Raw genomic sequence first — 72,089 nt, forward strand, 5'->3', positions numbered from 1 at the left:
GTCATTCGCAAGAACAAAAAAGCTTACCCTGCATCTGTGGCGAGCTTTGGGTCTGAATGCAAGGGATTCATGTCTCAGAGTAACGCCTACATCACGGACGAGTAACTTATGTTCTACAAGGAAAAACTAAAAATGAAAGTTAATCTTTCGTTACCTGGTTCGGCCTGATTTGATCTTCAAACTCGAAGTCTGGAGGAGTTGCGTCAAATTCTTTCTCATTGAAACTGATGGGAAACTGTGACGATGTTCGCAACGAGAAGGAGAACGGCTTTCCAGGACCTGCCTAGAATCCTCCAGCACCCCTCTGTTTTTGCTAGCTAGTTAGCTCTTACAAGGAGCACAAGCCAAGATTCAGACCTCACCTCTTTGAAGCCATTCAGGAGAGCTAGCGTGCTTCACGTCTGCGTAAGAATACCAAAGTCCTGCAAAATTGTTGACTTAGGCTAGGCCTACTCTCTGTTCAATTATACAAAAGCTACAGCACCTTTGCAGACATAGCAGTTCCCTGGTATCGATGCAAGAGTTCCATTTCAACCACTGGAAAAGTGGCGCATAGGCCTATCATTTTTGCGCATGAATCACGAAACATGTCGTGAAGACCTGAAATTCGTTAACCTGAATTTACAACGATAGAGACACTTGAAATTCAAGGAAAAAGAGAAAAGAGAAACCTTACCCGTTGGATGTGGTTTGTAAATCTCCACATACTGTTCACCACCAGTAGCTTGGGATCAAAACTGCAAATTATATACATTTTTTCCAGGCTAGGAAAACAAGAGATGGACCTTATAACTTAGCCCAGGCAAATCATGTTAGGTTAGGAATTAGTGAAATTGCCCAAAAGTATATAAATTGACTATGATTTTGTAACTTCGATTATGAATGGGAGATAGATATGATGTCAATCTAGAAGACACTTGCTATCTGATCAATCTTGGTGTCAACCAAACCTGGTGAGTTCTGTAGATTGTGATCCAGAAGCTGCAGCAGCAGATAGAGGTGGAACTGTGATAGCCACAGCAGCACATTGGGAGCCAGAGGAAGGAGCCTCAGATTCAAATTATGATAGCAGCACATCGGGAGCCAGAGGAGCCAGGCAGAGATCTCCAATCCAAGAGGACTTTCATTCAGATGGATGAATGTAACCTCTCATTAACTACACAAGAAAACATTCTACACAGTGTGTCCCAAAAGAGACTATTAATGTCAAGCATGACATTCTGCCATAAATACCTTCACTTCTGGAGAACATGAAACAGATGGCTTGAAGGAACTCCATTAGTGATTAAGGAATTCTGGCATGGCAGTAAATTTTGACAGAGTCATGGATTTTCTGTCGGGATCTCATTTCTACATCAACATCTCCACATGCATGACAAGCAAGAGGTTGGCAAAGAAAATTTACAAGAGGAGAAAGTGTAAGTCTAGATCACAAAAGGTGATTGTTTGTTCATTCTTTTTTTATTGTGTGTTCTTATTTTCAGGATCCCATGCTTAGCATCACTCCAAAGAAGGCCAATTGGGACTTGTGTAAAGACCTACAAAGAAGCTGGAGAAACTGGAGAGACAAACAATGCATGCTATTCTAAGCTTCTATGTTCTTGAAACTTATCTTGCTTTGAGCAGCCAGGCTATAACAAGACTAAATAAGTTTCTATTCTCTACAATGTCACTTTTTTGTTCTCAAGCTTTGATATTTAGAGCTGTTTCTGCTTAAGCACTAGTTCCTTAGGGTGCATAATCCTGTAGTGCCACATTTTTAAGCCTGGCTTATCTGCTTGATAAAGAGAGGAAGTGGCGATTTGCTGCTAGGGTTTGGGACCACTAGGTTGTGCTCCAAAAAAGGCAGGATTTGCTTCTTCTCAAGATTATGTTTGCATTTCTAGAGTAAGGCTGTGGTGTCATCGCAGAACCTCAAAGAAGGCAAGATTTAGTTTGATTGCTTCTTCTTGACATTGCCAAGGTTTGGAGGCTATAGCATCATCACAGTATCACCAAGTTGCGATCAGAGGCTCAAAACACACTCACCGACCAGCTCTAAATGGAGTGAGACATAAGTCAATTTCTTTCATGTTTATGTCTTGCTTAAGCTGCAGGGATGTGGTGACCAGCCAAGCTTACATCATGAATTGCCAACTGAGACCAGCAGAGCAAGGATGCATCCTAAGAGTCTCCTTCACAACAGCTTGGAGGTACACCATTTTCATACTTGGCGACTTTAGACTTTCCAACCATACCAGTAATCTCATTGCACAACCTTCTTTTGGATTTCAGGATCCACGAGAATCCATTCAGTGAAGAGAGCAACGGTGTCAGGCCTTGGAAAATCATCTCCTATGAAGTCATGGCATAAGAAACATTATGTAAGTCATTAGAGCAGGAACTGATGTTTATGCATTTAAAGTGAAAATACATGTTAAGAATAACTAATTAGAAGGTATAATGAAAAGGTGGCTGCTTTTTAGGTCATGTGTAAAAAAAATTCATTAGCATTTCACCATACCACAACTCCATCTAGTGAAATTTTTGTCATTCTTCCTAAAATTTTGCCATAAAAGTTTTCCATAATTTTTTTTTTTTGAAAAAAAAATTCTGTCCAGGCTGGCAGTGTTACTTGGAGGCCACAAATATCACCAACAAGCCTATTATTGAAAAGAACTGTAAATGTGGGAAGAACCTACATGATGACTTCTAACTGTCAATAGAAGAAGAAAAAAAAATTTAGTAGTACTTACCATGAACTTTATGTTCTTCCACAGTTTCCATGAAGGAGTTATGCGTCTATTTACCTGCAAAGTGAAAGAAATCATCTCAAAGTTACTGAAAAAAAGATTAATATTGGGATCTTTGATGAAAACTATTGCAGTTGCCAACTCTAAGCCAAGCCTACTCCATATGCAAAAGCATGAATCAAGTCATGTAATTATCACTGAAAATACCAACAAAACATATCTGAAAAACATAAACTTGGAGTACTTCTTGGCTGCTTCTCTTATGAATGGAAGTGCATGCTCTCCTATGTCAGAAAAAAGAATAGCTTTCACCTATAAAGAAGTGAAAAAGAGAGAGATTTTGATTAGTATTATAGGATTTTGTTTATTATACTGGATTGGATAGCAACATAGCTTTTCAATCTTCCTTGCATTCATTACTATTCTTCTCAAAACTTGGTAGCGATCATTTTCACTAAAATCTAAAACAAGCACTAGCTAAAGTCATGTAAATACTTGAGTTCATTAAAAAATTTAGACCACATAAGGCACTAGTATGGTAGCAAGAATTGTAACTAAGGCCTTTGAAATACATACAGTGTTTGTTGGGGAAAGTAGAACAAAGCTAAATATGAAAGACTTCCCTGCCCTCACTAGAAACAGAAAGACAAACCAAAACACACAAGTGCTCACATGTGAAGACACATGTGGGATTGAGAGCTTTTTTTTTGGCAAGGCTACTGTTGAGCATGACTCTCACTCAAAAGCATTAGAACAAATCTTTCAAGGAAGGAACAATACAAGAAAATAAAATAAAAAGTGGAAAGAAAAATAAGATGAAAGACCTCTCATCCAAATCCTCTTACTTAAAAGCTTTAGAAACAAGCTTTCATGGATGTTGCGAATGTGACTTCGGGTATCAAAAGATACTTGTCAGTCAGTCTTTACGGACACTCTTTCCTTATTGCCATGATGGATGTTATTTTAGTATACTAATGGCCTAATGTGAAGATATAAGTACTCTACTAGTTAGCATGGTATGGAATTTGGGCCTCCAGACACAGAACAAAGACAAAATTTACTAAATATGGAATAGCATTAGATTGTGAATCTAAATGTAAGTTTAAAATTATTATGTTCAAAATAATCTCTACATTCAGTAGATAAGCCTCACTAGTAGATCTAGATACTTTCCATAAATAGCCAATGGGATTGAATAGGACCAATACATAGGAAATGATAGTGAGAGTGTCTTAGTACATATGATAAGCTATCATATAATAAATATTAAAGGACTAACTTCAATATTGCGGGGGTCCAATATTAGCAATTGCAAAGCGACATATGAATTTTTCATCTCAGGCTGAGTATGCTTAGCAAAAACACATAAAATTTTCTACTTTATAATAAGTATGTACATGATGACTAATTTCTCAACTAGCTTGGACAAAGACTAATAAAGGGAATTAACAATACTGACCTTCTACCGTCATGGCACTAAGAGAAAAATATTTGGAAAAACTCATCAATGGGTAACTTTTGATATTCATAACAAAAAACTTAAGTAAAACCTTGATTTTTATTTTTATTATTTTATTTCATCTTCCATTGTAGCACACCTAAATTTGGAGCCAAACTCCAAGCCCGTTGCACTACAAAACGAGGGTCCGGTACAATCCCACAAGCACTAGCTCCCCATATCCAACACCTGCACGCAAAATGGTGTCAGACGGAGTCTGGCAATATTTTGGCATACCGGTGGCCTAACGCAAGAAGGGTACCCCACTGACTAAAGTAGCGTGAAGCTTGGGTTTAGACCCAAGCCGGACGCAGAACAAGGAGTGACATAGCCTAGCGGGAGCTAAACTAATGTCTCAGGTGGTCGGACATGTATTCCAACCACTATCCCTACTATACATTTGGAACCCCCTATAGCCCCCCCCCCCCCCCTAAGGAACACATGCTTTGGGCTTTCACCCCAAGCCTCCTTTAGTACCAAAAGTTAGTCTCTGGGATAAGCTCGAAACTTATTAAATATGGAATGGCGCTAGATTGTGAATTTCGACACGGGATGAACACCATTGTGTTCGGGCTGATCTCTACATTCCGTAGATATGCCAAATAAACTAATCTAGACACTTTCCATAAATAGCATTTGGGACCGAAATAAGACTAACACAAAAGGCATAATAGTGAGGGTGTTTGGCAAACACGGTAAACTATCATCCAACAATATTAAGGGACTAGTCTCAATACACGAGGGTTTTTGTCACTAACAAGTGCAAGACAAAACGAGACGGGAACTCCTTACCGGGCTAAGTATGTTTAACTAATAGTACGTAGAAATTCTGTCCTTATACTTGTTTGGTCTAAGTACACTCGAAATGCCCAGTTAACTCCACTAGCACAAGAGGGGCTACTAAAGGGATCTAACTATACCGACCTTCTGTAGACTCTATTTGGCTTTGTTTGGCTTTGTTTTATGTATTAATCTTAGTGTTGGGATGTTAGATCTTCTAAAACTATTCTAAAGTCATTTTGTGCTTTTATTCTTTTAGTCTTTAACTTGTATGCTTGGGAGTTATTTCATGTTTTGGTTCTTTTGGCTATATGTCCAGAAGTTTAGCTTCGTTCCTTCATTCAGTGGCTTAAGGCCTTGAAACTTAGATTTCACTTTGCTACTCTTGACTCATGTGTTTAAGGGTTTAATTTCACTTTATAGTTATCCTATATTAAATTACTATAGGATAAAGGGTGAAAACCATGTGTACTACACTTTTGAGTAGAAAGGTTTTACTTCTTGGTTTTGTTTTCAATTTTTATTATTGTTGTTTTTTATTTGATTTTACTTTGGATTTTGTTATTGCTATTAGATTATAAATGAAATATTTTTATTATTGTTGGATTTTGTTGTTATTATTAAATTTCACCTTTTGGATTTTGAGATCTCAATTCTCCCACTCAAAGGAAACAAAAGTAATAAAAACCAACCATCCCATTCTAATCTTAATCATTACCAACCCAAGCAAATCATGCTAGCAAACTAGTGAAATTGCTAGATAGTATATATATTGTTATGAATTTGATTATGAATGTGAGATATTGACTAAATAATGTGGCCACAATGCTCTACTAAATATTTTACCTTAAAATAAAGAAGATCAATAGATGCGCTCGATGTGAATCTAGAAGATACTTATTGTCTGATTGATCTTGGCACTAATATCACTAGTAACATTTAATGAGTTATGTATATCATGATCTAGAAGCCACAACAACAAATAAGTGTTTAAGATCTAGATGGAGCTAGAGAAGATCATGATGAAGAGCTAGTCATAATAGCAGATCTAGCATCAAATTATGAAGTAACAACAGCCTCATTGAGACATGGAGGAGCTATACAAAGAGCTAAATAAAGCCTTAGATTTAGATAAACTAACTAGGCAAAGAGGTTCAACCTGAGTTAGGTGGAGCCTTAGATCTAGATAATGATCCAAAGCTTGGGGAAGTTATAGTAGCACATTGGGAGCCAGAGGAAGAAGCCTTGAATTCAAATTATGATCAAAAGGCTAATGGAACTATAACAACACCTTAGGAGCTAAAGGAACTAAATAGAGAGTTTGAATTTGAAAGTACTTTCATCCAAGTGCAATAAGCAATGGATGAATAGAACCTCTCCTTAACTGCACAAAAAGGCATTCTACAAAATTCTGGAGATGTGGTCATAAAGAGATTATTATCGAGATATAAATCATTTGGAATGGTATCCATGACAAAGTCCCATTATAGTGAAGGTAACTTTATGTTTCACTATTTTGCATTAACCAAGTAGCTAAAGTTACTAATATTAAGTGTGTCATCCTGTTATAAATACCTTCGTTTGTGAAGAAAATAAAATGAATGGCTTGAAGAAACTTTAAGGAATTCTAGCACAGCAATAAGCTTTGGTAGAGTCATAAATTTCATGATTCAAATTCATCTTTTGAATTAATCAAGATAATGTATCATTCAAATTTCTATCCTCTTTTCTAAAGGTTCTTTTTCACAAAAAGTGATCTTTATCACTAATGGTGGATGAAGTTGTTTCAAATCATTACCACTATTTTTTATTCCCTTTCCCAGGAGTTTAATTAAAGAAGATATCAAATAAGTGTTAAGCAACTTTTAGCAATGATTTGGAGTACTTCTCCTCACAAGGGTAAAAATGAATTTCAACTATCCAAAGATCAGTGATTTATATTGAGAGTTTTGCTTTTTGCTTTTGTAAAAGATTATTTTGCTCTATATAAGGCCAAAATATTTCTCTCTAGAGCTCCTTATTATTGTTAACACATTTTTTTAATGAGGAGGGTTATACAACATTAATATTGAAGAAAAGAAAAAGAAGACAAAGGTTATAGTGTATGTCAATAACTGATTGCAAAGCAAATTTCTAATATAAAGAAGGCTTATGAGTATACTCTTTGACCATATCACAGAGCTACACAAAGTGTTATTAATAAAGTCTTAGTGACTTGGTATATTAGGAGTATCAGACACAAACTTATGATGAATTTGGAAGAGAAATAAACTTTTGTTTTTATTTTAAAACTTTAGAGGTTTTACAAGATATATAAATTTTATTTGTTGTTGCTTTGAAAATTTTTGCAATATACTTTTTATAGAAATTAAGTGCTATGATGTGCATTCCATCATGGACAAGATTTACTGCTTGATCATAAAAGGGAAGTTGACAAACTTGTTATATATATATTTAACAATAAACATTTTTTGATATAGTGGGAACCATTTGGCTTCATGAATTTGAACAATGCCAGTTATTTAATATTAAAGAAAGCAAGGCATTCATTCAATTTTTCTTGCTGTATTTGCTTCTCTAATTTCCTAATGTTCCCAAAAAAATTTTAAATTGATATTATGCACTTATTATATACATATATAATTGCAAAAGGCTAAACAAAAAGTGTTTTTTAAGTTGAAAAGACACTCTTATGTGCTTTTGGTGTTCATTGTAAAAACATCTTATAGGCTAAACACATCACCACTAAGTTTGTGGTTTTTATCTTTTCCATTCTTAATATTCATTTTTATTATTCATAAAGTGGGGAGATGATCAATGATGTGGAGTGGTATGGACCATGTCACATAATATGGTGCTATAGGTTTAAGAGGTGCTAAAAAGTAGTTCTAGCATTACACAAGCTAAACGGTAAGACATTGAAAGTGAAGACGCCCCAAGGTGTCTGAAAGGCCGTAAGATCTCAATGATTAATATTTAACATTCTGAATAATTGACATATTTCATTTATATCCTTTGCTTATTTTCTATTTTAATAACTGGTAACAAGTTCAATTTATCACTTCTCAAGGCTTTTAGCAACTAAATATAATATATTGACAATGAAGACGGCAAACTACCTCTAAAGTGGCTATGAGCTCCTATTAAAGCAGTTGTACAAAAAGTCATGGAAAGAGTGTCAAATATACATGTAATAAATTGTTGATTATTGCAAGTTTTGAGTTGATATTTTGATGCACATATGAGCTCAAAGAAGGAAGCTCAAAAGGTCTGGAATGAACTTCTTACATATGGAAGTCAATTGTTAAATTTGTTGAGAGGTGTTTTTTATGAAACATGCAGGATAGTGATATTATAAGTGGACATAAAGTAGAGAGTACATATTTTTACATGCTTAAAAGCCATATTTTATTTTTCAAAAGAGTTATTTTAAATTCATCAGAAAGGAAATATACAGTTTCTTTCTTTGTATTTTGTTTTATATGGCTTGTTATTTTTAGCTCAAAGCTATAAGAAACACTATTATATGGAAGAATTCTTCTTTCCAATTTCAGATATTTTACATCAGTATCTTTTGTTTGAGCTTCACAACAATATAAATTTAGCCTTTGAATACAATGAGTTAAAGTTCCATGACAAACTACTTTAACTAGGACATATCGAGAATTTATCTAATTTATCCACTAAAAGGCGATATTGTTAAAGCAATTTCATCCACTATCCATCCACCATCCATCATGAAATTCAGCTTTTATAATAATACAAGAGTGATGGATGGAAAATCAATGCACATTGACAAGGATCACCTTATATGAAAAAGAGCCTTTAAAAATGAAGATAGAAAGTTGAATGATACTCTAGCATAGTAGAAAGTTTTAGCAGAATCATAGATTTTGAAATCCTAAGTCATCTTTTGGATCAATGAAGGTAATCATTGATGGAGTTCCTTCAAGCCGTTTGTTTCATTTTCTCCACAAGCAAAGGTATTTATAGTAAGATGACACACTCAATATTAGTAATTTTAGCTACTTAGCTAGTGGAAGATAGTGAAACATAAAGTTACCTTCATTGCAATGGTACTTTGACGTGAATACCATTTTAAATGATTTATATCTCAATAATAATCTCTTCAGAGGCACACTTCTGGAATTTTGTAGAATGCTTTCTTGTGCAGCTAAAGATAAATTCTATTCATCCATTGCTTGTTGCATCTATATGAAAGTCCTCTCAAATTCAAGCTCTCTACCTAGTTCTTTTGACTTCTAGTATGTTACTATAACTCCATCAAGCTTTGGAACATAATCTGAAATTAAGGCTCCTTCCTCTAACTCCTAGTGTGCTATTATGGCTTCCCCAAACTCTGGATCATAATCTAAATCTAAGGCTCCACCTAACTCAAATTGAAGCTCTATGCCTAGTTTTTCTCGCTCCAAGTGTGCTACTATAGCTTTCCCAAGTTCTAGATCATAATTTGAATCTGAGGCTTCACTTTAACTCAAATTGAAGCTCTTTGCATAGCTCTTCTAAATCCCTATGTGCTATTACTGCTTCACAATTTGATGTTAGATTTGCTATTGTGGTTAACTCTCCATCATGATCTTCCACCTAGATCTCAACCACTATCTACTGCTATGGTTCACAATCTACAAAACTCACTAGATCTTGATAACAATGTTGGCACCAAAATCAATTAGACAGGAAGTGTCCTCCAGATCTGCTGAAGAGCCACATCAAGCACATCTACAGATCTTCTGCATTTTAGGCAAAATACTGCATTGTGGCTAGATTATTTTAGTCAATATAATCAAAGTTACAAAATCATAATCAATTTATATACTGTCTGGCAATTTCACTAGTTTCTATTTTGCTAGCGTGATTCACCCGGGCTGACATTGTTCAGAACAAAGCTTTCAGGGAAGGCAAAGGCAAACAACAACAAAAAATTACTGTCAACTATAATCCCAATTCTAACAAAGAGAAAGAGAAATGAAAGTTCTTTGGGTGGTTTTTCCCGACTTCCAAACAAACGACCCGCAAAAATTCATTCCAGGAAGATCACGAAGAACAATCAAGCAAAGAAAAGAACTAAACTAGACGCCAATGGATGGAGCTAGTGCTAGCGTTTTAGAGAAAGATCGCTTACCAGGATTGCCTTGTGTGCGCACACGTCTGGCCCATCACACGCCTTGAGCATCACATCCGACACTGGCAAATCTAGGGTGTCCTGGTCCCAGGCACGCAGGAATTTGGCCTGGCACGCCACTGCTTGGAGGCGGCACTCCTTGTCCCGGAGGTGTCCCCACCAGCGACTCCAGCCTGTGGATCCGGCCCCTGTGGCATCGATCACAATACGCGAACTCCATCGCATAGGAGCGAAACTCGTACCCTGAGAGGAGCTGGAATTTTTTTCTTTAGACGAATGCCGCCACGTGGCGTGTTTGAAAACGCAGCTAAGTTAGGTTAGGACTAGATAAACAAAAAGCCCTATGTTAAAAGGTAAATCACTATATAAATCTAGGTATCAAAGTGATCACAACACAACAAAGGATCAATGAGGAAGCTTGTGGTGGTTGCTTTCTTGGCTATATTCTTTGCAGGAGCTACTTCTTCGTGATTGTTAGCGTCTACTCCACCACGATCTCCATCGCCAGGATCTCTAGCAGTGGAGAAATCGATTTCTATAGCTGTTTCTTACACAGGAAAGGATACCTTCGCCGATGGAACCCTTTTGACGTGCCCGCAAACCGCGATTCCTCCCAACGTTATGGTCCCAGGAGATGTTGATCCTGCACAGCTTTACTCCATCGTGATGATAGATGCTTCGCGGTCGATGTTTACATTGGCAGATCAATTCACGTACGTCCACTATTGGATCGCCAACATCCCTGGATCAAAGGTTGACGCTGGCACAATTTTGGAGGAGTATATGAGGCCTGCACCCCACGACTTCGTGCAGCACAAGTACGAGTACTGTATAAGCAGCAAGGGCAGATCAATACGCCTCTCGCGGATAGATTCGTCAAGGACTGGGAAGCGGTCGCAAGCGCTTACAACCTTGGCAGCCCAGTAGCAACAACTTCCTTTGTTGTGCAGCTCACCCTAAACTTTAGAACGAGAATGTTCCAATGTTAAAAAGGTGGCTTCTTTGAATCATTGCGTGATGTTCGAAACTAGAGAAAAGAGATTCAACTATTGTTAGAACAAGATCGTCCCAATGTTATAAAGGTGGCGAGATTATAGAAATGTTCTTTGAATTAAGAGCGAAAATAGAGACCCGGATAGGACGACTTCGCCTCTATCCTTAACTCTACACTTGAAGGAGATCCTGAAAGAAGAAGCAAGCGTTACGGGGATGATCTAGCAAGAGAAATGATTGCGACTGCTTACTGCGAGCTCTTGCCTTGTTCAACGTTACGAGCATTTCCCCGGATAGACGTGGTGCAGGAACCTGGAGCTGATCGTTGCAATTCTCATCGGATCACCATCGCAGCCGCACCGAATTATAGCTCTCACGGCATAGCTAAGCATGCAAAGCCCATGACGAATGGGACGCTGGAAGCTGTGTTTTTAAATCCCGTCACAGACGTCATTCGCAAGAACAAAAAAGCTTTCTGCGGCGAGCTTTGGGTCCGAATGCAAGGGATTCATGTCTCAGAGTCGCCTACATCACGGACGAGTAACTTATGTTCTACAAGGAAAAACTAAAAATGAAAGTTAATCTTTCGTTGCCTGGTTCGGCCTGATTTGATCTTCAAGCTCGAAGTCTGGAGGAGTTGCGTCAAATTCTTTCTCATTGAAACTGATGGGAAACTGTGACGATGTTCGCAACGAGAAGGAGAACGGCTTTCCAGGACCTGCCTAGAATCCTCCAGCACCGCGTAAGAATACCAAAGTCCTGCAAAATTGTTGACTTAGGCTAGGCCTACTCTCTGTTCAATCATACAAAAGCTACAGCACCTTTGCAGACATAGCAGTTCCCCGGTATTGATGCAAGAGTTCCATTTCAACCACTAGAAAAGTGGCGCATAGGCCTATCATTTTGCGCATGAAAAACGAAACAGTCGTACCTTTGTCACGAAGACCTGAAATTCGTTTGCTGCTACGAACCTGAATTTACAAAGATAAAGACACTTGAAATTCAAGGAAAAGGAGAAAAGAGAAACCTTACCCGTGCACTCGTTGGATGTGGTTTGTAAATCTCCACATACTGTTCACCACCAGTAGCTTCGGATCAAAGTTGCAAATTATATACATTTTTTTCCAGGCTAAAACAAGAGATGGCAGTTAGGTTAGGAATTAGATTTTGTAACTTTGATTATGAATGGGAAGATATAATCTAGAAAGACGCTTGCTGTCTGATCAATCTTGGTGCCAACAAAATCTGGTGAGTTCTGTAGATTGTGATCCAAAAGCTACAGCAGCAGATAGAGGTGGAACTGTGATGGAGAGATATCCACAGCAGCACACTGGGAGCCAGATGAAGGAGCCTCAGATTCAAATTATGATAGCGGCACATTGGGAGCCGGAGGAGCCAGGCAGAGATCTCCAATCCAAGAGGATTTTCATCCAGATGGATGAATGTAACCTCTCATTAACTACACAAGAAGACACTCTACAGAAGTTTGGTGGTGTGTCCCTAAAGAGACTATTAATGTCAAGCATGACATTCTGCCATAAATACCTTCACTTCTGGAGAACATGAAACAGATGGCTTGAAGGAACTCTATTAGTGATTAAGGAATTTTGGCATGGCAGTAAATTTTGATAGAGTCATGGATTTTCTGTCGGGATCTCATTTCTGCATCAACATCTCCACATGCAATGTGAATGGCAAAGAAAATTTACAAGAGGAGAAAGATCACAAAAGGTGATTGTTTGTTCATTCTTTTTTTCTTGCGTGTTCTTATTTTCAGGGTCCCATGCTTAGCATCACTCCAAAGAAGGCCAATTGGGACTTGTGTAAAAACCTACAAAGAAGCTGGAGAAACTAGAGAAACAAACAATGCATGCTATTCTAAGCTTCTATGTTCTTGAAACTTATCTTAGTTTTCTTTCTCTCTGGCTGCTCAAAGAACCTCGAAGAAGGCAAGATTTAGTTTGATTGCTTCATCTCAAGTGCTTGACATTGCCAAGGTTTGGGAGGCTATAGCATCATCACAGTACCACTAAGTTGCGATCAGAGGAGAACAATCTCAAAACACACTCACCGACCAGCTCTAAATGGAGTGCGACATAAGTCAATTCCATTCATGTTGATGTCTTGCTTAAGCAATCTCTCTGGAGACCAGATGGATAGATCTTTGGACCACATGTTTACTATGGCTATGCAGGGATGTGGTGAGCAGCCAAACTTACATCATGAATTGCCAACCGAGACAAGGAGACCAAGGATGCATCTGAAGAGTTTCCTTCACAACAGCTTGGAGGTACACCATTTTCATACTTGGCAACTTTAGACTTTCAAACTATACCAGTAATCTCATTGCACAACCTTCTTTTTGATTTCAGGATGGATAGCAAGCTCCACTCCATTCAGTGAAGAGAGCAACGGTGTCAGGCCTTGGAAAATCATCTCCTATGAAGTCACAGAATCAGAAACATTATGTACGTCACTAGAGCAGGAACTGCATACTACTAAGATGATGTTTATGCATTTTAAAGTGAAAATACATGTTAAGAATAACTAATTAGAATGAAAAGTGGTATAGTGAAAAGGTGGCTGCTTTTTATGTCATGTGTAAAAAATACAATCATTAGCATTTCACTATACCACAATTCCATCTAGTGAAATTTTTGTCATTCTTCCTAAAATTTTGCCATAAAAGTTTCCATAAAAGTTTTTTTGAAAAAATCCTCTGTCCAGGCTGGCAGTGTTACTTGAGGCTGTAAATATCACCAGCAAGCCTATTATTGAAAAGAACTGTAAATGTGGGAAGAACCTATGTAATGACTTCTAATTGTCAATAAAGGAAGAAAAAAAAACACTTAGTAGTATTTACCATGAACTTTATGTTCTTCCATAGTTTCCATGAATGTAGCGCACTTGAATTTGGAGTTGAACTCCAAACCCATTACACTATAAAATGAGGGTCTGGTACAATTCCACGAGCACCAGCTCCCCGTATCCAGCACCTGCACGCAAAATGGTGTCAAACGAAATCTGGCACAATTTTAGCATACCAGTGGCCTAACGCGAGGAGGAGGGTACTGTGAGACACAAAATCCCTAGGCCCCAAAGTGGAGCCAGAAGGGCGCCACATGGTAGTGGCCGAAGCGAGAGCCAAACGAGCGTAACACGTTTGGACCAAAAGCTCCGACTTGAAAAGTCAAGAGCGGGAGTGGAACTCCCAACGAAGTGCTCGAGGAACGAGCACGAAGCGAGCAAAAGGCGAGGCTCCAAAAAGGGACCCAAAAGGACCAACACATGACACGTGGGAGTGTCCGAGATGGACTCGAGTTGGAGTCCGAAGTGGAGTCCGAGATGGACCCGAGTTGGAGTCCGAAGTGGAGTCCGAGATGGACCCGAGTTGGAGTCCGAAGTGGAGTCCGAAGTGGAGTCCGAGATGGACCCGAGTTGGAGTCCGAAGTGGAGTCCGAGATGGACCCGAGATGGAGTCCGAGATGGAGTCCGAAGTGGAGTCCGAGGTGGACCCGAGATGGACCCGAGTTGGAGTCCGAAGTGGAGTCCGAGGTGGACCCGAGATGGACCCGAAATGGAGTCCGAGATGGAGTCCGAGATGGACCCGAGATGGAGTCCGAGATGGAGTCCGAGATGGACCCGAGATGGACCCGAGATGGAGTCCGAGATGGAGTCCGAGATGGAGTCCGAGATGGAGTCCGAAGTCGAGACCGAGACCGGGACCGAGACCGAGACCGAGACCGAGACCGAGATCGGGACCGAGACCGAGACCGAGGCCGAGGCCGAGACCGAGGCCGAGCCCGAGTCCGAGTCCGAATCCGAGTCCGAGTCCGAGTCCGAGTCCGAGTCCGAGTCCGAAGCCTGAGAGGGTGAAAGCCCAAAGCGTTCGTCTCCCAGACCCTGGGGGGTTTGGTGAGCTCCAAAAGTATAGTAAGGGGGAGGACTGCAGTGGAGCCAGTTTGGCCAGGAAAGGCCAGTTTGGCCCAGGAAGGCCGGACCCAGTGTTGGGTGATGAGCTGCCCACTGGGAAGTCCAAGACTAGAGTGAACACAGACCGACAAGCGGGGTAGCTTGGTGAAGTGTTCAAGAGCCGGCTCTAGTTCCCCCGGGAGATCGACTGGCCGATGCTCCCAATCCAAGTGTGGGTGGCACTACCTACTTGGATACCTGGTGTGGTTCAACGGAACCCGCTCTAAGCCCATGGCTAGAGCACCCAAGGGCAGAAGGCGAGGAGAGTACCCAGGTGGCTCGCGTAAGGCCACGGTGTTCCGAAATGTTGTCCCAAAGGCCCAGACTGTGGAAAGGAAGAGGAGCAGTCCTCTGGGGTAGTGACCAAGGACACAGTCGTGTGGTGAGGAAGTCCCAGAGGACCGTGGGACTTAGTGGTCGGGCCTGTGGGTCTCGATCCAGTGGCAGTGTTGGCAAACATGGCCAGAGGCAGAAAGGGACTTAGTGGGGACTAACAGAGGGATATTGGGGAAGGCTATTCCCCTTGTCGGTGGGCATCCTAAGGATGCTAAGGAGTGGATCTGAGATGACCACTCACGGATGGTTTGCCTAGTCTTGGAGAGCCAAGACGGTGATGCAAGTGGTATTGGACTACCAGTGTGGCAAAGGTGATTGGGCATGGCCTTAGCGTAACGGGCTGCTATGTCGGTGGTACCTTTGAGTGTCGGTCATGGGTTCGGACACGTGGAGCACTTGGACCAAGTGCAAATGTTGAGTGGCATGGATGCCATTCTCGGGGCTAGCAAGTCCCAAGTCCTGGATTGGACTTATGGAGGTTGTGAATGAGACTCCTCCAAGTGGTCAGAGGTGTGGTTAAGTGACTAAAGTAGAATGGAAAATTTAGTCGCTCACAGGTACCCCACCGACTAGAGCAGTGTGGAGTTGGGCTTAATCCCAAGCTGAACATAGAATAAGAAGCAACACAGCCCAACGGGATCCAAACTAATGTCTTAGGTAGTCGGACATACATTCTAACCACTATCCTTACTATATATTTGGAACCCCTCACAATGCCCCCCCCCCCTTGAGGAACACATGCTTTGATAATGCTGATCCTTATCACGTCAATACCTATCTTGAGCTTTGCCTGTCGCCTCGGTAGCTCTAGACCAACTTTGGCGTAGCTGCTCTGCATAAGTCTCAACGGCCAAGACCAACACTTCGGACATTGGTTTCGATACAACAATCTATTGAGGCACCCCATGAGTATTCCCTTGCAACATCTCTTATAGAGAATAGCTGATAGCACTGTGAAATGTGTTGTTATAACAGATTTCTGCTGTGTCCAAATGCTCAACCTAGTCGCGTTGGTTCGTCGTGACATAGTACCGCAGATAATCCTCAACTTAAGCATTCACGCATTCGGTCTACCCATCAGTTTGAGGATGATAAGCCGTACTAAACTTCAACTTGGTACCAAACAACTAGAACAGTGTGCCCCAAAACTTCCCCGTAAATCTCGAATCACTATCCAAGATCATTTCTTTGGGAAGACCACGAACCCGCACTACTTCATCAAAAAAGAGCTTTGCTGCTTATTTCACATTCACTATTTCTATAGTTGGAATGAAGTGTGCAATCTTCGACAACCGATCCACAACCACCATCAAAGTATCATAACCCTTAGATTTTAGCAAGCAAGTGACGAAATCAAGTGTCACACTTTGAAATGGCCATGCCGATGCTGGAAGGCACTGCAATTTGCCAGTCTACTTCTCAGTTCTACACTTACATTGCTGGCATATAGGGCATGGACATAGTGTGCTACATCACCTTCCATACCAGACCAAAAAAATCCCTTTTTTAATGAAGCCAAAGTCTTCTGCTTTCCACCGTGTCCCACTGTTAGAACATCATGATGTTCCCGTAGAAACAACTGTTGCAGATCCTTAGAGGGAAGATACAATCTTTCTTGCTTATAGAATATAAGCCCATCCCGAATTGAGAAATGAAGTTTCACATTGGTGTGGTTAGCAACTTTCGCTGCTTCGCTACCAAGGTTCTGCTTCGACAACTCCGCACGGTGTAAGATTGACTTCACCAATGGATCAATTCCATATGAAGCCCAAACGTCCAACCAGTCCGAACTAATTGCTGATATTGCTTGGAACTGAGTCTGATGACTCAATGCATCCGGAACAATATTGTCTTTACCAGGTTTATATATGATTTCAATATCATATCTAACAAGCTTCTCTTGTTAACAGGCCTGCTTTGATGTAAGCTTAGGCTGCATAGCAAAGTAGCTTAGTGTGTTATTATCTGTATAAACCTTGGTGTGTCATCCCAAGTAGTGTCTTCAGTGTTCCAATGTCAACACTATAGCAAACATCTCTTTCTTGTGCGTTGGCCAACTTTGTTGGGTTTCATCCAATTTCTTGGAATAGTCCTTACTTTGCGATGTTTGGAAGGCATCTTCGAACAGCGGTGGAGTTGGGATTGCATTTGAGTAAGGACGTTCAAGAAAAGCTTGATTCCGAGGCAACTGATCTAGCCACAGAACTTGATGAGATTCTGGTGGTGTGCAAACAGAATTTGCAAGCAACTCAGGATAGAGCGGAGAAGTTTGCTAATAAGCTTTATTTCGTTAAAGTGGGATTTATTCAGTAAAATGGGACTAGGTACAAATTTTCAAGTATTTGAAAATGACGTGAAATTATATGTTTTTTGTCCAGGGGCTAGACATATCTGGGGCATGGTGACTAGCGCGGTGACTTTGTGTCCAGACTGAGTCCATCTGGTTGTATAATAAATCTCATTGTCAAGGTAAACAAGCCGAATCTGAAGCTAAAGAAGAGCGATGGCATGCGTGCACACACTATTTGTTTGTTCATTGAGCGTGTGGTGAGCTTTCCAAGATGAACGTCATTCCTATTAGCCAGACATATAACTTAATGGTGAGAACATTTAGAAGGATATGACGGATTATTGCAAGTCCTTTACGACAGTGCCTTTGATGCAATTTTGGAATTCATCGTAGAGTTGTGGGAGGGTGAGGACATTGGATCGCCGGAGGGACTCTGCCAGGTGACTGAACATGGCATCGACGTCTTCATGAGTGTGCCCAACCATGAGAAAACCAAGTGTAACCGTTTCAAATATGCCTTTGGCAACAAGCATCGCCAAGTACGCGAAGACGTACATGTTTTTGTTCTCACTGCCAGCATTGTCTGTTTGGAGCAGAAGATGGGGTGGAAGGCCACATCAGCCGCAAGAACTTCCTTGAGATTCTGCTTTGTTTGGATGAGGCTGTGCATTCACCGGGCGACCAGCCTCATCGGAATGGCATGAGGCCTCACGTGATAACCCTACAATCTGACGGCCAACATATTCACTGGGATGGCATGGGGCTCCACGCGATACTGCAAGCCTTTGCTCCTCCTCCAGCTGAACCCTGTATGGGGTTCGATCGACAAGGGCCTTATGCAAGGGTTGGCAGTTCAGCTCAGTCTGCGCACTTTGCAGAGACCTTAAGTGTTTTGCTAGGGACGCAATCATCATGTTTGCACCCCCGCCACCCCATAGAGGTACAAAGAAGTTCCCATAGTTCTGGGCACCATGCCCATGAGCGATTATGCCAAACAGAGACACAGGCAGCTGCATGGATGAAGAGATTGCCTTGGGGGCAGGATTGAGTCGAGGTAAGCACGTCTTTTTCTGGTCCATTTTGTCGTGGATGATGCAGAGGTAAGAGTCAGGTCTCTCCATGGAGAGAATCCTGTTATGATAATATGCAGTCCTGCAGCTTCTCTGCTCGATGTTGTGGTCGAGCCGCCTTCTAACCAACGTCTCTCGCTCTTGAGCGATGCAAGAATTCTTCGACAAAGCCATTTTGATAGCAGTGCACTCGTCACACTTTGAAAAGCTGGAGTACTTTCCTATACTCACATCCCTGAACCTGTTGCTCCACAATCTACTAAATCTAGATTGGCTCAGCTTCCTGTAGCCATTACTCTGGAGTTCCCGATTCACATCTTCCAATATGGCCCCCTTGGTATACATGGAAGGGAGAACTCGTTGGGTGTCTCGTGTTCCATCTTCCAAGAGGCGGGTTTTATGTGGTTGCTGCTCGCTACATGTCTCGACAAACCTCTTGAAGATTGCCTCTCCATATACAACATGACCCCTAGTTTTGTGCGTACCGTCGTTCCCATGGACTGCCTGTTGAACCCTTTGTTTCTCGAACTCAGTTTTGATTTTGTAGAATGTGGTTCGAGGGACTCCATAAATGATTCTCCATGCCTTCATGCAGACCAAACCCCTCTGGAAGACCATGCCCCCCACCTGATGTTCTAAAGCATCAACAGATGACCGTAATGCCTTATACACAAAATTACGAGCTGCCTTCCAGGACAATGTCTTGTATCTTGCTCTCTCCTCTTCAATAGCATCCCAATCAGCATGTTGACAGCACCTCCTCTTGCAACAAGCAACTGTCGAGACCATTCGAACCTCCATCGCCATTTTCTGCCTTTTCGGTTCGTTGCTCAGATCCCTTTGGCTGCGCTTTAGGAAGGTGTACTTTCTTTTCCCATGAAGAGATGTTCTGTCATCAGTTGTAGTGGTGTTTGATTGTGAATCCTTCACATTCTCAAACACTAAGTGCCTCAATTTCCACCGCACAATGCTTCCAATAGTCAGACTATTTTCTTCTGTGTCAACAACCTCTATAATCGCAACTCCAATATCATCCTAGCCCAATTCTTGATTAGCAACCACATCTCTTGGATCGACAACTGTGGCTAAGCCCTCAGCTACCACCTCCCCCTCGGGGTTGTTTAGAAACACCTTTGCCTGAATCCATGTAGCACGGTTCTTAAGATCCACGGAGGGAACATGCATCACACTTGCGTTGTCCCCAACATCTGCTTTCTTCTGAAGATTTTTCAAGGCAACAACAACATTTACCTCGACGACCATCTCTCCTCGTTCAATAACGACCACATTCCCATCGAAGACAGTCTCTACTGATACAGCAGCATTGCCTTCCCCAAGCCTTTGACAGTGTATAACAAAGTTCCGATCCATAGACACAAGGGTCGCTTTTGCAACTCTCTTCCCACCATTCAAAATGTAAACCTTTTCCCCAACCCTGAAGGCCATTCTGAAAGTGCAGAAAAGAAGTTAAGACCATACAAAAAATGATTGAAGAATGGCCTAAATCATAACATACCAAACAACCTCAATAGCATGAGGCCACATGCCATTATTCAAACATGCTATTGACACCCACGTGAAATTTCGCATTCACAAAATTGGCATGAGCCCTCATGCCATTAGTGGTACCACTAATGGCATGAGGCCTCACGCTATCTTTGGCCAAAGATGGCATAAGACGCTATCTAGCAGGGGCCAAAGATGGCATGAGGCCTCATGCCATCTTGATAAACACACAGCTACAGGCAGGTAAAGAAACTATTGGCAATATGCTAGTGATGAACTTGCAAGCCCCAAGATGGCATGAAGTGGTACCGTAGCGCTGCTCGCACCACCGCAACTGCTCGTAGCGCCGCTCGCACAAACTGCCACTCGCATAAATTGCCGCTCGCAATGGCACTCGCAATGCCGCAACCGCTCGTAGACGCATAAACCACAGCTCACAACGCCGCTTACACAAGCAGCGCTCACTGCGCTCAGCGGAACCAAGAACACGGCACACAAAAATGATAGACCTAGGAATGAGTTCGAGAATTCAAAAATAACACACACTTGAACGTCACATCAAATCCTCTGACAAACCAAATCTTATGATTCCTCTGACAAATTTCAAACTGAGTAGCTTCTAGACTTTGCTGTCGGAGGTTGAACTTTGTCACATCATGTCCTTGCCTCGATCCAGCTGTGCCATGTCAGTGATTCGAACTTTGCCATGCCATGTCAGCGATCCGCGCCAAGATTATTCACCGTGTAAAGGAATAATTATGCTGTGTGTGTATGTCCATTTATGGCAATATAAGGCCACACACCATTCAAAGAATAATGCTAGTCGAGCATTTTTTGGTGCATTTTTGGGTTCAAAATTGCATGAGCCCACACGCTATAAAGTTTACCTGTACCAAAAATAAAAACAGCTTTATTTACTTGGGAATTTAAGTGGTTGAGGCATTTTTAAACTTACAAACACATGCCCTACTTACATTCCTTTGGTTGCTTAAAATTCAAAAATATTATAAACCTTTCTTTTTGCATTTTCAATGTTTTCAATTATGGTTTTTGATTTTCGCAAGACCAGCCTAGTAATCTATTTGCATCCCGTCATGTTTATAGCTAGCTTTCGTTTGTTCCCTTCGCTAGCCTGAGATACATCTGCTCGGCATCTGCCTCTTACAGCATTTGCCCAGAAAGGGCATCTTTCTTCACGCAGCATTTTGTTTAGGGTTTAGGGTTTAGCAATTCAATAGCTTGATAAACATGCAAATACAAAACTTAATGCAAAATCCTTTGATATGTCACAATGCCCCTAGGACCATAAACACATTTCAATAGAGAGGGTCCTTTCATTTCATAACTCCTTACGTAGATCTTGGTGAAACCAGAGTTAGTGAAGTTGGTTTCTTGTGATCCCGCATCTGATTGTGATGTCCCTTTGCAGTGTCGATGGAAAGGTCAATGCACACCAAACTATAGAATCTTGGAGCAAAATAACGGTCAGATCTATGGCAAATGCCCCTGAAACATTGTAAGGCTCGTGTGGTCTCATGTGGTGTCCGATCGAGATGCTTCTTTGCAGGGTCATCAAAAAGGACATTGTATACCATTCTTTATTTAGCTGAACATCTGGCATTTTTGGAAATACAAGATGCTTTGGAATATCCAATCATGCATGGTATAAATATAGCAAGGGTATTAAATGATATCCCAATCATGATCTTTCTTTTGGATTTCACGTGCATGCAGTCCGAGGAATGATGACGTTGCGGATTTCTTTTGGATTTCACGTGCATGCATGCGTGCGGCGATCCAGAAATTAATGGTGGCGCCCAAGTCCGAGGAATGATGACGTTGCGGGATTACCAACCGTCGTGACATTTCACGCGTGTGAGGTTAGGTTTTGCATTTTGCTTCGTACTCGCGCTCGCACACTCGCGCTCCCACTCGCGATCACACTCACATTCGCGCTCATCTACCTTCTCTACAAGTTTCTCGTGTGCATCGGCGTCCACTCGCGCTTGCATCACACTCGCGCTCGCATCGCACTCGTGTGCATCGGCGTCCACTTCAAGACACACCCAGTTTGTAACTTCGCCGCCAACTCCGCCGCCCACTCCGCCACCCACACGCAGCCCACTTGGCGTCCCGGGAGATTTCAGCGCCACTCTCCAACTGTAAGTGGCAGAGTAGCCTTGTTGCTACGATCCGCTGCACACACAGTGCACATTCGCCAGCGAGTCCGGCCTCGATTGTCACGCCTCCATTCGACTTCAAATGGTAAGTCTTTTAGGCCAAGTAGAAAATGGCATGAGGCCACATGCCATTCAGTAGCAACATTGGCATGCACCGATTGGGCTCTCGAGTGCAGTCCGGTTACAGATGGCGTGTAGCCTCACGCCATCTTAGGATGCAGCCTCAAGACATCTGATGCAGTGGTGAATGGCGTGTGGCCTCACGTTATTTCCAGCTGCTAGCTTTTCATCTGTTAGCTCTAATTGTTGTGCATTTTTTAACAGGCGAGGAATTGCGTTCTTCTTCCAGCCACTGTCAATGTGGATGCAGAGAAGGGGGAGGAGCTCACCAGTTGGACTTTCGGGATGGAAGGCGAGGATCTGAGGCTGTACAACACAGATGGTGGGAGAAAAGAATGCATGGGGATCCTCATCCAAGTGACAGACACTCCATGCAGTTCCATGCAAGAATATGGACTGGCACTTGTGGTAGAGACAACGTCTGCCTTCAAGATCCACCTTGCACATCCTAGCGGCTTCCCGGAGGGGGGCAGCGGCTATGAGGAATTCCTAGAGGGAGCTAGGGAGAGGTTGTCTAGGAGGCCCACAATTTCAAAGACGTTGCGGGTCTATGAAGATCACATGGAATCCACGGACCTCACCTACGGCGATGTTCAAAAACTATATTCCAACATTGAGCCGTTGAGAGTGACTCCAGTTCACGAAGCAAAGGGGAAGGGGGTCGATCTGGAAACTCTGGGTTTAACTGAAGAAGCCACAAAAACCAGGACAAGGACGTGCGCTAGCAACTAGCGTCTGGCAGGTAAGCCTCATTGCATGTGGCATAGCATGTGGCCTCACGCCATTTCCATTGCAGGAATTCTCGAGTCTTCTCTCAAAAACACTGGGGGTCAATGACACACTCAGCATCCATAACATTCTACTCGCGACAAAAGTTGTTTTTGACAAATGGGTAGATGTGCTGAGGAGGTACCATGACGGGGAGTTGCTAAACTTAATGGGTGTGGAGGACAGCCGGAAGCCCAATGATTTGAAGCTCAACACTTTGCGTTTCTCGCGGTCTCTAGACAACGATGACCTTCTGACAGTGGCTAATGCTCTTCTACGTGGTGAGGTAGTCTTCAACAAGACCAAAATGACTCCTGGCCATATTGTGACATACGAGGACTTGTGCACGACTCTGAGAGCTCGTGCGCTATTGAAGGATTGGATCTTCGAGCAAGTGGCCGTGGAGAGGGTGAGCATCGACACCACGCAAGAGATGATAGAAGAGCTGGAGTTATCAAATGAAGACATCAACGAGTACGTGAAGGGGGCCCCCAAGTTCATCGATCTGCTGCGGGATGCCACGAAAAGTAAAGCTAAGAAGTTGGATCAATATCCAAATTTCATTAAGAGGGATGTCGACCGCCAGCTTCAGAAACAGCTCGACCCCGCAGTAGAGGCCTATCGAGAACCTTACCGGGTATACGTGAATTCGGATGAGGATCAAAGGTGGAGGAGCATCGTTTCCCGCGGAGATGAGCAGGTCAAGAACATCTTTTGTGTGATGGACTTCACAAACGAGGAGATCACTCATGCAGACAAAGTCAGCTCCATCATTGACTTAATGGTGGGACTTGCGGAGGTGGAATCTTCAGTCCACTATATGATCTACGACTCCGAATCCTATCACAAGTTCTGGAAAGCCTTGAACGAGGTGAAGGCTCGGTTGAAAGGCAAGGAGATGCGGGAGATCCATGGGATAATGGCTAAGAAGAAGATACCGACGAATGTCCGCATCTTCACACTCGCCTTTGTTATTGGTCCTGCAGCAGAGTGGGACTAGAGTGACTTCCCAGCTTCGTTCGACAAGGCCGATTGAATTGATCTGAGGGAGGTCAATTTACCCGTGCCTGAGGAACTGAAGACGGCTATGGAGCTTTCGAATCCAGAGAAAGCTCCAGGTGCAGCATGGGAAATGCTCAGCTGGGTCTTCAACGCAATAGCGGGTGGGTCACCTGCTTCCGACTCCAAGGGCAAATGCGTTGTCGAGTACAACTGCGGCGGACTATTCTTTCGAGCCGCACTACTCAAGGGTGTCCCGTGTGTTACGGTGACAAACTCCATTGAAGAGGTGACTTCAATGGAGCATATAATTACAGTTGCCAAAGAAAAACAGTATCTTCTCTGCGAACCTGGTGAGTACGCACTTTAAGTTTAAATGTTATCTCACAAGCTCTGTATGCAGGAGCGTGGCCACCCCCAGATGCTGAAACGGCGTTAACAGCTACTGTTGAAGATACCCATGTTGGGCCGAGCTCACAACCTGCACAAGGTAAGGTCACGTGAGGCCTCACGCCATTTTGATTATAGATCGTTGTGAATATTCAGACACGAGGACTGAAAAGCGCATTGGTGGCGCGTCGAAGAAGGACAAACAGACAAACAATAGGAAAAAAGGAGGTACAAATTATATTTGCAATGGCGTGTGGTCTCATGCCATTCCTTGCAGGAGACACTTCTTCAAAGGCAAAACAGACAAGCACCAGCCAAGTACAACAGACGAGAGGTACCAATCATTTTTGTTATACGTGAATTCTCATGCCATTGCTTCTTGCAGCTCAAATTCCAAAGAGACTAGGGCAAGCAGCGTAGACCTCACGACAAGAACCTGAAGGTTTGATGGCATGCAATTAACTAATGTTCTTGCAGATCGCGTCGAGGAAATCGAACGGAACAACGTGCCTCCAGTGGAGGAGGGGGAAGCCTCGGAGAGTGATAAGGAGAGTTCCGAAATAGGTACGATCATGACATATGGCCCCATGCACTTATCTAAGTTTGTATTTCAGGGGAACGAGTTGAACCAATGGAAAACTTTATGAAAGGTAACTTAAAAATATTATGGGATGTTGCATGTGTTGATGCAATAATATACAGTTCAAGTGCCAAGGAGACGTCGTGAACCTCGAATTAGGCTACCTGCAAAACAGCTTTCAGACGCTGTAGACAAAGAGATGGACAACCGACCAGGGCAGAGGAGGAAGGGTAAAAGCATTTGTGTGCTTATCGCGTATGTCCTCATGCTATTTCTGTAGAACGGGCGCATAAGAAACGAAAGCGAAAGGGAATTGAGGAGCAGGCACCTGAGGATGCGGAAGGCACGACAGAGCCTCCAAGGATGGGAAGTAAAGCGTCATGGTTATTGCGTGGGTCCTCATGCCATTTCTTGCAGATCAAGCTCAAACTGACAGTGGTCATAAAAAGTGAAAGCACGTTGGACAGTCGTCGGGATCAGAGGCGTTTGATTCGAAAAGGAAGAAAGGCAATGAAAAAATGATAGGTAATGCCTCGCAGTTATGGCGTGTGTGCTCATGCCATTCATTGCAGATCAAGGGCTGAGTGAAAGCAGCCAGTCACCACCTCCTGACTCAGATTCCTATGGCAGACTCCCCTTCCCCAATCTCAATGGAGAGGTACAATGGATGAGGGATGTTTTTCAAGTCAGGGCCATGTTTTTCTCATCTCGTCGTCTTCGAAGGGTGCAAGAACGTGTAGAAACCATGTTAAGACAGTCGGGTGAGGATACGGTCCTAGGTCACGCACTAAAACAGGCTATGGATGTCTTGTATTTTGAGATGGAGACTCAGCCAGATGATTTTCCCAAGATGGTCCTGGAAGAACAAGCCATCCAGCCTGAGCAGCCTATGGAAGAAATGCAAGAGGGGGATGAGGAGCCAGAGAAAGATAATGAGCAGGAAGAGCAGAAGGACGAAGAGGAAGACAAAGAAGAGGAGGATGAAGAAGAGGAGGACGAAGAGGACTTGGATGGTCCTCACAATGGTGACGATCACAATAACGACGACGACGATGATGACGATGATGGCCAGCCTGAGGTGGCCAAAGAGCAACGGAGGAAAGTCATACAAGACAAACCATCAGGTAAATAATAGTACATCCATTCCTAACCTTTTACCATTTCTAACATTGTCCATGTAGGTCGCAGAGCAAATGGTAAGTAGAGATTATTCAGTTGAATTAAGATACAAACTCTAGCCTTTAGTGTCGAGGAAGGATAGTGCCAAGCAAGGGTCGAAACGTATGTCCAATCCTTCAGAATCAGCAGTGCGCCCAAGTGATATTGGTCCTAGTTCCTCAATAGCAGTTGATGGTAAATACAGTATAGTCGATTCAATGTGCTAATGAGTTTGTTTTTAGTAGCACGGGAGGATACCATCTCCATCGAAGGGAGATATTTGGACATGCATATGGATCCGCCAGTGGACTCTACTTGCCTGCAAGAGTCATCAGAGCTGGTGAAGGCTACTATCCATATCAACGCCAAGCAAGCTGACCACGCTCCACTTGATGCTGCCCATACCACTGAGTCAATCTTGTCCACGTATCCAACTGACGGTGACCAGGCGCCATTGGACCCGCATGAGGCCGCCCCAGCCGCCGAGCCGGTCATATCCTCATTTCCAACGGACTCAACGTGTGCCCAATCGTCTAACTACGCGCCGTTGGAACCTCCCTACACCGCCCCTGCTGCCTGTTCGGTCATGTCCACTTTCCCAACGGAGGCACCAGCTGAAATGGCATGTGATCACACACCATCGGAACCACCCCATGCCACTGTTGAGCCAGTTGTACCAGAGTCTACAGCTGAAATGGCATGTGCCCACACGCCATCGGATGCGATTGACCCCACATTGCAGAGGAGAGTATTTCCGCCCTTCATATTTCCTTGACCAAAACCCTCTCAATGACCATCGGGAGCACCATTCGCTAATATTGTAGATGGTAAAATTGACTTGTACCATTTTTTATGCTGACGCATTTCATTTCAAAGTCACGGCGAAGGTACTGTATCGTTTTTGATCTGAACGGTGTCCTTTTCTCCCATGAGCGTGGCTCGTCCTCGAATGTCACTGCACCCTCCAAAGCCTGCGGTCGCAAGTTGGTCAAAAGAGATAGATTCACATTAATCACACGGGACAAACTGCGGGATCTAATAATGACCATGCGACACTTAAAACAAAGGGCCGGGTTCAATTTGCAATTGGGAGTTTGGACATCCATGATGCGCCACAATGCATTAACGTTGCTACAGATGATGCACGATCAGACGCGAGTAATATTACCATTTGACTTTCTCCTAACGCAGGAGGATTGCTTGACTATGGTCCATGTGAGGGGTAGCAAGCCCATCTTCGTCAAGCCAGAGGCTGTAGTGATGAACCGGACTGCTAGGTCAAGTGAAATCCTCATCATCGATGACTCACCAATTAAAACTGCAGCGAACACGCACACATATGCAGTGCACCCCATCTCTTGCAATATGGAAACTAGGGAGAAGAAACTGTATGTTCTGGGGGACCTTGCAAAACGGCTTGGAGCGATGGTGATAGAGAACCGGCCAGTCCAGGAGGTGGCTGCAGAAATCAACCAAATGGCAGATGGAATGGTATATTAGAAACCATTTGATCGGACAGACACCAGTCATCATTTATGGCATGTATATTGTCTAGTCAAGCACTATCCGCATCTCCATAATCTGCTCAACCGGATGGATTCTTCGACCACTGAACATGAGCGTGGACGTATTAGAGAAGAGATGGCATTACTATTGGGTTTAAATCTTGATAGTGTGGAGAGTGATGAAATTCCAAGATTATTGTATAGGTGTTGGAGGCAAAAAATAACAATCTGAGATGGCATGTATTTATTTAAAAATGTAACTTATTATGGCATGGGGTTCCATGCCATTGTATTAATATTAAAAGACAATTCTTTGAGAGGATTTGCATTATACTAGAAGTGTTACAGCATGTTATTGGAAGTTTACGAAGTTGTTTTATTAATAAGGGGAAAGTAAAGATTGAATGGGGACTTGGGCTCCACCTAGACTCGGAGCAACTGAGCCAATATTAAAAGGATGGAAAGAAATTAGACGACGATGACAAGGAGAAGAGAGAGGTGAAGCAGTGGCAGGGGGAGGAGAAGTGATTGAGTAGACATTTCCTTGTTTAAAATAAAATGGCATGTGCCTCAATGCAGTTGAATTTTGTTATATTTATATACTATATAAAGGTTTGGAAACCTTATTTTACAAGTGGGATAATGACAATTCCCACTTTAACGAAATAGAGCTTTAATGAGCATCGCCAATTCCGGGAATATAAGGTGGGTGATCTCGTCTTCGTGCAAGTGATCTTTCCGTCAAGTGAGTGGCGGAACACCTTGGTGCCTTTACGGATAGGGAAGAGTGATAAACTCTCCCATCGATATGCTAGTCCATATGAAGTGCTGGAGCGCATTGGTAAAACGGCTTATCGGGTGCGGCTGCCAGCTGGGGTGAAAATTCATCTGGTATTTTATGTCAGCCAGTTGAAAGGTGTACTATCTCGGAGTGACGGGCCCAATGCCTCCTTAATGTATACGGCTGTGGAAGATGGACCAGGAGCTTGAGCAGGATTCCCTAGAAAGGGTGATCACCAGTACAACTCATCCTTGGGACAAGGACTTTGTTGGGGGGGAAGAATTGTTAGGCGCCAGCTTTGACTACGTGGTCAACGTCGGTCAAAGGGAGGCTCAAGGGTATATTAAGGCATGTTAGGGTAAGGGACTTAACCTACCCTAGGGCTCACAGTGGAGCGGCGGTGCAGTGGAGCTTTTGAGGTAGCTCGGGGGTGGTTGGGTGGTGAGGAACCTCAAGAGGTGGCGTAGCATAGTCTAGGGCAACTAGATCTTTGTCTTTTTGCACCGGATCATAACATTAAAGGCCATATTTTTTATTTTTAAGGGAATTATTTTAAGTTTATTAGAAATGAGGTATGCAATTCCTTTCTTTGTATTTAGTTTTATATGGTTTATTATTTTTAGCTCAAAGTTATAGGAAACACCATCTACTTCTTTTGCCCATAGAAAAATTCTTCCTTCTAATCTCAGATATTTTACATCATTGTCTTTTATTTGAGTTTCACCACAACACAAATTTAACCTTTGAATACAAGCTCCATGACAAACTACTTCAACTAAGACATATAAATAATTTTCCAGTTTATCAACCAAAAGGCAATATTATAAGTAATGGTTTAACACCATCCATCTATTATCCATCATAAAATTCAACTTTTATAACAATATAAGAGTGATGAATGGTCTTTGAGCTTTGATAACCATCGGTTGGGGTACTATGGATCATCTCCCCTCGACACCGACAATGTAGAATCAATATATATTGGCAAGAATCACCCTGAGTGAAAAAGAACCTTTAGAAAAAAAGATAGAAAGTTGAATGATACATTATCTTAATTGATCCAAAAGATGAATTTAAATCCTAAAATCTATAGCTCTGCCAAAACTTACTGTTGTGCTAGAATTCCTTGATCATTGATAAAATTCCTTCAAACCATTCATTTCATTTTCTCCACAAGCGAAGGTATTTATAGTAAGACGATACACTTGATATTAGTAAATTCAGCTGCTTAGCTAATGGAAAATTATGAAACATAAAGTTACCTTCATTGTAATGGTACCTTGACATGGATACCATTCTATCTCAATAATAGTCTCTTTAAAGATACACCTTCAGAATTTTGTAGAATGCCTTCTTATGCAGCTAATGAAAAGTTTTATTCATCCATTGCTTGCATTTGGATGATAGTCCTCTCAAATTTAAGTTTTCTACTTAGCTCCTTTAACTCCTAGTGTGTTGCTGTGGCTCTATCAAACTTTGGAACATAATCTAAAATTAAAGCTCTTTCCTTTAACTCCTAGTGTCTTGTTATGACTTCACCAAACTTTGGATCATAATCTAAATTTAAGGCTCCATCTAGCTCAAATTAAAGCTTTATGCCCAGTTGGTCTCACTCCCCATGTGTTGCTATGGCTTTCCCAACCTCTAGATCATAATCTGAATTTAAGGCTTCACTTAGCTCAGATTGAAGCTCTTCACAGAACTCCTCTAACTCCCTATGTGTTATTGCTACTTCACAATTTGATATTAGATTTGCTATTGTGATTAATTCTCCATCATGATCTTCCACCTAGATCGCAACCACTATTGCTTCTAATTCACAATCTACAAAACTCACTAGATCTTGACAACAATGTTGGCACCAAAATCAATTAGACAGAAAGTGTCCTCCAGATGTGCTGGAGAGCCACATCAAGCACATCTACAGATCTTCTGAATTTTAGGGCAAAATACTACAGTGTAGTCAATATAATCAAAATTACAAAATCATAGTCAGTTTATATACTGTCTGGCAATTTCATTAGTTCCTATTTTGCTTCCAGAAAGATCACGAAAAACAATCAAGCAAAAGAAAGAAATAAACTAGACGCCAATGGATGGAACTAGTGCTAGCGTTTTAGAGAAAGATCGCTTACCAGGATTGCCTTGTGCACGCACACATCCGGCCCATCACACGCCTTGAGCGTCAACAGTGGCAAATCGAGGGTGACCTGGTCCCAGGCACGCAGGAATTTGGCCTGGCACGCCACCGCTTGGAGGCGGCGCTCCTTGTCCCGGAGGTGCTGCTGCGCTCCCCACCAGCGACTCCAACCTGAGAGGAGCCTCTTGCAAAGCATGCATTCCACGTGAGGCATATTCCCCCTCTCTCTTTTCTTTAACGCGGCGTGTTTGAAACGTAACAGCAGAATTTAGGCTAGGACTAGATAAACAAAAGGGTACCATTAAGAAAGCAGAATTTAGGTTACGACTAGATAAACAAAAAGGTACCATTAAGAAAGCGGAATTTAGGTTAGGACTAGATAAACAAAAGGGTACCATTAAGAAAGAAAAATTAGTCTAGGTGCCAAAAAGGAATACATAAACCCTATGTTAAAAGGTAAATCACTATATAAATCTAGGTATCAAAGTGATCACAACACAACAAAGGATCAATGAGGAAGCTTGTGGCAGTTGCTTTCTTGGCTATATTCTTTGCAGGAGCTACTTCTTCGCGATTGTTAGCATCTACTCCACCACGATCTCCATCGCCAGGATCTCTAGCAGTGGAGAAATCGATCTCTATAGCTGTTTCTTACACAGGAAAGGATACCTTCGCCGATGGAACCCTTTTGACGTGCCCGCAAACCGCGATTCATCCCAACGTTATGGTCCCAGGAGATGTTGATCCTGCGCAGCTTTACTCCATCGTGATGATAGATAGGCGAGCTTCGCGGTCGATGTTTACATTGGCAGATCAATTCACGTACGTCCACTATTGGATCACCAACATCCCTGGATCAAAGGTTGACGCTGGCACAATTTTGGAGGAGTATATGAGGCCTGCACCGCACGATTTCATGCAGCACAAGTACGAGTTTATACTGTATAAGCAGCAAGGGCAGATCAATACGCCTCTCGCGGATAGATTCGTCAACGACTGGGAAGCGGTCGCGAGCGCTTACAACCTTGGCAGCCCCGTAGCAACGACTTCCTTTGTTGCGCAGCTCACCCTAAACTTTAGAACGAGAATGTTCCAATGTTAAAAAGGTGGCTTCTTTGAATCATTGCATGTTGTTCGAAACTAGAGAAAAGAGATTCAACTATTGTTAGAACAAGATCGTCCCAATGTTATAAAGGTGGTGAGATTATAGATGTAATGTTCTTTAAATTTAAAACTTTTGTTACGTAAACAGAACAAAAATAGAGAAAAAGAGATACGATTACAGTTTAGAGTGGTGTATGGTGTTGTTTCTCAAGAACACTGTCCCGGATAGGACGACTTTGCCTCTCTCTTTAACTTTGCACTTGAAGGAGATCCTGAAAGAAGAAGCAAGCGTTACGGGGATGGTTTAGAAACGATTGCGCTTACTGCGAGCTCTCGCCTTGTTCTTTCTTCATCAATGTTACGAGCGTTTCGCCCGGATAGACGTGGTGCAGGAACCTGGAGCTGATCGTCGCAATTCTCGTCGGATCGCCGTCGCAGCAGCACCGAATTATAGCTCGCACGGCATAGCCGAGCGTGCAAAGCCCATGAAGAATGGGACGCTGGAAGCTGTGTTTTTAAATCCCGTCACAGACGTCATTCGCAAGAACAACGCTTACCCCGCATCTGCGGCGAACTTTGGGTCCGAATGCAAGGGATTCATGTCTCCTGAAAGACGGTAAAGTAACGCCTACATCACGGACGAGTAACTTTTACGCTCTAAAAGGAAAAACCAAAAAAGAAAATTAATCTCTCGTTACCTGGTTCGGCCTGATTTGATCTTCAAACTCGAAGTCTGGAGGAGTTGCGTCGAATTCTTTCTCATTGAAACTGATGGCTGGAAACTGCGACGATGTTCGCGACGAGAAGGAGAACGGGTTTCCAGGACCTGCCGAGAATCCGCCAGCACCGCGTAAAAATGCCAAAGTCCTGCAAAATTGTTGACTTAGCGCTAGGCCTACTCTCCAATGGGACAAAAGCTACAGCACCTTTGCAGACATAGCAGTTCCCCGGTATCGATGTCTCGGTGCAAGAGTTCCATTTCAATTAACGCGGCTTTCCCTATAAAAGTGACGCTCAGGCCTATCATTTTTGCGCATGAAAAACGAAACAGTCGTACCTTTGTCGTGAAGACCCGAAATTCGTTTGCTGCTACGAACCTGAGATAGAGACACTCGGACATAAAAGGAAAAAGAGAAAGGAGAAACCTTACCCGTGCACTCGTTGGAAGAGGTTTGTAAATCTCCACATACTGTTCACCGTGCAACAGTAGCTTCGGATCAAAGCTGCAAATTATATACATTTTTTTCCAGGCTAAAGTCAAGGAAAACGAGAGATGGAACTTACAACTTACTTGAGGCCGCGAATATCACCAAAAGTTCCCACAAGCCTGTTATTGAAAAGTACTGAAAACGTGGGAAGAACCTGCGCGTGATAACCTCTAATTGTCAATGAGAAGAAGAAAAAAACTTCCCTTGCCTTGATAAACTTCTGGCCATTCGGATGATAGACATAGGAAAGCTCCACGGGATCAATCGGATCTACCGCCGCCGCGCCGACGCCTAACGCATAGAGCGCCACATCCCTGACCCAAAGAACAACGAAATTTAGGAGAAAGAAGCGCGATTTCGTCATACTTCTCGGTGTAACTCAGATCATCCTGCCAAGGACGCGATCAGACAAAATTCTGGTGAAATTTCAGCTGGAATACCTCTGGAAATCGATGCGTGAGTACCTCCTCGGCCACAATCGGGGGTATCGGGTGTCGCCGCTCCTCCATGCCCATCACACAGGACCAAAATAAAAAATTAGGGCTCTAGCAAGTCGATTGACCGGGTCTTGACTCATTTTGACTCGGTCAGCGATGGTAAATGAGAAAGCCACTAGATCTTTCTTTTAATCGCGTGAGAGAAACGTTGTCAAACACAAACGCGCGTGCACGTACTTTCACCGTGTGTAACCGACACACTGCCAAAGAGTTAAAACAAGTAGAAACTTCTCCTATGAAAGGAAGAGGAACCTAACGCAAATTAAAATTCGGCAAAGTCCATTTTGCCCGCGCCTTGACGAAATTGCGCCTTCTTTTTCTCTCCACTCGTTCCGGGGTCGGCATTTAACCACAGTGATTCCCGTCCTTTCATCTTCCATTCCCCCATATTCACGATTCCCTCGTCGCGCGATCGATCGGTTCTAGTTAGCGCAGCGCTAGTTTCGTGTTAGATTCTTCACGCATTCCATCCATCCAACGATCACTCGATCGATCAGTGGGGAAATAGGGTGGAATTGATCGAATTCTTGCAGGAATGACGGATCGAATCCATCCCGCGGCATCGCCCTCCGCCCCGATCCTCGAGGAATCCAAGCGTCTCAATGGAGCGTACCAGCAGAAGATCCCCGATCAGCTCTTCCCGCCCCATCCCGCCGCCTACGTCCCGCCGGCAAGGCGGCGATCGCGCCGCTGCTGTGGCGGCCTCTGCCGCTGTCTCTGCTGGCTGCTCGCCCTCGTCGTCATCATCGTGATCCTCCTGGGCATCACCGCGCTCGTCTTCTGGCTCGTCATCCGCCCAGTGCGATCGCCCAGCTACAACGTCCAGGACGTGTCACCGGTGTTCACGATCTCCACCGATTCCAATCCGCCGCTGCTGGATGCCATCGTCTCCTTCACGGTGCGCGCCGAGAACCCAAACCGGAGGATCGGGATCTACTACGACCGGGTCGCGATCTACCTCTACTACGCGGGATTGCAAGTCGGGGAGAGCTCCATCGATCCGTTCTACCAGGGCCACCGCGATGTCAGGTTCCTGAGGAGCAATCTCACCACCACGGATCTGCCCCTAACCCAGGAGCTGGCGACGAGCTTGAGGAACGATATCGCCCAGAATCGCGTCCCTCTGGACGTTCGCGTGAGGGTCAAGGCTAGGGTCAAGATCGGCGCGCTAAAGTCGCCGCGAGTCAAGGTGAGGAGCCACTGCAGTGTTGTTGTCCGCCCAGACGGGGCGGGGCTCTTGGAAAGGAATTGCAGGGTGAGAGTGCGACTCTAGAGGAAGAACTCCCTGCAGTATATACTCGCGCTTGTTCATTTCCGTAAAAAAAAACATTCTTTTGCATTTGTTTAATTCTTTTTTAGCCTTTATTTTTCAATAAAGTTCAGAATTTAGGAGAGGTTTGGAAAAGATCAAAGAAATAAATCCACTGGGAATAATTTGATTTTTGAAGATCAAGATTGGTAGAAATCAAAGAAAATAATTTGTTTTGCTTAGTAGTAGCAAGGCTTGGTTTGCTTTAATAATACAAATTAATATCTTGATAAACTTTTGAATATTTTATAACATATTTTTTTCTTAGAATTTTCTTATTGTAAAATGTTTTTAAACCAAATGCTATTCTGATTAGAGAACAAAAGAAAAACACCATTCCAAGCATTCACATGCATGGGTTTTATTGTAAGAAACCTTCACAAATAAATGACAAGTTCTTAAAGATAATATTTCCTCTTTGATCCATAAAGTTGTAGTTGACTGCAAGATAAAAGCTCAAGTAATTCTAGCCGGAGGTAAGCATTGGAATAATTGGTCAAGGTGCAAGGTTATGGAGCTCACAGCCATCAATATTATTTTATATAGAAGAATAGGTTGCTATTCTCTTGTCAGCCACAAGTTCAGAAACTAACTAACTAGGCAATGTAGTATAAGGTGCCGTACTCACGAGTGAACTGTCAACACAATCTTATTGACATTCATTGTGGTTTTATGCCTCTAGCTGCTAAGGAAAATGTGTTTAGATGTTATTTTTTCCTCTTTAAACACACAGGAGCGAAAGGCAAGGAACGAACTCCAAATCCAAAACAGACGCATCGCGCGCAAGGAATCGCAGCTCCGCGAACTAACCGCCAAGCTCTTGGTTTGCCTCTATGTGCTAGCGAGTCTCTATGTCATGTTACTCTCCAGTAATGCCAAAGAGAAGCCCGTCACTCGTCACTCGCACGCTACCAAACTTTTGTTTTTCTTCTAGCTCGGGATTGTGTTTAGGCAATCGCTATCGATCAGCAAAGACAAGGCTATACTTTGGTGAGGTCGTGGTTTTCCATACATTCCTTTGATCGCATCTATGGTCGAGAGCCTCCACAGGTCAATGCTGGACCTGAATGGTGGAGAGGCTGTCCTGCTGGAAACTCAAGGCGCCCAGCTCCTGCGCGACGAAGCCTCTCGAGACGAGGTCTGGACGCCGACCTTCTCTGCCGAGGATTAAAAGTTGCGACACGACATAGGTTTAGATTCTTTTTTATTTGAAGTGTGAGGCGACTACCTCTTGGCCCGTGGTTTGAGGAATAGAGCAGCACTTGGATTGCCTTAGGAACTGTGAGAAGGCTAAAAAAATTTGGAACCAATTGTCCAAGCAATCAAATGTGGGTGAGATGCCAAGATTTAGTGTTTCTAACTCAACAACCTACTATAGCATGATTCAGTTTTTTCTGTAGTGAGTTAAACACTAAAAGAGCTCAATTCTTTTCTGGTCTTGTTGAGCGAAATAGTTCTTGCAGAGATCTAGATAGAATATTGTTATGAGTCATTTTGAATACCAATGACTACAGATTTGCAAGATGTGAAAATGCTAATCATCTTGTTTCTCAAATACAAGAGGACTTACAATCGTTGAGGAAGGACATTTCTAGTATCAAGTTCTAGCGATATGAGCTACTCAAGCAAGACAAACAAGCTTGCTTCATGAGAGAACCTCTTGTTGTTTTTCTTTGCTTGCTATTGAGCAAGGCTGCCCCTACTTAGTCGACATGATAGTTGTATGGGTGGAGTCAAACATTCAAGAGTTAGGCAATCGAGAAGAAAACACCACCAGTGAAAGAGGCTTTGGCTGAATTCAAATTAATCAGTTATTGTTTTCATGGCCATCAAAGGCTTCGTAGATACAAGTTTATGCAGCTTGGGAGCCTAGAAGATCACTTACATAGCTTGTATATTGTTTCCTACATCTAAAACTAAGTAAGCTTTACATGCAGATGTGCTAGCCAGAATTGTTGGGTTGGATTGCAAAGATGAAAATACAAGAGCTCCCAAAGGATTAAAGTACTTGTATGCCAAAGAAAATCCTCCAGTAATCTATTGGGATTTCAAATCTTACTCAAAAACAGTATCATCCCAAGCTTCCAAATATTGGTCTTGCAAAGCTGAGTCCAATCACACACAAAACACACGTTTGAACCTATTTAGTGCCAACTTATGGATATTGTGCACCCAAGCATCCCATGATAGGACTTAAGTTGGACATTTGGGGCTGTTCTTTTGGAGCTAATTATTGGACGGGAAGATTTAGAAAAAATCTTGTTGCATGAATAAGCTTATATGCATAAATGTTTAGGCTAAAGCTTTAGCCAGTTTGCAAATGGACAAACAAGGAACTCAGCATTGATTTTATCGAGATTGCAAGTTTTTATTCTTTATTACTAACTTAACTTAATGGAGTAAATGTTTGCAGAGTCATCCAAATATGTTATGGGGGAAGCATGTTCACATCATGCTTGATGTTGGCTGTGATGTCTTGGAGGCATTTTGTTTGATAAGTATTCATTTACTCCAAAAGACGAACACAAAGCCGAAATTAAGTGGAATTTCAGTAATTCTTGTAGTATATATATGATTATGTGTATAGAAATTTATCCTAACTATGCTCACAATATCATGCATCATGCCTACTATAGAGTTCCATGGCATGTAAATGGTATGCATTTATTTTTTGCACTCCAATGGACAAAAACAAACCAAAAGATGTACAAATATGGAATCACCTTTATCATAAGGAGTAGAACCTTAACTAATAATATGTATTGATTGTTAAAAATCTATTTGTACGTTTTTTTCAATTTCTCTAAGAGAACTTCTCGTCACCTCAAATCTACATAGATCAATTTGAGGATGGATTTTCTTGTTGTAACTTAAAAGAAGTATCTCTCTATAATTACAGCATAAATCTGTTTCTTGCCAAGTTTGATTTTTCTTCATGCACTTTAATGTAAATGGGAATGAAGAAAAGAGTAGAAGCAACTGGTCATCAAGGCCTGTTTGATTTTGTCTTTTGTTTTCTATTGTTTTCACACAAGATTTTGGCTTTTGGCACTAGAAAATTCCTAGAGCCTAGACTTCAACTCAGTATAATTCCAGTGTTCTCCAAGTAAACAACCCTTGTACCTAAAGAGTTCTGAACGATCTGTGCAAAGAAGTTTGATAAACAGCAAAGAAGCATATGAACCAAACCAAACAAAAGCAATGCGAAAGATCAAAAAGAAGGAAGAAAAACTGGAATTGTGATCATATAAGAACAACAACGTGAAATAAGGCCAAAATATTGGAGGAAGAAACAAGGGGAAAGCCCAAGGAAAGAAGATTTCACTTATACCAGATCGAATGAGTTCTATCCCACTAAACACGGCGAAGGTCAAACAGTGAAACCATTTCAGCTCGGCATGTGCATCTGGTCATACGAATCGAGCAGAAATACTGCGACTCTTGAGCGCCTTCTCTGACTATGGCTTGCAAAATCATCACGCCGATTCTTTTCTCTCCACTTTGCTTTGCAGACCCAATCAGCAGGATGGGTGGTTCGCTTCCGAAGCCGTGACGAAAGCAATCCTAGATTCGCGAGCTCATATATTCCTTCGAAATCCATTTTTATATTACTTTACTTCTATCATAGTGGCGGTGATGGAAGCTCGAGCATTGGCGTTCTCCACAGACAAGAACACAGGCAAACACACAGGCAACAGGATTGAAGATCCTTCTCCTCGAGGTGTGTACAGCTCGCCATTTTTTCTTGTTCTTTGACATTTTTCGCGTGTGGGCGACTCCTGCCGCAACAGCGGACACGAAAGCAGAGGATTACCAAGCACTGCCCTTGCAGCTCGAGGCAGTGATCGCCAGCAGTCACCCAGCATCAAGTGTTCCCAAGTATGATGCACCTATACTCGAGGAGGATGACGAGCATGAGTGTTCCCAAGTATGATCCACCACCATTACCTGTACTTGAGGATGACAACCATGATTCGCAAGAGGTAACTCGAGAGTTAAGATGGTTTGTTTGGAACTGCACCAACCTTCTCTTGCAGCTAGAGGCAGTTATGGTTGGCATTGTGGATTCAGTTCAGTATACTTCTCTCGGTGGCAAGACTCTTGCAATCAACAACGACGATGACAACCTGAGCTGGAGGAGATCCAGAGCTTCTTTCGGACAACAGGCCATCCAACCATAGCTCCAATACCATGTTGGAAAAGGGATCTGGACAAGCCGGGGATTGAGAACTCCTCCCTGGTTGTGTGCTTGTTCAGCTTAGTTCCAACAGGACATTCCCGTCGGTGCAGCTACCATCCAGAGCCGAAATTCATCTGGAGGTGGAGGAACTTAAGAAGCTAATTGGAGAGCGGACTTGGAAGCTACCGACCACTCTTCAGTCGATAAAAGAAGAAATGTGGAGCAGGCTTCTGAACGTGGGACGTCCCAGGAATTATGGGAAGAACTCAAGAACTTCCGGGGGTGGCATCGATTCTCAGTGACCAGTTCCCGACGGATGCTTCTGGAAGCATCACCAGGACATGGACCTTCTCTATTCCGTGGGGTGGATCGCTTCATAGCTCCACCCCACGGAATAGAGAAAGAAATTTGATCCAGAAATCCACCCCAAAATTTCTGGATTTCAGAAATTTGCAAAAGCAGCACAACAAGATGGAGAAGAACAACCAGCTTCAGTCTTTTGGCAGAGGTTGCAAGGCAATGGCACCAGCACCGTGAGAAAGCACAGGAGGCCTCCAGACAAGAATAGTGATGAACAAGAACTTGTGGCAGCGATGGCTGAGGAGTCATCCTACAAGGTATGTCTCTGTGGACAGGAATCAGATATGTATTTGTACTAAGATGTACACTGAACAGGTGCTAAAGTCTCATGCAGCAGCAGGATCTCGAAAGTTGAGGCAAGTTGATGTTTCATCGACACCAGTTTGGCGGAGCCTGCGAGGCGATGGCACCAGCACCGTGGGAATGCACAGAAGGTTTCCATCCAAGAATAGTGAAGAACATGCAGCAGCAATGGCCGAGGAGTGATCCTACAAGATATGTCAGGAATCAGATGTATTCGTACTAAGATGGACATTGAACAGGTGCTAAAGTCCCATGCAGCCACAGGAATTCCATCTCAGAAGTTACTGGCTAGCGGCACTGGTGACACTAAGGAGGCTAGCAGCAATGCCTCACCACCAGCAGCATCGCCACCACCTTTTATGTGGCGGTGGTTCCCTCGAAGCTTGGGCGAGGATGGTGGGAAGGCCAAGAGGATCAACACCGAAATGTTTCAAGAAGCTGAAGAGACTTCAATATCAAGGTCTCAGAGTTTAGTGTTTGCGGGGTGAGCAACGGCAGCAGCAGTGCCAGTGAATTCGTCGAGTTATTTGAAGGAGAAGGCATTAGCAGCAGTGATGCCATCCTGAACTCGCTGTTGGAAGGCGAAGGTGGCGGCAGCAGCAGCAATGCAGATCTTCAGCTGGCTTCCTCCAATGATCTCAACTTGCAAGCGATGGCTGTGTCAGCAACCCCGCTGCTTCTTCCAATCCATGCCGTGGTGCTGGTTGCGCTGCTCTTCCTCTTCTTGCTCTCCTTCCTCTTGGTGATCAAGAGGAGGTGGGGGAGGAGGAACAGAGGGCTCCTGAGTTCCAGCTTTCGATGCAAATGCATCAGGATGGGCAGTGGACGGGATCAAGTTGTCGCAAGCATGGCTAGGTACTTGGATAAAACCTTGAAGGCGGTGGCCTAACACTGCGTGATGATCCCCATCGGGAGTGATAGAACTTCGGTGGCAGATTTTCATCGGCCGGAAGCAATAGTTACATTGCCAATAGCTTTGTGTCGCAGCTGATGCCAAAGGCTGAGAAACGATGCATGCAAAGCCTTTTCTCGTGCAAGCCACGAACGAAAGGAAGAACAGTGAGCGAAAGAAATTGTTTTGTCAGCTGCGGCCATGAACATCACCTGAAGAGTGAATGCGCAAACAGTGCCTCCATCAAGCCCCCACACAAAGGTTTTCCCAATGTTTGTAGCGGCAGCTAAGAAGGCCATCCTCACTATATTTAAACAAAGCTGTGTGATCAACATAGTTCTAGAAAAACTACGAAATGGATCCAGAGAGCCACTTCGTACCTGATGTCTAGGGACTTCAACTTAGCCGATCCAATCGCACAATGTTCGTCCATGGAGATGTCGTGTGAAAAACATCCAAGATAAAAATTAAGAAGGAAACAATCCGCACACCATTCCCTCAATTTCAAACATTGTTCTGTGGACACAGCTCTCACTATGAAGAAGCAAGTTCCATTGGGATGAATTGGAGCCCTTATGGAGCTAATAGGAAACCATTTTCGATGCACTGGATTGACAACCTGTTCAAAAACTTGATTTTAATCATATTCCTTCATTTAAAACAGTAACTCAGCATCTAGGCACATATCCAATCCCCCAGATTAAAACACGTGCCTACGTTGGTAACGCTTCAATTTTGGTTTTAGTGGCGCTTCTTTCTTAGGACTGCTGGTTTGTCTTTCTATTTATCCCTGCATTTTAGTGCTGTTCAGCCAGCATCAGATCAAGATTGCCTCCTCCTTATTGCGTTAATGGACTTGATGTCCTCTGCAAAGAAGTAGCGAGCATAGATTTTCACATTCAAGTGGTAAGAAAGCTTCTTAGTATAATTCCTTCTTTCTTTCCATCCATCCAAGATTTTTGAAATCTGGCAGGAACCACATCTCCTGAGAGTCTCAATATGAAGTTTGCAGCAATGGTAAAGCCATACTATAATGTTACAAAACCTTCTTGCTGGTTTTATACCAGCTCTCTCAATAGCTCAATGCTAATTGTGGTCACAGAAGACATTTTTCACTAATGAAATGAGCGCATCTAGGCTTAATATGCAAGAATACTATAATAGGAAGTTCCTCACTGTTGATTGGGTGCTGCACTACCCTGCAAATCTGGATGGGCATATTCCTAGTAAGTATATAAAAGTCTTTAGTTTTCTCTGACACAAGTTTTTAGCAGTGGTCCGAGAATGTACACTAAAGAATGATCAGGCAAAAAAAAATGAAGAATCATGAATTGCAACACAAGAAAAACCATAAGTTGGATTTTAGAGAATCCTATTTAAATAATATTCTCATCATTTGATAAATGGACTAGAGTACTCTGGTCAAAGATGGTAACACTTCTTTCTTACTTCTGTCCAAACATAATATTATCACCATCTTCGCAAGCACCATTGATTTATCATAAGTTACAATGCAACTACAATTCTATAACTTTCTCTTTGCATAGTTTGGTATTTTACAATCTGGAGTATTTATATGTCAATAGACTTGCAATACAAAGCCCCTATGGTGCACTTACTAAGGTTTTTAAATAGCCTTAATCTTTTTCAATCTAATCTTAAAATTGTAGCATACTATGTGAAATGTTTTTTGCATCATTTCATAAACACTGTTCGGATTTTCACTCATTTACCATTGTGAAATAACAGGGGGTATTCCAAACATCAACTCAAGAATATTGGGATCTGGGATCATGTAATGCTAATGTAAAATTTAGAACAAGGTCAAGTGATTTGCAAATATAGATTTATGACTTTTGACTAGATAGAACACTATTAGTAGTAGAACATGGTGCTTCTGATGCTACATGTCATGTTGGGAATATACATCTTTAATCTAAATAGAAATTACTAAATATTAAGTCTTAGTCATAATTTTTTATTCTCATTATTTGGCATTAAATACTGAAAGAAAAGAAAAGTTTGCAGTAAAAATCCACAATCGCCTGACCATAAAGGCAATCGAGGATCGACGAGTTGGAACTCCAGCAAGTTCCTTTATTACAGGATGTAGTGCACTTTCCAGATGCCCTAAGTGCTCGAATCCGAGTGTCAATTCGAAATCCCCACTAATTCCACTCACCTGGCCTGTATCTCCTCGAAGACTCTCCTCGCGGCTTCCAAATCCCCACACTTTGCAAACATATTGATGTCCAGGGGAGTGTCCTCGGGTAATCCGTGATCCGGGATGATCCCGAGCAAGATCCGCGCCTGCGTGATGGATGGGATGCTCACGATTCCGCAGGCGACGCTAAAGAATGTGATGTTTTCCACATGGCGTGGAAGAGCTGGAGCGGCGCAGAGTTTCAAACAAGCTGTTATGTATTAAGGGAGAGTTTATGAAGAGAGGTTCTTCCATTCCAATCCTAAGAAATGCCACTCATGCACGGATGAAGTGGATGACGAAGAAAAGAAGGGGTGAAAAAGGAAGTAGAGCCTCAAACTTGAATTCCAAAGTTGATAAGCTAATACCCTTCCCCCTCTGGTCTATATGGCTCGAGTGCATAGTTGCCGGAAAACGTGTGAAACTTAAAAAACATAACGTTTTAAACGCGTTAAACGCTGTTCTAAACTCCCAATGCGTTTGCATTATTTGCAAAAAGAGACAAAAGTTTCTTTAGGGTTTCTTCAAAGTTCTTGTGGTCATGATAGGAATTGGAGGACGCCGCAAATGCTGGACTGGAAGCATGTGATACAAGTAGAGCAGCACTGGACATGTAAGTATTGTCATGAGATTCACACTGGGGGGTGAGCACATCTCGCTAGAGTTCGGGCAAGAGGTGTGAAAACGTGCAAGGCAATGAGGGATGAGGTTCTTAAAAAAGCTCATAGCAGTTTTCCGATTCCGAGCTAGCAGACCCAGCAGATGCCAATGATGGGCATCTGCTGTAGCAAGCCGCACAAGGTTCAGGGGGGCTAGTAGAATCTATGGTGGCAATCTAAACTGGCTTCTTCTTTCATTTGTTTTAGTATGTTATTTGGTTTGGTTTTATAAACTTAATATCAGATTAAAGTGTCTTTAGTAAATATTAGTGTTTTCATAATCATTTTAAGCTTTAACATGTAAACGTTGGATTGTCCTGAAAAAAACGTTTTAAACGGCTTTTAAATGTCAACACGTTGGAACGTTTGCACGTCTAGCTGCAACTATTCTCGAGTGTGCTGTTCCTCCAAACCGCAACTGGGTGAGGGGAGAACATCAGCCGTGTCTCCTCATCAAAATCACACTTGAACCCCGAGCAAGTGCGAGTGTAGACGCTAGGCAGGTTCGAGAGCACGCCGGCCGTCTCAGGCGATGTCACCAGGTTGTAGTCGTTGCACAGGTCCTGGACAATCCCCAGTCCCTGGCTCCTGCTCCGCGCCTTGCACACGTACATGCGTGGCCAGTGCATCCACGCAAAGTGCCACTCGTCTTTGAGGTCCGTGATCACCACCCACGGCTTGAGGGTGCGGCATTTGATGTTCACTCCCAGCAACATCACGAGCGCCCTCCATATGTGCAGCTCGTTAATCTCTTCCTTGATATAGTAGCCAATGATGATGTCCTCGGCCACACACATGTACACGAGCATCATGTCCAGTGCGAAGCGGAGGGTGTAGGGGAACTCCTCACCCGCGGTCGAGCTCCATATCTCCTGCACGAAGTCTATGCGTCAACTACATGCGGCAGCCTGAAAAGATCGCCAACTTTGGCACGCTCCTCCAGGTACGTTACCGTGTCCCGTGGCCTCCTGCTATTCCACCCTGCGAAGGCTTCGCACTCGATTTCCTCCCGCGGGTTTAGCCACCCTTCCCCTCTCATAACCTCGATCTTCAACCGGGCGAGGACAAGCTTACAGTCTTCAAGTGTCATGAGATGGACCTCACACGTTCTGTTGCGTTGAATGCTATCTACTCCAACAGAGTCACTCCGGTGGAATGTTAGCTCGTCTCCGGGAAAGATGGCGGCGTTACGTTCCAGAGGACGGCCGTCCCTCGCCAAGAAGCCTCTGTCCCCCACCTTCCTCCACGCCCTGTCTATAATCTCAAGAGCCCCTGCGTCTGGAATATCAAACAGCGCCAGAAGTGACCCGTCTACGCCCCTGACCTGGCACTTGCCCATCGGATGTGGCAGCACTGGATATGACTTCATAGTCTTGAGTAGAAAGACGCTAAACTGCAGGTAAGAAGCGCAGGGGATCAGTCGGGTGAGCGGCCAACACATAAAACGCGTACCGGATTCCCCCCTGAAGCAATCAGAGAGCCTCGACCCTTGATTCTCGCGTGCACCAAGCTCATGTTACACAAGTGATCTCCTCCGTTCGCAGAAACAAATGAAATTTAAGCACTTACCTCAGTAGCCAAACGAGGTTCAGCACACACTACGGTCCACTTGAAAGACTCCATGTTCAGTAGCATGGTTTCTTCTGTAGCGCCTAGTGTATAGATAGATATAAGAGGTACTTGGAGCATGGAAGAATTAAACTTACCACCAACATCGTCTCCAGTGACAGCAGTTGCAAAACGTGCGGCAGGTACGAGGGTGGGACCTTGATCTGGATACCAGGACCATTGACGCTGCAAACATTTTGGCTACTTGATCAGAGCTAACATCTTAAGACTCCGTGCCTACATTTACAAGATTCAGTGCGTATAGGTTCTTGCAAAAGCCAGATGAACCAGCTCCAAAAAGGTAGAGATGGTCGTCTTTATGCACAGCAGCATGGAAAGCAAGCGGTGGTGGAATGGATCCACTGCCATGGAGGTATGGAATTGATATATATATAACCTTACATTAACCAGCTCCCACTGCTTGCTTTTCAAATCGAGTGCATGTACCCGAGGGTGCAGCTGACCCTCAAAATCCACACGGCCATACACCCATATTTTGCTCCTGATCAGGGTGGCGGAGTGACCACGAGTTGCACCCTACATAAAACCGCATGAAGATACAACGAGACAGCCTTGAAATGCTTACCGGAATGCTTCCCCCCCTTTCCATAAGTGACCACTCATTGTTATTCGTGTCAAATTCATAGACTGTATATATCACACGGAGATGAGCCCAAGGCATGAGAAAAGAGGAAAGCAAGAACCACACAGTACCGCATATTTTCATCAGACGGAATGCCAACAACGAGCAAGAGCGTTCTTCCACTTGCTAACTGCAAAGCTCGTCGCAAAGCCCGCTATAAACAACTTGAATAGCCTCAACTCACCAGGCAATGGCCGGCGCACGACACGGAACAAGGTTGGGCTCTCGACCACTTCAAGCTTCCCAAGTCCAAAACCTCCACGAGAGTGTTATAAAGAACTTGAGAAAGATCCACGCTACTTAAACTCACCAGCACATCGTTCAAGTATTGGTCCGCGAAGCATCCTCCCACCACATACATCTTCTCCTCGATGGCAGCCGCGCTGTGCTGCAAGGGATTCAAGGTAAAAACCAAGCACAAGGACCAGAAAAATGGCATAGCAGGGATCGGGCTTGTGGGAGAACATCTATCAACTGCCATTGAGGCGGCATATTGGGATACAGCCGCTTAAACAAGTACCCCACCGCACCCACAGCACAAAATCTTTTATAACAATCATGGTGGCAAGTTTACCCTAAGAGGATTATCCCAGCTAAAGCATTTTTGAAATTGATGTTGTGAGATCTTGGGGGAAACGAGCTCGAGGACAAGAAAGTCGCTTGAAAAGGGACGTCCATCATCATTTTACATACAAACAATCATAAACAATAATCCTCTATCATGTTCTTTCAATTCAACCATGGTTGTTTTCCAGACAATGAATTATTAAAACACACTATCAAAGGCTGCGCAACTATTAAGTCTTTCAGTCAGTAAGATACTATTTGAGACTACTGCGCTTGTTTGTAACTAGAAAATCTGGAAGAAGAACAGTAAAAACGAGAGAAGGAACACGTTGAAGCTACCTCATAAACTGAGCAGTCTTGTGTTTGTGTGGAACTTCCCTCCTCCCAAGTTTGTGCTTTGCATTGGCGCCAAAGAAGTAAACAATGCAGAGAGGGTCTTTGGTCCAACGCAATGGAAAGAGCTCCGGGAGATGCTAGCTGTTTGGAAGGTATTCCAATCCCGGATAGAGACCTCTAACAAGTTTTTGCTTTCTTTTAGGAAAATATTTGGAATGTGACGAGAAGTGTGGAGAATGCAAGAGCTGCAAGGCCAAGGCCACTGGCTCTCCAAGGCCAAGTTGTTCCTTAAATTTTCTCGCTGCTCGACAATTAGATATACAAATAGTTAATCATTAAAATAAAAAGCTGGAAAATGTCACCACCATCGAGCATTTCCAGGATTTAAAATATCTTTCTTTCATGCATCAGTTTCAACACCATCTGCATAGAGTTTAATAATTCCTGATGGATATTTTTAATCCTCTTTAAAAAAAACTTCTACTTTCTAGACACTCCAATATATAGCTTATTAATTTGGTATTCTGATGATGAAGTTGAATATTGGATCATCAAGGGAATAGCAACGAAGATGTTGGATGCAAAATCGATCAAATGCATCGACATGTTGTCATAAGGTGAGCATTTCTCTAGTGATTGCTACACCGAGGACTACACAGATTTTTCCTATGTAACTCGCAAAATACCTGCAGTAGGTTGTTTTACAGCATTGCCTTGATTTGGATTCCTTCGATACTGTTGATCTGATCGAGTGGTGGTGAGAATTTCTGGATTTGGGTGGGGATGCCGAGAGAAAAAACAGGATTTGGTTTTCTGGGAAACGCAGAGCTAGCCGACTAGCAGGTCGCACGTTGGAGGCTAATGCTCACTAGAAACAAAGAGGAGAGGCTCACAACTTATCGTAAGTCAAAGATAAAATGTACCAAAAGTTTTTACGTCGTCTCCTACTAGCAATTTCTTCAAATGATCTATTGGGAACTAAAGAATAAAGATTTGATATTTTGATATTTTGCTAATATATTTTTAGCAAAGTGTGGATTCAAATTAAGGGATGATTGTATTCTTAAGATGATAAAAATTGGTAATAATGTATTATTGTACTTTAGAGAACTGCAACATTTTGTCACCAGGGTTACATCCATTGGCAGAGAAATGTTGATGTCATTATTGTTACTACTATTGTTACATTAGACCACTAATTTATCATAATATTCCACTGTAGCATAGCTGTGGAGATATAGGCACCCAATGTGGACCTTTTAACCACTAACAGTATATGTTTAGAATATCAGCTTACAAGTTTCTGTCGTCCTTCTAACTCTTGTGCTTCTGGGAGCATCTCTGTGTGCATCAGCAACAAAAATCAGCCAGCTGGCTGAAATTAACGTTTCTGTCGTTGCTGCAAGTTTCGAGCTTAAAAGCCTATGCAAGCCTCTGTTCAATCTCGCTGGGCTCGCATATATATTTCTTATTTGCACAATTCTACATGATGGCACAATCCAAGCTGTTTCTTGCGCTTATGATAGCACTTGTTGTTGCTGCTGCTACTGGCACTGCTGGAAGTTGCGTTGAGGAGCGCAGCGCTCTTGTTGGAGCTGGCTGCGATGGATGTCACTGCACGGAATGCGTTTGCCCGGTAGGAGTTGGACCAGGATGCACTCCCGCGTGCCACTGCAGTGCTTGCGTTTGCCCTGCCTCGCTGCTGGCTCAGGAACTGCTTGGGGCTCAGTTTCTTCATGTTTCCGTTAAGCATGCTTGATCTCTCATAGCTCATGGGAGAAGCCGCCTGATATGTGTGTACTCGTATCGAATATAATGTGTTGCTGACAACACATTGCTGCATCGAATAAAATATGTTGCCATTTCATAGAAGAAGAGTAGTACTAAAAAAAAGAACTCCAAAAAATTCAGCTCCACAATCCAAAAAGCATATTAAAGTCTCTCGCATCTCAATACGTCTCTTCCTCGATCTTGGGCCCGGGGCCATTGGATCCGCCCGAGCTCCTCCAAACCCAGCGCCGCCGCCTGGAGCGCCACCACCACCACCACCCTGGTACACGGGATCACCGGGTTGCAGATCCTCTCGAGCTCCTTCTGCTTGTCCTCGAGCTCCTCCACCTTGCTCGGACCCGAGAACAATCTCCAGGGGTTCTCTCCAGCATCCCTCTGGCTCCCAGGGGTGTCCCGCAGATCATGGTTGCGTTGCCAATGGTATCCTCAACGAGAAGTTCAAGGCGGAGGACGATGAGGCGAGGAAGAAGATCGACGCCAGGAACGCGCTGGAGAACTATCTATGCGTACAACATGAGGAACACGATCCGGGACGACAAGGTGGCCGGGCAAGAGGAAGATCGAGGAGGCGATTGACAAGACGATCGAGTGGCTAGATGCGAATCAGCTGGCGTATCTTGGCAGTTTGGACATCTGCATCGCACATGAATAGGGAAGACAAGTGGTACCTAAGCCTTCTCGACGTACTCGGAAAACCAGCCGAGGAAGATACTTCTTTTCTCCTGAAGGAAAAATCACTCAGTGGAGTAAGGGGTACGAGCTGAACGTATGGTTCGGCGAATACAAGACGTCGTTTATTCGGGATTGGCGCTAGAAGGTCTGGCTGCTGACTGGTGTTGACTAGCACAGGCTTTGTTGACTGTGTCCATACACAAGCTGCAGCAGCTTTTTAACTGCCAGCGTGCACACGGCGAAGAGGCGAGCCTTGCCAACTCTCGTAAGGAGACCTTGCGCGAGACGGATCATATACATGCACGAGTGGTTGCTTTTTCTGCAAAAGATTTTTCAGGACGGCGTTCAAGATGAGGACCATGTGATGGTCACTCCGCCTCTGAATGTGAGTGTGATTTCGCATTTGATACTTGATTTATCTGACAAAGGGTGTTATGAGCAGCTGATCCTGGACGCGCTTGAGACACATTCAGGCATAGACAGATCCCTGAACGTTTTTCTGTGACATAACTGTATTCTCTCAACATTCTTCAGCTGGCCAAAGTGTGTAGAGCTCATATAGATTGCTACCTTACCCATGCCGTGGAGATGAAGTTAATAAGAATAAATAATATAATTAGATGTTATATGTATAAGAAATACATTCCCAAGGCAAGAAAATAATTCCTAATATTTTTTGTTAATATAAATGAAAACTATAAATTCAAAATATTAGTGTTATGTAAAACTTATTTGTCCATATCATAACAATTTCTGTATAGACATAAGCCAGAGCCACCTTGGATAACCTCTTTATCACTCAGACAATTCTTCTCCCACCATAGCTTCGCCTAAAACATGATGTGGCAGAGAAATAAGTGTAAATATTCTAGATCCTTATAATTCCCAGCACCAATCCTCCCTGATTACGTCCTAATAACTTGTCTTTTCCCTCATTAAACATGGAGTTTAGTGCAATGTTCTTCTTCTCCTGCATTAGATTCTCATGATTCATTCGAGCACACTCTTTTGAGATCCAAGAAAATGTAAATTGCAAGGATTGACGGCTTGTGTATTTGATGGGTTTACACTCAAAACCTTGTGCGATTTTGCATTGCTAACAAAGTCCTCATGTTTAGTGATGGCCATATGGTTAACACTTACATACAGTCTCATGGGCATTTCTTTCTTTTATGTTTTTTCTCATATCTATACCAGAGCAAGTTGCTAGGGCATTCGAGGAGCACAAAAAAATGTTTGACATGAACAAAGGGTCTTTAAAAATTACCATATCTATAACAATAAGAAATTTTTTCCAAATGTTGTAGGTTGTTAAATTTGGCCAATCAGAGCTGTCAAAGGGGGTAACCCAGTAAATATCCTTTTTCTCACTAAATGTTCTTTTAAAATTTTTGAAAAATATTTGCAATGTTGGGCCAACTAATGGATATATGGCATACACTAGGAGGCAGGTACCCACCATATATAACACTACTCTAAAAGGCATTCCATAATTGCTAAAATATCACTCATGTTTAGTCTCCATTGTCAATGCAGGCATTTATACCAATCACTAGCTTGATCACTAGCTAGCTCAGCAACTCCATATCATCCTTTAAGCTTTTGTTGTAGAATGCTAACTCCTTGAAACAATCACACTCTATATAAAAGATTGTGTGATCCACCATCCCCGCTTAATGTTTAACTCCTAAGGTTTGTGATATATCAACACTACAAACACCACATCATAAAGATAGTGCTTTCATATTTACAAAGCATGAACAATGGATGCTTATATGTGAAATATTGTGGCTTTGCAAAATTCATAATCTAACTTTCATATGTAATAAATTATCCTTCTTACATATGAATTTCCCCCAATGCATAACCACTTCCTTCACAAGTCACCTTATAAAGTTTTGTTGGATCAACAATTGGAAGCATTGGAGCCTCGCTCAACAATATTTTAATACAAAAGTGGTTATTCTCTTAATACAGCTATTACATAAGAATGTGTCATTCAAGTGGAAGAAGCCATGTGAGGATAGTTTTGTGGTACATTTGCATTGGAAGCATTTATAGTTACTAGTCATACTAAGGAAATTACATAACTCAGCCACTAAAATTGGTGTAAGTTAATTTTCCACCACAACCACATTTTATAGATTTATCTAGAAGTCATAATGTGGTCTAGAAATTCCATTTTTGACTGTGCAAATCTTTTTTGTGTGAAGTTTGTTGTCACATAGTAACAAAAGAACCTTGTGTAAAGGCATTTTATGCTCTTCTATATTCTTGCTAAAAACAAAACTATCATTTAAGAAAATCTCTAGAAACTCATATAAATAATGCTTAAACACTTTTGTTATCTACTAAGTAAATATGGCTAATGCATTTGTTAAACTAAATGGTTTAATTGTGAACTTAAAATGCCTAAAGCTTATGGTGAATGTTGTCTTGTCAACTTAATCCCCCAAGTCACGAATAAATAATAAATAACTCAAAAGTGTTTTTCCATTGCGACAAACTCATTTCAAAGATGTAAAAAGAATATAATAATTGAATGCTAAATTCCCTTTCTAAACAACACATCTTGAACACCATTATACTTTAGTGAGATGTGCTTAATGCTCCATTTTATTTATAAATCCACCTTTCCCAACCATAACATCCTAAAAATGAAATCCACATAATGGATTTTGTAGCGTATGTGGTTTTTACCCTTTATCCTATGGTGATATACCATAGGATAACCATGAAGCAGAACCTAAACCCTCCACATGCCACATGTCATATGCCACATGTCCAAATGATAGTGGTGTAGAAACTAAGTTTTAGGGCTTTAAGCCATTGAACATGTGGCATGGTAGGTAGAGTGACTTGGAACATTTCTAGATCATTCAGCATTCCAATGCTAGAACTAGCACGCAAAATAGAGTCAAATAGAGTCTGGTGTTATTTCAGTATACCGGTGGCCTAATGCGAGGATATAGGTACTTCACCAATTAACATAATATGGGATTTGGGCTTAAATCCAAGCCAAACATATAATAAAGATAAGCATGCAAGCAAGAGCTAGATTATGTCTCAAGTTGGTTGACTATGCCTAACCTACCATTACCTCTACCATACATTTGGAACCCCTCATAACCCCCCCTGAAGAATATATACTTTGGGCTTTCACCTTTAGCCACGTTTAGTACCCTGGGACAAACTTGAAACTTATTAAATATGAAATGTCTCTAAATTGCAAATTTGGATATGGATGAACACCATTGTGTTTAAAACAATCTTTACATTCTATAGATATGCCAAATGAGAAGATTTAGATACTTTTCATAAATAGCATTTAGAACTGGAATGAGACTAACATAAAGGGTATGATAGCGAGGGTGTTTAGTAGACATAGTAAGTTATCATTCAGTGTTATTGAGGGACTAGTTTTAATACACAAGGGTTCTTATTAAGCCAGTGCAAGACAAAGCAAAAGAGAACTAACAAGCTGAACCAAGTATATTTAACTAATAGGCACTTAGGAATTCCGTCCTTATGCTTGTTTGGTCAAGTACAAATGCTAAATCTAGTTTATTAACATTTGAACAAGAGGCACTGATAAAGGGTCTAACAATACTAACCTTTTGCCATCATGGTTGTAAGGAAAGAATATTTAAAAAGACTAGTTGATAAATAACTTTCGATACCCAAAGTCATACGCGACACTCTCCCCTTCTTAGGGAAGATTGACATCTTTGTCGATGCATACTCTAGTTTAGACCACCGGCAAGGAAACAACTCTAGAAAAAGTTCACGGTGATCACATTATATGAGAAATGCACCAACTTAAATGAGTTAAGGTAATATATTTGTTTAACGCGGATGCGCTACCAACTCAAACACCTTTCGACCGTCACTGACAAGGAAATGGCCAATGGAGTTAGTGACCCTTATGTGTCACTTAGCTTACAAAAGTGTGATATGTCCCTACCCATAAGAATATAGAGAGAGAAGCCACCCTTATAAGCAAAGAAACCAAACATGTCAGTAATGTTTAGATAAACTATTGTAAACATGCAGGTAAAGTTGTTTATATGGTTATGCCATGTTTAATGGAATAAGGAACATCGATAGAGAATTAGGTGATGTAACCAATTGACATTAGCCACCTCATGACTAGAGATTTCACTATGCACATGAAGTGCCGAAGCCAGTCTGCCTATACTGGCCCAAACTCAAAGATTAATAATTGGACAATATCAAAGTCATAGACAATGATATCTTGGAGTCTTAATTATTAGTGATTAAATCTTATATTAGAATACAAAAGTATTCTAAGTAAGTTATCATCCGAGAAACCAATATTAGAGTATAGGAACCACCAAGATTGCTATCGTTGGAAAACATAAGATTCACCATCTAAAAAAATTCAATAGCAAATGTATTATCGAGAAAATTCAATGATAAAGTTTAATTACTAAAGATTGTAAACAGTATGCCAAACAACTTACAAAAGATAACTCAAAGAACACAAAATATCATTAACTGGTACGCAAAATGTTCACAAATATATCACCCAAAAGAAATAATATTCAATTTATTAGAATTAACCATAAGAATAATCAATAGAACAAAATGAATATTGTAAGACCAACAAACATATGTTCATGTTAACTATCACATTAGCCATTCTAAATAGATTTAGATCAGCAATATGAAGGAATTCAAGTTATTTAAGCAAATATTAGTGTAGCGCATCTTATCTTTCTCCCTTTAAACTAATTAGAAAAAGGGCAATTGCTTGATGACAGAGCCCTTAGTAGCTATTTTATCTCCATTTATCCCCCAAAGTTCCAAAGATCCACAGTGAGAGTATATCCAAATCTCATCCCATGATCATATGCGCTACACTTACCCCTTTTTTAGAGATGTCAATGTCCACATTAACTATTGACTAATAACCCCTACTGAGCCAAGGGGAACTAACACTTCCATTTCCGCACTAAATCTACTAATCCTTTTATTGTGTAGACCAGCTATATGATCTACACTCACCCCCCTTTTAGAGATGTCAATGTCCTCATTGACTATTGATGAACAACCCCTACTGAGCCAAGGGGAACCAATACCTCATTTTCACACTAAATCTACCAATCCTTCCATTGTGTAAATTAGCTATGTGATTTATAGTCACCCCCCTTTCAGAGATGTCAATGACCTCATTGACTATTGACTAACAACCCCTACTTAGCCAACCCTTACTAAGCCATATGATTTATAGTCACCCCCCTTTCAGAGATGTCAATGACTTCATTGACTATTGACTAACAACCCCTACTTAGCCAACCCTTACTAAGCCAAGGGGAACCAACACCTCAATTTCCACACTAAATCTACCAATCCTTCCATTGTGTAGACAAGCTATGTGATCTACACTCACCCCCCTTTCAGAGATGTCAATATCTTTATTGACTATTGCCAAGGGGAACCAACACCTCCATTTCCGCACTAAATTTACCAATCCTTCCATTGTGTAAACTAGCTATATGATTTACACTCACCCCCCTTTTAGAGATGTCAATGTCTTCATTGACTATTGATTAACAACCCCTACTAAGCCAACCCCTACTGAGCTAAGGGGAACCAACACCTCCATTTCCGCACTAAATCTATCAATCCTTCCATTGTGTAGACCAACTATGTGATCTACACTCACCCCCCTTTCAGAGATGTCAATATCTTTATTGACTATTGCCAAGGGGAACCAACACCTCCATTTCCGCACTAAACTTGCCAATCCTTCCATTGTGTAAACTAGCTATATGATTTACACTCACCCCCCTTTTAAAGATGTCAATGTCTTCATTGACTATTGATTAACAACCCCTACTAAGCTAAGGGGAACCAACACCTCCACTAAATTTACCAATCCTTCCATTGTAAGGCAATTAGTCATCCACCCATAACACAGTCCCATGGTGAATAGTTTTTCATCCGTGGATGCTCCACACAAGAGGAAGGACGTACGCATGGATGCTCAATATGTACGATTTCAAATTTAGGGGTAGGACTATACCTTGCTCAAGGGTATATTATATTTTTTAAGTAGCTATGAATCAATGGGAATTGAACCCGTGCCATTTGCTCCGATACTAACTATAGCACACATTATCTCTTTCTCCTTAAACCAATTGGAAAAGGGGCAATGGCTTGATGAAAGAGCCTTTAGTGGCTATTTTATCCCCATTTATCCCCTAAGGTTCTAAGGATCCATGGTGATAGTATATTCAAATATCATCCCATGATCACATGTGCTACAATTAGTAATATTCTACCAACGTTTTAAACTTAAGAGACCAATTCAAGGCAAACCACAAAGACATATGGTATTGTGAAAAACCATAAGCCATTAAAGAGAACAATTAACTATCATAAAAGACTATCAATCATCCCATCAATAAAAAAATGCATAATCATTGTCAAAAAAAGAATCCACCATCCTGAAGAATAACAAATCATTCTAAATCAATAATAATCAAACAAAACTTTTTGATAAGGATAATCAACTATCCTAGATGATAGTCAATCATCACTAATGATTATTAGATGCAAAAGCCAACTTCAATATCGAAGCTAATAAGCCAAAATGCTTTCCCCAACAATTTTAAGCAAATGGACCACAAGCATGAAAACTCAAAGAACCAAAAGTTTGAAGAAGTCTATAGCCAAGTCTTGTTTAATAATAATCATGAGTCTTGCATGAATTAACTTCAATACTAAAGAAGAAATTATAGTACAACCCATAATATCCTTCTCAACACATCCATAAATCAAACTTTATAATGCTAAAGCTAATGAAAAACATTTTTATATTAATCCAAAAGCCAAGCACAAAAGCTAACTCAACAAGTGATCACTAAACGATCCTCCATGAATCCATTTATATAAAGATATAACTCACTTTATAACAAGCACAAAAAGAATCATCAATAATTAATATATCTTAACTCAAATCCAATAAGGGCTCAAACATTCCAATATTGATCATTAATTCTTCTTTTTGAAAAGCTAGCATAGTCTATGATTAAATCACTTTTCAAGGAAAAATTGACTGCATTTGACAGCCTAGCCACTACCAGATGTGGCACGCAGTCTGCCTGGTATTCCACAGGCCACAAAGCCTCTTGTGGTCTCTATGAAGGATTGCCTAGCCAGGATTGCTGACCTGGCGCTGATCTGGGGCGAACAGGGGCATGTCAAGATTGGAAGGGGTGGTACCCCGTTGGATCTGGATCTAGGCGTTGTATATATATTCCATTGAATAAAAGATGTAGATGGTTTTTCATGTAGTTAGCATGGTATCAGAGCTAAGGCTCTGAATCCTGGAACCAAGGATGGGAATTGTGCGATGGGCAAGCTGCGCTTGGAGACTGCACAAGCAGATGAAGAGTTTGAGGCTCATGTTCCGAGTGACCAATCAGTTGCTGGAGAAGAAGAAGGGGGAGCACTTGAAAGCTGTGGAGAGATTCATAGTAAGCCAGGGCTGGTATGTCCTAGATATTGTGAATGAAATGGCAAGCAATCACAAAGCTATTCCTATTCCTCTGTATAGTGGGCAAGATTTCGAAAATTGGGTGAAGGAGATCAAATTCATCTTTTTGCGCAACAATTGCAATTAGTAGAGGGCAAAGAGAAAAAACCCTAACAAGATCTTGTAGATTGGGAAAAAAACAACAACAAAGCACTCTCTACCATAAGAATTGGCTTGGGCAAACTCCATCATCACCATTTGGATTTGTCCAAGAGTGTTGTAGAGAACTAACAAGAACTCAACACAATTTTTAGAGTGCAGGGGGATCCCATAATGTCCAAGGTGCAATTGAAAGCAAACCTATTTGGATTAATGCTAGAGGCAGGAGAAACTCTCACAAGCTTCATTGGAAGAATGAAGAGTCTAATTTCTAAATTGGAGAGCCTTGGTGAGACTATTGCAAACATAGACAAATAAGTTGTGATCATGAAAGTTCTTCGAAGGAGTGAGAAGCCAAAGTTGAAGGCTCTGAGACTAACCTTGTCTCAGATGTCTAGATTGAATTTCAAAAAGATTCAAGCTGCCGTGTTAAAAAAAGAGGACAGAAACGTACCAGAGAAGGTATCAGAATCCTCTTTAAGTGCAAACACATTGTATGTTCCAAGACCGGTTAAGCAGCAAGCCTCCTTCTCAATCCATGAGAAGTGAGGGGTGAGCTTTCTCTTGGAGTCCAAAGACTGGAGGAAGTGGCAATTACACATTTGTGTTTAAGGGTGATTGTAACTAGTGTGGCAGACTAGGCCGTGATTGTCGAGATCGCTTGGCAAGACGACCAAGAGTGAAGTGCAGGAAACAGAATTTCAAAGACAAGAGACCTTAGCAGCAGCAACAACAAACACAAGATTCTATGCTAATGGCAGTCATAGAGCAAACTGCTGATGCAGACAATCTATGACTTGATTCTGGGGCTACAATGCATATGACGCCATTGAAGGATGTGCTTCAAAATTATGCTTCACTTGAACCAAGCATACAAGTGTTCATTGGTGATAGCAAATGATTGGTTGTGATTGGAGTGGGTAGCATGGTTGTTCAACTTCAATTTGGAGAACGTAAAAAAATTTGTGGAGTTCACCATGTGCCTGAGTGTCGCGAATGTGACTTCAGGTATCGAAAGTTACTTATCGGCTAGTCCTTACGGACACTCTTACCTTACTGCCACGATGGCAGGAGGTTGGTATTGCTGGGCCCGTTATTAGTCTCCGCCTAAGCTAGTTGAGAAACTGGTCTTCACGTGTGCATTTGACCAGATGGGCATAAGGACGGAATTCCTACGTGCTATTTGTCAAGCATACTTGACCTGGTTAGAGAAACTCATTCGTTGACTTGCACTTGCTAGTGTTGGGAACCCCCGCGATATTGAGCTTGGTCCCTCAATATCGCTAGATGATAGCTTACCGTGTCTGCCAAACACCCTCGCTATCATGCCCTTTGTGTTAGTCTCATTTCGGTCCCAAATGCTATTTATGGAAAGTGTCCAGATTTGCTCATTTGGCATATCTACGGAATGTAGAGATTGTCCTGAACACAATGGTGTTCATCCCGTGTCCAAATTCGCAATCTAAGGACATTCCATATTTAGTAAGTTTCGAGCTTGTCCCAGAGACTAACTCCTGATACTAAGGGAGGCTTGGGGTGAAAGCCCAAAGCGTGTGTTCCTCAAGGGGGGGGGGCTGTGGGGGGTTCCAAATGTATAGTAGGGATAGTGGGTAGGTCGGGCATGGCCGACCAACCTGAGGCATAGTCTAGCTCCCGCTTGCGTGCCTGTCCTTGTTCTGCGTCCGGCTTGGGTCTATGCCCAAGTTCCATTCCATGCTAGTTGGTGGAGTGCCCATATCCTCACGTTAGGCCACCGGTATGCCGAAATAGCGCCAGACTCCATTTGGCTCCGTTTTGCGTGCTGGTCCTGGCATTGGGATGCTGGTTGCTCCAGGACTGTTCCAAGTCGCTCCGGGCCCCTGTCCCTTCGCTCCTTGGGCTTTATGCTCGGGAGTTGCTCCGTGGTTCGGTTCCGTCACTCCTTGGCTCCATGCTTGGGAGTTTGGCACCGTTCCTTCGTTCAGTGGCCCAAGGCCTTGAACTTCGGGTTCCTATAACACGTGGCATGTGACACGTGGCATCTGTCACGTGGCACAAAGAGGGTTTAGGTTCCGCTTCGTGGTGTTATCCTATGGTAAATCACCATAGGATAAAGGGTCAAAACCACGTGTGCTACATTTGGTATCAGAGGATGAGTCTCAGCAAGTACTATTCAATGAGATTGGGCAACTAGTCTCGTTGCATACGCAGAGATGAAAACGATGATCCGAGTGGGTACACGTTTGGTGCAAAGGGTTCACATTCGTTCCTTGGGTATGGTTTTGGTTACCTTTTGTACCATATTCTGTGAGCTTGAACTTGGGCTCACAAAAGGGATTGAGTTGTTCCGGTTACACGAGTTTACGCTTGGGCTCGTGAGTGAGGCACATTAGCAATTCAAGGTTACATTTTGAGTTGGCAGGATTAATGTTAGCCTATCGGTGGTTCCATGAGTTGTTCCATGTACCATGGGTAAAAGCAAACCTTCCCTGAGTTTGCTATGAGTGGCAAATAGGCTGGTCCGTAGCTATTTAGCACGGCACTAGTAGATCCTTCCTAGGCATGATTACAAGTGGATCAATCAAGACTGTAGGGATTAGTCTATTGGTTCAAGTAATCATTGCCGTGCTCTCTTATAAACTTTTCTTGGATTGGACTGAAGGCAGTGTGAACGCAAGCTTGAAGTGTAGTCAAAGATGAGACCGAAAAGAGAGTCGTCGGGGACGAAGGATCAAACACGTAAATCATCTTCTCTTTTGGAGAGATGGTTTGCAACAAGGGGTGACTCATTGCTCGTGTTCACATCATGCAATCAAGAGTCCCTACCTTGATGCATCTTGGAGATGATGGTCTTACAAATGGTGAGTTATGGGATGGATAGCGGTGAAGCGCTAAACCATTTTGTCTAGGCTTGCTATTGAAAGACTTGGGTTGCAATGCTCAATTCTTTTCTGAGGAATCTTGCTATTGCTCCTTGAGTAGCTTGGTGTTAGATTAAGTTTTGAGTTTGGTCGGAAAGAGAGTGGCATAAGCTTGTCCATGTAGTGAACAAAAGTTAGTGATGTTGGGTGTTGTAAGTCTCTATCGGTGGAGTGTGGCATTTATGTTGCATTTTGTCAAATTGAGTTAGCACTTGATACTCACATAAACCTTTGAAGTAATAACATTGGCATTGCTCATGGTGTTGCTCAATTGATGATCAAGTCATTGTGATTTCTATATCATATCCATGTGATAATGAGCAATGTGTTTACGAAGTTGCTTGGTTACGATGATCAACCCCAAAGTGGTTGATAGTGAAGCTAGTCTACTTGCACGAAGTAGCATTGTAGTAGCTTTGACTGAATTCTCGATGGTGGTCCATTATGCTAAGCTTAAGTTGGTTCCTTATTTCATTGAGGGTTTGCCCATTAGGTGTTGGAAAAGGGTTGTAGCATTCACTTGCTATAGCTTGTCGGTTGATCCGTTAACACTTGGTGTAAATTGTTGGATGGAGAAAATGTGTAGTTGAGGCATTGACATCACTAACACTTGTGTTAGTGGAAGTGGCATTGTTGATTCGAGTGATGAGGAATTTTCCTTAGAGCTTGATTTTCCATGTCATTTTTCTTGTTAGTGTTTTAGCTTCACATTGGATCTTGAAGGTAGTTGAAGAAGAGTGTTAGTGCAATATGGATATCTGAAGATGTGGTCTTCGTGATCAAGCCTTGGATGTTCCATTTGCATTTTACGGATGTCGATGTTGGATGTTGAAAGAATGGGCAAAATAATGTTCGAGGCTTAAGCATACTATGGGTCTCGAGAATTTGTGTTGAGGTGAGCCTATGTGAAGTTGTTAAGTAGGAGGAAGTTGGTTGAGTTTTGAAAATTTGTATTCCTAGATTGAGAGTCATTCTTTCTCTAGGATTGGAAGATTTTCCACAAATTTTCTTAGACTTTTCCAATGGCTGATCTGTTGGTCACTTTGCTCGAAAACCATTCCGTTTTCGAAAGCCAATACAAACTAGTGAAGGGGTTGGAGTTGACTTCGGTTAGCTTAGACCGTAGTAGATAGTTTGTATGATGCGGCCTAAAAGGGATGCTAACTTTTGGGGCTAAGGCAATTGAGTTGGATAGAGTCTGGAGTTAATGTAGAAAAGTGGCCGTTGCACTTTTCTAGAAAAGTGACCCTTGTGCCTTTCTTTTGAAGCGTTATGCTTGGTGGCAGGTTGCACTTTGCATTTCGTTAGACTCTATGAGAGTAGTGAGCTCTCACTGATCTTGACTTGGTCTTGGTGGCCCTGCACCTTGGCTAAGGATGGTGATGTTCAACTTAGTTGTTTAAGGTTGAGATGTTGGTACCCATACTATAGCTTTGTCTATGAGGAGGTTGTGTACCGAAATGATCCATCTCATGGTCTTCACCTTAGTTTCGACTAAGTGTTGGTCATGCATAGCTAGCCTCTTCAAGGCATGCTCAGAACTAGTGACTAAATGCATTAGTGAGTTTATCGCGGTTGAGTTGGATTCAAGTGGTCATTTAGTTTGTGCTTACTGATGAACCTTTATCTCGTATCTGGGGTATTACGTTCATGTTGAATAAGTATATAACTTGATGATATGAGTTTAGTGTTGGGTCTTGTGAAGGCAAGTTGAAGGGTGATTGTTAGTTGCTTTGCAACTAGTGATTGCTTGTAAACTTTGTTAAAGGCTTTTGACACTTGCTTCACAAGATGATGATTTAGCAGTGATGGGTTTGCTTTACCGGATGGTGTTGCGGAGGATCGTGTCGTTACACTTACGTGGGTTTTCCATGTTGGCATTTCGACTCTACCTCTGTCAATATCGTTTGGTTACGTTTGGTCCATAGTGTTGGGTTTCATGGAGTCTTGGATGTGGTGATTCACTCCTTGAGGAAGTGTTATCTGTAGCTGAGTATTGTTGAGGGATTGGTCTCAGATACTGAGTAAAGTATCTTCGACCTTGGTTAGCTCGGTTGCTAGAGAGCTTTGAGTGGTGATACACTCATGCTTTCTTCTAGTTTTGTTCTAGTGTTGATAGCATTGAAGTGATGCCTTGTCATTGATATTATTGACGTTGAGATTCAAGTGAGATGAGATGTCTATCCTTAGGATTGATATTGCGTTTCATTAGTCGATGAAAATAGTGTTGATAATTTGGCTATGGCTTTGTGTTACTGGCATTCGTGCATTTGCTAGTTAGCAATTGTATTGACGTTCAAACAAGCGGAATGGCAAGTTTGAGTTAGTTGTGTTCTAGACGAAGTTATTTAGTAGAGGGTTGAGCTTCAGCTTTTCCTTGAAAAGTGATTCAGTCATGGACTATGCTAGCTTTACGAGATGAAGAGTTAGTGATTGATATTGAAGATGTTGGTCCCTTGTTGGGTTTGCATTGGGATATATCAATCATTGGTGATTCTTCTTGTGCTTGTTATGAAATGAGTTACGTCTTGCTATAGATGAATTCATGGAGGATCGTTTGGTGATTACTTGTCGAGCATAGCTTCGTTATGCTTAGCTTTTGGATTGATGCACATATGCTCTTCATTAGCTTTGCATTATGAAGTTTATCTTATGGATGTGTTAAGGAAAATATTGTGGGTTGCACCATGATTTCTTCTTAGCATTGAAGTTAGTTCATGCGAGACTTGTGATCATTGTTAGGAAAGACTTGGCTATAGACTTCTTCGAGCTTATGGTTCTTTGAGTTTTATGCTTATTGTTCCATTTGTTAGAAGTTGTTGGGGAAGGCATTTTGGCTCCTAGCTTCAATGTTGAAGTTAGTATTTGCATATGGCAATCATTGGTGATGATTGACTATCATTTAATATAGTTGATTATCCTTGTCAAGGGTTTTGCTTGATTATTGTTGGTATAGAATGATTTGCTGTTCTTCGGGATAGTAGATTCTTTCTTCGATGATGATTATGCATTTCTCTATTGATAGGATGATTGATGATCTTTTATGGTAGTTAGTTGTTCTCTTTGATGGCTTGTGGCTTTTCGCAATATCACATGTTCTTTGTGATTTGCTCTGGATTGGTCTCTTGGGTTTGACACATCAGTAGGATGTTGCTGACACTTGCTTCGGCAACTGGTATTGTTGGCTGGGATCTATTCAGATTAGCTTTTGTGATAGTTGGCAGGAATGAGTGTTTGTTGGTCTTACCACATTCATTCTCTTCTATTGATTGTTGCTCAAGTTAGTTTTGATAGATTTGGATGTTATTTCCTTTGGGTGATACATTCGCGAGCATTTTGCTTATCAGTCAATGATACTTTGTGTTCTTTGAGTTGTCTTTCGTAAGTTGTTTGGTATTCTATCTGCAATCTTTAATAGTTAAACTTTATCATTGAGTTTATTTGATGATATACTTGCTATTGAATTTTGTTTGATGGTGAATCCTATGTTTACCAATTATGATGATCTTGGTCGTTCCTATACTATACTTCTAGTTTATCGGATGATAACTTATTTGGAATACTTTTGTGTTCTAATCTAAGGTATATTCACTGATAATTAAGACTCTAAGATATCATTGTCTTGACTTTGATATTGTCCATCTATTGATCTTTGAGTTTGGGCCAGTATAGGCAGACTGGCTTCGGCACTTCGTGTGCATGTTGAAATCTCTAGTCATGGGGTAGCTACTGTCGACTGGTCACATAACCCGCCTCTCTGTCGATGTTCCTTGTTCCGTTGAAAGGGCGTGACTGTGTAAACAACTCTAACTGCCTGTTTACAGTAGTCTATCTAAACCTTACCGACGGGTTTGGTTTCTTTGCTCAGGAGGGTTGGGGCCTCTGGCTTCTCTCTCTATGTTCCTGCGGGCAGGGCATATCACACTTTTGTAAGCTGGGTGACTCCCAGAGCAGCAAGGGTGGCTGACTCCATTGGTCATTTCCTTGTCGGCGACGGCCGGAAGGTGTCTGAGCTGGTAGCGCATCCGCGTTAGACAAAGAGGTTACCCCTAACTCATTTAAGTTGGTGCATTTCTCACATAGTGTGAGTACCGTGAACTTTTTCTGGAGTTGTTTCCTTGGCGGTATTCTAGACTCGAGTATGCATCGATGAGGACGTCGATCTTCCCAAGGGGGGGAGAGTGTCGCGAATGTGACTTCAGGTATCGAAAGTTACTTGTCGGCTAGTCCTTACGGACACTCTTACCTTACTGCCACGATGGCAGGAGGTCGGTATTGCTGGGCCCGTTATTAGTCTCCGCCTAAGCTAGTTGAGAAACTGGTCTTCACGTGTGCACTTGACCAGATGGGCATAAGGACGGAATTCCTACGTGCTATTTGTCAAGCATACTTGACCTGGTTAGAGAAACTCATTCGTTGACTTGCACTTGCTAGTGTTGGGAACCCCCGCGATATTGAGCTTGGTCCCTCAATATCGCTAGATGATAGCTTACCGTGTCTGCCAAACACCCTCGCTATCATGCCCTTTGTGTTAGTCTCATTTCGGTCCCAAATGCTATTTATGGAAAGTGTCCAGATTTGCTCATTTGGCATATCTACGGAATGTAGAGATTGTCCTGAACACAATGGTGTTCATCCCGTGTCCAAATTCGCAATCTAAGGACATTCCATATTTAGTAAGTTTCGAGCTTGTCCCAGAGACTAACTCCTGATACTAAGGGAGGCTTGGGGTGAAAGCCCAAAGCGTGTGTTCCTCAAGGGGGGGGGGGCTGTGGGGGGTTCCAAATGTATAGTAGGGATAGTGGGTAGGTCGGGCATGGCCGACCAACCTGAGGCATAGTCTAGCTCCCGCTTGCGTGCCTGTCCTTGTTCTGCGTCCGGCTTGGGTCTATGCCCAAGTTCCATTCCATGCTAGTTGGTGGAGTACCCATATCCTCACGTTAGGCCACCGGTATGCCGAAATAGCGCCAGACTCCATTTGGCTCCGTTTTGCGTGCTGGTTCTGGCATTGGGATGCTGGTTGCTCCAGGACTGTTCCAAGTCGCTCCGGGCCCCTGTCCCTTCGCTCCTTGGGCTTTATGCTCGGGAGTTGCTCCGTGGTTCGGTTCCGTCACTCCTTGGCTCCATGCTTGGGAGTTTGGCACCGTTCCTTCGTTCAGTGGCCCAAGGCCTTGAACTTCGGGTTCCTATGACACGTGGCATGTGACACGTGGCATCTGTCACGTGGCACAAAGAGGGTTTAGGTTCCGCTTCGTGGTGTTATCCTATGGTAAATCACCATAGGATAAAGGGTCAAAACCACGTGTGCTACACTGAGATTCATTAAACCTTATTCTTTGTTGGAGATCATGGTTTAGAGTTCCGATTCACTAGACAAGGTTGTGTGATTTTGGAAGAGAACATAAATAAAATTATGGTGTGAGGTGAGTGTTATGCTGGGCTATATAAATTGGATGCAAAAGTACTCATGAAAAATCAAGCATTGATAGTGAGTACTAGCAATCCTTTGTAGTTGTGGCATGAATGCTTTAGGTACCCTCATAAGAGAGCAGTGAAGTAAGTTATACAATTAACTCACTAAAAGATGAAGCCTACTATCTCTACAGGCTGTTCATTGGAGTTTTGTCTTGTGGCAAGGTTCATGCATACCCATGTGATTGTTCATGTGACATTTGCACATTAGATTGCACAACTCAGCTATTATACAAAATCTTTTATGTGAACATGGGGAGGACAAGTCCAAAGCCAAATGCTTGCATCGAGAATGTCAACATTGCAATGTCAACAATTTTAGTGTCTGCCCAAAGGAAGAGACAGATACAGGAGGACATATTCAACATTTGAATATGTAAACAATAGAGGCTTAAAGAAATCTTGATTGCAATTAGTGCTTCAACAAGGTTCTACAAAAGAGCTCATTAGCATTTTTCATAATTACCTGGACAAGTACATCATGCATTCCTTTTTTCATTAGTGGCAAAGTACAAAATATACAAATCTGCTACATAATATACCTCTGAACATAGTCATCTTGGTTATGGATTTCGCTGAAAATTATAGTATTGCTACCAATAATGAACCACAATTGTGTCATTGGGCAAAGCAACAAATTACACTATTCATGGTCATCTTCTATTTCTCATTGAGCCTCCTACCTAGTAATTAATAATCATAATAACTAGGCATTTGGTAAGCATAAGGAGGTACATGTTTTTCTTTTGGATGACTTAAAGCATGATACACACTTTGTTATGGACTATTTAAATATGCATTTATAGTGGCTGAAGACGGAGTATTTCAATGTGAATCAACATATTTTTTAGTTAGATGGCCCTTTCAACCAATTTTGCAACACTTGGATGTTGTAGTACCTTCCAAGCTACAAGTCAACTATTGGGATACATGTTTCATTTTTTTTTATTTTTTTTTGGGCATAGGAAAAGTGAACATAACTCTTTTTTTAGTGTTTTTAAGATGCATATCTATTCAAAACAATTGAAACATGCTTCACCAATTTTTAGATGTGCACAAGATGTTGTACAATTTAGCAATTAAACATTCAGCAAGTAGCGACCAATCACTTTTTCATCACACTAGTTGTAACAAACCCCAAGTAAAGACCCTCAAAAATAAATAATTGCCTTTTTGTCTATTTGAATAAGAGTCACTCATATATTCTAAGTTAAATGCTAGTGCATAAGTAGACATAGAACTAGGATAGGTGACAGCCAATACAAAGGGTTTAAGGGATAACACTTTAGGTGATGGTTTTCTTACAACTTAATATCAAAGCCTAACTTTAGCTTAACATAAAAGTGTTAGGCCCACAAGTTTTTTTTGGGCTTAAACTGAGGTGGTGAGTAGCAGAGGTTGGTGGGCCACAAGGTCTAAGATGAAAATGATGAAGGAGTTCCCGGGTAGGGCGAGCATGTTCTTGCCCAGAATGGGTGATCCAGGTGTTATCTTGGCAAGTGCGTTTTGGAGGGAATGAGCGAGCCTATGCCCATGGAACAGCCTTAATAGGCTGTGGCGAGACTGTTAATGAACACATGGAAAAATGTTATTCGAGGATGAGAGGGTTCTCCAGAATTGGCAGTTGGTAGCCTGGTTCTCCAGAACCTGGCAGCTGGCAGCTGGCAGCTGGCAGCTGGGTTTTGGAGAACCTGGCAGTTGTCAGCCACGTTTTTGTAGAGAACCTGACTCAATTCGACAGCTGCCAACAGTTGGATCAATTTAATGGGCGAGCCACAACCCGTTAAGGGCCGATATGAGATGGGGTAGTGAAGTTGCTATCTGTAATAGAATTGTAATAAACCTTACGTGAAGGCTCTTAAAAACAAATAATTGCCCTTTTGTCCATATGAGTAAAAGTCATTTATATATTTTAAGTTAAATACTAATGCATAAGCATATTTCAACTATAGTGTAGAAAACTAAAAGATAATACTTGAGGTGGTGGTTTTGTTACACTAGTTACCAATACAATAAATCTTTTGATATGTGAGTAGTGTTAATGAGGATGCAACTCTCAACTCTATATAAAACAATATTTTTGTTGGTGGAGTTCTATTAATTAGATGTACTAACATGTCGAGGGCTATTTTTTGTCATGTTATTGTGAGAATTGCAACAATGATCTCTTATATTTCCATGAAAATTATTTTGGTTAATGACAAGTTTTCAACTTTTGTTTTTTTTGCAAAAGTAGAAGTTCTTAAAGATAGTGATGCTAACTTGGAGGTTTGAGGAATAACACAAGGTTTTACATGTGTCTTTGGTGACTATTTTGCAATTATTTTTGAGACAACCATGCAAACAAAGAGTTATTTTGACTTCTTTATACACTAAATAGTGTGAACAACATCTTGAAGGTGTAACAAATATTTAGGGGAATGACATTAAAGAAGGAGAATGGGTTGTTTGAGGCATTTGGTGTGAGCAATTAAGATTAATGAACTCCTGCTAAACAATCTCATCTAGAACACAACTAACTCAATTTGCCACTCAGTTTGTTTGAATGCCAACATAATTATTAATTAGCAAATGCATGAATGCTAGTAACACAAAGTTACAACCAAATCATTAACACTATCTCCATCGAGATTAATGAAACTCAATATCAATCATATGGAGAGACATCTCATTTCACTTGTATTTCAACATCAACAATATCAACAATAGGGTATTATTTCAATGCTATCAACACCATAATAAAGTTAATAAAAAGCAAGAGTGAATCACCACTCAAAACTCTTTAACAACCAAGCTAACTAGAGTTTAATATACCTTAATCAGTATCTAAGACCAATCCTTTAACAATACTCAGTTTTAGATAACACATCAGCAAGGAGTGAATCACCACATCCAAGACTCAATGTAATCTAACATTACAAACTAAATGCAACCAAATGATATCAACAAAGGTGGAATCGATATGCCAACATGGAAAAACGATACAAGCTTATAACACAATCTTTTATGACATCATTCGGTAAAGCAAGCCCATCACTATTAAATCATCATCGAGTGAAGTAAATCAAGAGTCCTTAACAAAGTTTACAAGCAATCACTAATCGTAAAGCAAACAACAATCACCCTTTAACTTGCTTTCATAAGACTCAAACACTAAACTCATATCATAGAGTCATATACTTGTTCAATAGAATGTAATACCTCAGATATGAGATAAAGGTTCATGAACAAGCATGAACTAAATGACTACTCAAATCCAACTTAATTGCATTAAGCTCACCAACACATCTAGCCAATAGATTTAAGCATGCTTTGAAGAGGTTAACTATGCATGATCAATGCTTAGTTGAAACTAAAGTGAAAACCATGAGATGGATTCATAATGGTACACAACCTCCATTTAGACAAAGTTATAGTATGGGTACTAACATCTCAACCTTAAACAATTAAGTTAAGTTGAACATCACCATACTCAGCCAAGGTGTAGAGCCACCAAAACTAAATTAGAATCAGTGAGAGTTCATTACTTTTATAGAGTTTAATGAAATGTAAAGTGCAATCTACCACTTAGCATAACACTATAAAAGAAAGGCATAAGGGTCGCTTTTTTAGAAAAGTGCAATGACCACTTTTCTACACCAATTCCAGACTTTATCCAACTCAATTACTTTAGCCCCAAAAATTAACATCTCTTTCAGGTCGCATCATACAAGTTAACTCCAACCTTTTCACTAGTTTGTACTGAGTTACGAAAGCATAATGGTTTTTGAGTAAAATGATCTATTGATAAAACCTATGAAAATTTGTGGAAAAATTTTCCATCCTAAAGAAAGAATGACTTTCAGTCTAGGAGTACAAATTCTCACGACTCAATCAACTTCCTCCTATGAACAATTTCACATAGGTTCATCTCAATACAAATTCTCATGACTCAATAGTATGTCTAAGAATTGAACATCTTACCCATTTTTCCAACATGTAACATTGATATCTGCAAAATGTAAAATGAACATCCAAAGCTTGATCATGAAGACTACATCTTCGGATATCTACATTGCACTAACACTCTTCTTCAATCACCTTTAAAATCTAATGTGAAGCCAAAACACTAACAAAAAAATGATATGAAAAATTAAGGTCTAAAAAAAATTCCTCATCACTTGAAATAACAATGCCATTTCCATTAACACAAGTGCTAGCGATGTTAATGCCTCAATTACACACTTTCTCCATCCAACAATTTACTCTAAATGCTAACAGATAAACCAACAAGCCATAGCAAATGAATGCTATAACCCTTTTTAACACCTTAATGGGCAACCCTCAAGGAAACAAGATACCAACTTAAACTTAGCATAATAGATCACTATTAAAAATCTAATCAAAGCTAATACAATGCCACTATATGCAAGTAGACTAGCTTCACTATCAACCACTTTATTTGACCAAACAACTTCGTAAACACATTGCTTATTATCACATGGATATGATATAAGTATCACAATGACTTGATCATCAGTTGAGTAACACAATGAGCAATGTCTATATCATCACTTCAAAGGTTTATATAAGTATCAAGTGTTAACTCGATTCGACAAAATGTAATATAAATGCCATACCCCACCGATAGAAATTTATAACATTGAATACTACCAACTTTTGTTTACAACATAGACAAGCTTATGCCACTCTTTTTTTGACCAAACTCAAAACTAATTCAACACCAAGTTACTTAAGGAGCAATAGCAAGGTTCCCCGGAAAAAAAATTGAGCATTGTAACCCAAGCCTTCCAATAGTAAGCCTAGACAAAATGGTTTAGCACTTCACCGTTATGTAAGCTTCTGAATTTGGACTCCCAAGGACACTTAACCTTAAATATCCCAAGACCCTTAACCGATTGGAAAAGGGAATGCACTTTTGTTCATGGGCCTTTTCCCTTTATATTTGAACCCTATGGATCATCTCTCAAATCGTTCTCTTTGGTTGCTTATACGTTATCCATCCCATGACTCACCACTTGTAAAACCATTATAATCAACATGCATCAAGATAGGGACTCTTGATTGCATAATGTAAATATGGGCAATGAGTTATACTTCATTGTGAATTATCTCTCCAAGAAGAGAAGATAATTTACGTGTTTGATCTTTCATCCCTGACGACTTTCTTTTCGATCTCATCTTTGACTAAATGTTAAGCTTGTGTTTGCACCACTTCCAATCTAATCCAAGAAAAGTTTATGAGAGAGCAATAGATTACTTAAACCAATAGACTAATCTCTATAATCTTGATTGATCCACTCATAATCATGCATAAGAAGGATCCACTAGTGTCATGCTAAACAGTTATGGACAAACATATTTTTCACTCATAGCAAACTTAGGGGAGGTTTACTTTCACCCATGGTACTTGGAAACACTCATGAAACCATTGATAGGCTAACATAAATTATGCTAACTCAAAGTGTAACCTCGAGTTGTTAATGTATCTCACTCACGAGCCCAAACGCAAACTCGTGCAAAATGGTACATCTCAAATCCATCTTGCTAACTCAAAATGTAATCTTGAATTACTAATGTGCCTCACTCATGAGCCCAAGCACAAACTTGTGCAAACGGAACATCTCTCATTTATCTTATGAGCCCAAGAGCAAGTTCATAAAATACGGTACAAAAAGGTAACTAAAATCCATACATAAGGAATGAATATGAAGCTTTAGCACCAAAACATATACCCACTTAGATCATCATTTTTATCTTTGCATATGTAACGAGACTAATTGCCCAATCTCATTGGATAGTACTTACTGGGACTCATCTTCTAATACCAAATGTAGTGCATGTGGTTTTTACTCTTTACAGTGGTGTGGAACCCGAGTTTCAGAGCCTTATGCCACTAAATGAAAGAACAAAGCCAAACTTTTAAACATGGAGCCAAGGAGTAAAGGCACTAAAGCATATAATGACTTCTGAGCGTACAACCTAAAAAGTGAAGGGACAAGAGTGCAAAATGACTTGGAACAGTCCTAAAGCATCCAGCATTTCAATGCTATAATTAGCATATAAAACAAAGCCAAACAGAATCTGATATTATTTCAGCATAATTGGTAGTTTAATGCGAAGATATGGGTACTCACCAATTAACATAGTCTGGGACTTGGGCTTAGACCCAAGCCAGATGCATAACAAGAATAAGCATACAAGTAGGAGCTAGATTATGCCTCAAGTTAGTTGTGACCTACCCAATATTGCTCCTACTATCTAATAAAATCTATATTAGACCATCATAGAACACGCTTTTCAACATTAAATTTGATGCATAAGTGTCTTCAATCTCTACTTTATCTCACACACAGTTAAGTTGATGAGCAACAATTAAAATCCTCTTCTTTCGACTGGAACAATATTTTGTGTCATCCTCATGCTATAAATTTTGCAACTTTTTAGTATCTAACATACCATCATTAGAAGATTGACAATTCTTTTTGTTCTATTACTTGTTCTTTAGTTGTGGACAATCAATTTGTAATATTCAAACTTGCCATAATAATGACAACCTTGTTTATAATTATTTACAAAAAAAAATTGTTTTTTCAACCCTTTTGCATCTGAAGTAGCTATTGTAGACTTCAATTTGTGATATTATTCCTATCCTTGTGTCCATAATAATCATTATAATGATTCTCAACTAAAGAACTCAAATGTTTGCAAAACTTATGCTTCTCATTATCAAGTCAACAAGCTATATCAAAGACCTCTTCCAAACTCTTTGTAAATTGGG

At 41.8% G+C, this 72,089-nt stretch overlaps 4 protein-coding genes across 6 annotated transcripts; 3 read left to right on the forward strand and 1 right to left on the reverse strand.

The window, feature by feature from the left end:
* The first annotated feature begins 10,429 nt into the window (after positions 1-10,429).
* On the forward strand, positions 10,430-11,080 carry LOC9648814 (26 kDa secreted antigen). The gene is made up of 2 exons (XM_024681171.1): positions 10,430-10,469; positions 10,632-11,080. Exons 1-2 carry the CDS (start codon positions 10,430-10,432, stop codon positions 11,078-11,080), a joined length of 489 nt encoding a protein of 162 aa, XP_024536939.1.
* A 20,372-nt stretch (positions 11,081-31,452) lies between these two features.
* Positions 31,453-32,043, forward strand: LOC9646546 (protein D2). The gene has a single exon (XM_002976197.1). It carries the CDS (start codon positions 31,453-31,455, stop codon positions 32,041-32,043), a length of 591 nt encoding a protein of 196 aa, XP_002976243.1.
* A 105-nt stretch (positions 32,044-32,148) lies between these two features.
* LOC9646547 (enoyl-CoA hydratase 2, peroxisomal) lies at positions 32,149-33,806 on the reverse strand. 3 transcript variants are annotated; one of them, XM_024681378.1, is made up of 11 exons: positions 33,694-33,806; positions 33,620-33,642; positions 33,462-33,567; positions 33,337-33,407; positions 33,196-33,268; positions 33,103-33,142; positions 32,972-33,044; positions 32,744-32,912; positions 32,603-32,673; positions 32,373-32,552; positions 32,149-32,317 (listed from the first exon to the last, which is right to left on the reverse strand). In XM_024681378.1, the coding sequence occupies exons 1-11, from the start codon at positions 33,766-33,768 to the stop codon at positions 32,221-32,223; spliced, it is 978 nt and encodes a 325-aa protein (XP_024537146.1). In that variant the 5' UTR covers positions 33,769-33,806; the 3' UTR covers positions 32,149-32,220. The 3 variants fall into 3 exon arrangements, with proteins under 3 accessions (XP_024537146.1, XP_002976384.1, XP_024537147.1); XM_002976338.2 differs by having other exon boundaries at positions 32,370-32,552; XM_024681379.1 differs by lacking the exons at positions 33,620-33,642; positions 33,694-33,806 and having other exon boundaries at positions 32,370-32,552; positions 33,330-33,407; positions 33,462-33,493.
* Positions 33,807-34,028: 222 nt separating this feature from the next.
* LOC9648815 (NDR1/HIN1-like protein 10) lies at positions 34,029-35,142 on the forward strand. Its single transcript, XM_024681401.1, has one exon. The coding sequence runs from the start codon at positions 34,286-34,288 to the stop codon at positions 35,021-35,023; it is 738 nt and encodes a 245-aa protein (XP_024537169.1). The 5' UTR covers positions 34,029-34,285; the 3' UTR covers positions 35,024-35,142.
* Positions 35,143-72,089: the final 36,947 nt, after the last annotated feature.

Source organism: Selaginella moellendorffii, unplaced genomic scaffold, assembly GCF_000143415.4.
Source record: "Selaginella moellendorffii unplaced genomic scaffold, v1.0 SELMOscaffold_30, whole genome shotgun sequence".
Classification (NCBI taxonomy): Eukaryota; Viridiplantae; Streptophyta; class Lycopodiopsida; order Selaginellales; family Selaginellaceae; genus Selaginella; species Selaginella moellendorffii.

Coding starts and splice junctions, on each gene's coding strand:
- LOC9648814 (XM_024681171.1), top strand. CDS start 10,430: ATGCCGCCACGTGGCGTGTTTGAAAACGCAGCTAAGTTAG. Junction 10,470..10,631: donor TGAAAACGCAGCTAAGTTAG/GTTAGGACTAGA, acceptor CGTGATTGTTAG/CGTCTACTCCACCACGATCT.
- LOC9646546 (XM_002976197.1), top strand. CDS start 31,453: ATGAGGAAGCTTGTGGCAGTTGCTTTCTTGGCTATATTCTTTGCAGGA.
- LOC9646547 (XM_002976338.2), bottom strand. CDS start 33,768: ATGGGCATGGAGGAGCGGCGACACCCGATACCCCCGATTGTGGCCGAG. Junction 32,553..32,602: donor AAGTTCGCCGCAGATGCGGG/GTAAGCGTTGTT, acceptor TTAAAAACACAG/CTTCCAGCGTCCCATTCTTC. Junction 32,318..32,369: donor GAACAAGGCGAGAGCTCGCA/GTAAGCGCAATC, acceptor TTCTTCTTTCAG/GATCTCCTTCAAGTGCAAAG.
- LOC9648815 (XM_024681401.1), top strand. CDS start 34,286: ATGACGGATCGAATCCATCCCGCGGCATCGCCCTCCGCCCCGATCCTC.